At 46.4% G+C, this 72,089-nt stretch overlaps 1 protein-coding gene across 1 annotated transcript; it reads left to right on the top strand.

Annotated features, from left to right (window-relative positions):
• The first annotated feature begins 58,345 nt into the window (after nucleotides 1-58,345).
• Nucleotides 58,346-66,356, top strand: LOC146759702 (myosin-binding protein C, cardiac-type-like). Its single transcript, XM_085509629.1, has 4 exons — nucleotides 58,346-58,600; nucleotides 60,497-60,609; nucleotides 65,014-65,175; nucleotides 66,148-66,356. Exons 1-3 carry the CDS (start codon nucleotides 58,483-58,485, stop codon nucleotides 65,056-65,058), a joined length of 276 nt encoding a protein of 91 aa, XP_085365755.1. The 5' UTR covers nucleotides 58,346-58,482; the 3' UTR covers nucleotides 65,059-65,175; nucleotides 66,148-66,356.
• The last annotated feature ends 5,733 nt before the right edge of the window (nucleotides 66,357-72,089 follow it).

Raw genomic sequence — 72,089 nt, 5'->3', positions numbered from 1 at the left:
CCGTAAGGAGCGACTCCCAAGGGACCTGTGCTACAAGTGTCCTGAACAGGTCAAAGTCCGCCCTCTAGAAGTTCAGGATAGTAGTTTTGCTAGTCACCCTTCTGACATCTCCAAGAATAGAGAATTCTACCATTTCATGGCCACTCTGCCCAAGACAGTCCCCAACCTTCTCAACTCCTACCAGTCCTTCACTGTTAGTGAAGAGCAGGTCTAGCAAGGAACCACCCCTGGTAGGACTTCATACCAGCTGTGTAAGGAAGCTGTCTTGCATGCAATCTATAAACCTCTTGGACTGATTCCTCTGCTATTTATTATATTCCCAGCATATATCAGAGAAGTTGTAGTCTCCCAAGAAAATGAGTGCTGGCAATCTTGCGACTTCAGTAAGCTGCTCATAGAATGCCTCACCCATCAATTAGGCGGTCTATAAGAAACCTTTAGCAAGATGTCACACTTACAGGCCTTTCCCCCGATCCTTACAAACATGCACTTCATTCTGAAGCCCAAGCTCTTCAACATCAAAACTCTCTTTAATATAAAGGGCCACACCACCACCCTTCCTTCCTCCTCTATCCCTTCTGAAGAGCTTGTAACCATCCATCACAGCACTCCAGTCATGGCAGTGGTCCCACCATGGGTCGGTAATAGCAACTAGGTCATGGTTTGTCAGATGCACAGTTGCTTCCAGCTCCTCTTGCTTGTTGACCAAGCTGCGTGCGTTGGTGTAGACGCACTTCAGCTGAGGCATCTGCCTCTCTCCCAGCTCAAACAGCATTTCCCTAGGCTTATCTCTGGTAAGCCCTGTTTTGTCCACTCCCCCATCGTAGCTAGTTTAAAGCTCTTTCGATAAGCCCCGCTACCGTCTATGCTAGGATTCACTTCCCCCTTTGAGACAGTTGGGTTCCATTCATGGATAACAGACCATGGGCCAAGTAAACTGTCCTGTGATCAAAGAACTCAAAGTTTCTGGCTCAGTACCAACCTCTGAGACAATTGTTCATTGCTTTGCTTTCCAAGCCTGCTCTGTGTCCCTCACTGCCACTGAAGGTATAGAACAAAAAATCACTTGATCTCCCACTTTGTGAACTAAATGGCCTAAATTCCTGAAATCTCTTTTTATAGTTTGTAGTCTTATCTAAGAAATTTCATCACTGCCCACCTAAACTATGAGTAGTGGAAAATAATCAGTGGACCTAACCAGCATTGGGAGTTTCCTCATTATGTCCCTGACCTGAAACCAAGAAGGCAGCAGACTTACTGACAACTGGGGTCCAGTCTGCAAATGGGGCCCTCTATTCCTCTGAGAAGGGAGTCACCCACCACGGCCACCCTTCTTTCTTTCATGGCAGAGGAAGTCACAAGGCTTGGTAGTGACTGCCTTGCATTAGGTTTCCTCCTAGGCAGATCCTCCATTGCCTCCCCATTCTTATCTCCTTCAGATTTCAGAGTGTCAAACCTGTTGCTTAGATGGATCAGGGGTCGAGGGCTAGGCAGGCATGGGGGGGCTCCTGTGATGTTGAGTTGGGACTCTCTTCCAACCCTTCTCATCAGTCAGGTCTGTCTGACTGTGACAGGGCAGGGAGTCAACCACTTTTCTGGGGGTATCTGCCTGGCAGCCTTCCCTCAGGGATGCCAGCAAGTCACTCCACCAGCCCATCTCCCGATCACACTCCCTGATGGTAAACTGTGAGTAAAACCTTGAGTAAAGTGAGAGTTCACCTAGACAAAAGTATGAGTAGAAACATGGACTGACGTGAGGGTAAACCCAGAGTAAACCCAGGATCCCATCCATTGGGCATGCACAGCCTCTGAGGGCAACTTTTTCCAGTGTTGCTGTGTAAAAATATAGGTTCCTCACATCTAACCTATGTCTCCCCTTTTTAATTTAAATCCGTTTCCATTTGTCCTGTTATCAACAGACCATCCCATCCTTATTCTAGCGTTAGGCATCTCATCCTCAGATGAAAACCCTGGGGCTGAATTGGGATCAGTTTTTCAAAGAACCACAGGAGCTACAAGTTCACCTAGCTGAGTTCAGATGTGCACAGTGAGGTGTCTGTGTGTGAGTCCCTCATCTGAATCCTTGGTTTTTATTCCACAGGGACTGCACTACTCATACACAGTCTCTCAGTGATGCCCAAGATGCCTTGGGTGATCCTAGTTTTGTGCTAGTGCTTGTAAACTGTGACGGAAAATCTATGAGATAGACACCTCCTTCTGGAGCATCAGCTGAGGGCCAGAAGGGAGGTATTCTTGGCCATCCTAAATACCACCTCAGCCACGTGCTTAGGGCACCCATTGTGTCTTTTGCACCTGACCCCATGGAGTATGTAGTGATATTCAGCTTATCAAAAGGATGAGCTCAGAACAGAAGAGGCAGATCTTCCTCTCTGCTCCATCTGTGGCATAGTCTGGATTTCAAGGCATTGCAAAGCTATGGCACATCTACGTTCTTGCACTGATGACACTTTAGCATGCTCTGGGCTCGCATTTCAATGGCATCTAATAAATCTAGGGTCATACCTGTTGACAGGAAGCTGGCAAATGTTGTCTCATTGTAAGGAAGAGCAAGAAAGATGACACGGGCAACTATGGACCTGTCAGTCTCACTACAGTGCTTGGTAAAATTATGGAGAAAATGATGGTGGGAGTTATGGAAAAACAACTGAAGGACAGGTCACAGACAACACAAGATACAGAGGGGAAGGTCCTATTTAATTTCAGGTCTTTTTATGACACCTTTATCCATTGAGCTGAACAAGGGAAGGCAGTTGATGTAATCCTTGAGGATTTCAGTAGAGCTTTTGATACTATTTCTCCAGCACCCTTCTGGACAGAAATTCCTGCATACAGCTAGACAGAAACAAAACGTGGTGTGTTGTAATACAAGAAGAATTTTACAGAGCAGCAGCCATGGATTGAGATAAGGAGTTCACAGAGCAGCAGCTGCGGAGCAGGATAAACAGCATGAGAACAAAGGACATCTCTAGGAAAAGAATGAATGGCTCGTGGCTTTGAAGGGGGGTTATAGGGTTGTTATTGCAGTAGCTTTCCTCCAATTAGCGTGTGTGATTTTTGGACACCCTTGTCTGTCTCCTATAAAAGTCTGGCTTTCGGGCAATAAATTGATGCAGCTATATGTAACTATATTGGTGTTTCTCTGTTTGACACAGCACGCTGACATTTTGCCTTTCAGGTTCACCAGCAGTGGTGGGTGAGCAGTTGGCCAGTAGTTCTGTCCCAAAGGATTATAGTCAGTGGGTTCCATTGGGCTGGTAGATGGTCACTGTCAGAGCTCCCCAGGGTTCCATTTTAGGGCCACTTTCCTTTCATGTTTATGCAGATGACTTGCATGCAGGACTAGAAGATGTTCTGAGCAAGTTTGCTGATGAGACCAGATGAGGAGGTGTTGTTGCCTCCACTTAGGGTGGAGAGGACTTGCAGAGAGATGTGGACAAGTCAGAGAAGTGGGTACCAGTTGGTACTAAGCACCAAGTGCATAAAGTATAACAAGAACAAGTGCCTGATTGTGCACCTGGGTATGGGCAACCCTGGACATAAACACTGTCTGTATATTGGACACATGAGAGATGTCTGACTGAAAAGGATTGGGGGTCCTGCTCAACATAAAATTTTAAGTGAGTCAGCAGTGTGCCCAGCCAGCCAAGAAGGCCAACAGTCCCCTAAAGTGCATCAAGCAATTTATTGCCAGCTGGGTGGGAGAAAGGTTTGTCCCTCTTTGCTCTGCATTGCTACTGCCTCACCTGGAGCACTGGGTGCACTTCTGTGCAATGCAGAACATAAAGAACATCAAACTATGGGAGAGTGTGCACAGGAGGGCACTGGAACTGAGAGATCTGAAGTTCAGAGTTTCACTGGGATTGACTGCTTGTTCAGACTGGGCCCTTCTCACACCCCACATCCTGTGATGAGACACAGGGCACATGTGGGATATGAACTTTAACAGCATCCTTGCACCACATGCAAATGCTTTTCCCAGTGCTTCAGTGTTCCACCACCCATTGCTTTCAACATAGTTTTCAACACCCCATTGTATCTTTTAATTTTACCAGAAGCTGGTGCATGGTAGGGGATATGATAAATCCACTCAATGCCATGAACTTTGGCCCAAGTATTTATTAAGGGAATTTTTGAAATGTGTCCCATTATGAGACTCAGTTCTTTCTGAGGTGTCATGTCTCTATAGGACTTGTTTCTAACAACCCAATATTGTGTTTCTGGCAGTAGCATGGGGTACTGCGTATGTTTCAAGCCACCCAGTGGTTGCTTCCACCATGGTAAGCACAAAACGCTTATCATTATGAGATCCTGGCAAGGTGACATCATTCACCTGTCACTCCTCCCCATATTTATACTTTTGCCTTGGCCTTCCCCCCAGAGAGGCTTCATATTCTTGGCTTGTTTAATTATGGCACATGATTCACAGTCATGAATAACCAGTGCAATAGCATCCATAGTTAAGTCCACCCCTCAGTCTCTAGCCCAATTATATGTTATGTCCATTCCTTGATGGCCTGAGGTCTCATGGAACCATCAAGCTTGAAATAATTCACTCTTGTTCTGCCAGTCCAAGTCTATTTGAGCCACCTCAATTCTGGCAGCTCGACCTACCTGATGGTTGTTTTGTTGTTCTGCAATAGCCCGACTCTTGGGCAAGTGTGCATCCACGTGACACACCTTTACAATCATATCTTTTTTTTGAGCAGTTATGTTTTTCTACAGTTCAGCAGCCCAAATAGGTTTACACCTCCGTTGCCAGTTATTTTGTTCCCACTGCTGTAACAACCCCCATAAGGCATTTGCCACCATCCATGAGTCAGTATAAAGATAAAGCATTGGCCACCTCTCCCGTTCAGCCACATCTAAGGTCAGCTGGACAGCTTTTACCTCTGCAAACTGACTTGATTCTCCTTTACCTTCAGTGGCCTCTGCGACCTGTCGTGTGGGGCTCCAAACAGCAGCTTTCCATCTCCGATGCTTCCCTACAATATGAAATGATCCATCAGTGAAAAGAGCATATTTCTTTTCATTTTCTGGTAGTTCGATGTATGGTGGGGCCGCTTTAGCACATGACACCTCTTCTCCTGGTGATGTTCCAAACTTTTTATCTTCAGTCCAGTTCATGATCACTTCTAAAATTCCTGGACGATTGAGGTTCCCCATCCGCGCTTGTTGTCTAATCAGTGCAATCCACTTGCTCCAGGTGGCATCGGTAGCATGATGGGTGGAGAGAACCTCCCCTTTCAACATCCGGTTCATCATTGACAGTCGAGGTGCCAGAAAGAGCTGCATTTCAGTACCAGCTACTTCGGAAGCAGCCCGAGCCCCCTCATACGCGGCTAAGATCTCCTTCTCAGTTGGAGTGTAGCACTCTTCAGACCCCTTGTACGCTCAGCTCCAGAATCCCAGGGGTCGGCCTTGGGTCCCTCCTGAGGCTCTTTGCCACAAACTCCAAGTGGGACCTTTCTCTCCAGCAGCAGTATAGAGGATGTTCTTTACATCCTGTCCAGTCCGTACTGGCCCCAGGTCCATGGCACAGGCTATCTCCTGTTTAATCTGTTCAAAAGCCTGCTGCTGCTCTGGGCCCTATGCAAAATCATTCTTCTTCTGCATCACCTGATAAAGGGGGCTTACAATGAGGCTGTAGTTTGGAATGTGCATCCTCCAAAAGCCCACTGCACCCAGGAAAGATTGTGTCTCTTTCTTGCTAGTTGGTGGAGACATGGCAGTGATTTTGTCAATCACTGTTGGGATGTGATGACATCCATCCTGCCACTTTATACCTAAGAACTGAATTTCCTGGGCAGGCCCTTTTACTTTGCTTCACTTAATAGCAAAACTGGCTCATAGAAGAATTTGAATTATTTGCTCTCCAGCACAGCAGCACTCAGTGGGGGTGTGACCTCATTCAGGCCACGGTAGTCTACTGTCAGCCTCCATTCTCCACTGGCTTTACGCACTGGCCATATGGAGCTGTTAAAAGGTGAGTGAGTTTTACTGATCACACCCTGATTCTCCAACTGGCGAATCAAATCATGAATGGGGAGCAAGGAATCCCTGTTGGTGCGATACTGCCGTCTGTGCACTGTCTTTGTAGCAATCGGTACCTGCTGCTCTTTTATTTTTACTCGTAGCAGCCTCACAACAGACGGGTCCTCTGACAGGCCAGGCAAAACAGACAGCTGCTTAATGTTGTCCATATCTACAGCAGCGATTCCAAAGGCCCAGTGATACCCCTTAGTATCCTTGAAATGCCCTCTTCTGAGGTATCCTCAATACCAAGTATGAACGGAAACCCTGGACCACTCACATAGGATGTTTTTTCCAGTCTTTACCAGTGAGGCTTATTTCAGCCTCCAACACAGTCAATTCTTGAGAGATATCCAGAAATATGGATTGATTCTGTCCCTTCATGACTGGAGGGCATTAGGGTGCACTGTGCACCAGTATCCACCAGTGCCTTATATTTCTGTGGTTCTGATGTGCTAGGCCATCAAATCCACACAGTCCAATAAACTCTATTATCCCTTCCACTCCCTTGAATGAGGGCAGGGCCCCTCTATTGGTTACCTGTGATAACTGGAGCAGCCGTACTGGTGGTTGGACTGTTTTGTAGTTCCCTCACCCGTGCTCATAGTACAGGAGTAGGCTGGTCATGCCACTTCCTCGTGTCTTCTCTGTGGTCACGTAGGTAACACCACAAGGAAACACACAGTGCAATTTACTGTTGTTCCTTGCTCAATCTGGAAAGCGCTTGTGTCTAATAGCTGAGAATTTTAATGATACACATGAAGGCTTTATGGTCGTTAATTTCTTTACGATCTCTCGCCTTCAACTGAAGCAGCAGCTAGGCCAATTACCAAGTGACACCAAGGAGATGAAGTGGCAAAATGGCGATTTATTGAAACAGACACATCCTTATATAACCTACGCCTTTTTGTCTACACCCACTGTATTACACTAAGATTCTTCCAGAATATGGGGAAGGGCCTGTCACATCACAACAAGCTACCGTCCCAGCTGTCCCAACAGCGAAGCAACCAGGTAACAAGAGATTCATTCTGGTGCTGTGTGAACTCCTTTCTTACGCCTTCGATTTCAGTCATCTTCAGGGATCGACAAACAGTAACAGAGATTTCCTCCTCATCACTCTCTTCTTCATGACACTTTTCCTTTTTCCTTTCTCGGTACTTATCCAGACCTGTCACCTGGATCTTCTGTTGCCTCCTCCTCCACTTCTTTTTTCCGTTCTAGACGTGAGGACACCCATTTCCATTTCTTGCCTTCCACAAGGGCAACTGATATTGTTACTGGTGCCTCCTGTGACTGATCAAAATTGACTTGGGGATTTCCCTTTTTGGCTAGAACCTCAGCTCGGAAATTCTCTCTTTTCGGAACAGTGTTATATAGAGCACGGTAAGCACAAGCCAAGCCCCAAATAAGTCATACCCCCTTAGATCTATCTAGGCTGCGCCATCCCTGACTCAAATACTGGCTTAGTTTCTCGGGATCCCACAGGTGTTCAAGAGTTAAATCCCATGACATTGCAGGCCCCCATGTCTTGGCGAACCTGAAGGCAAAAGTCAGCGTTCTAGGACAAACAACCACACACCAATATAGTTAAATATAGCTGTGTCCATCTATTGCCTGAAGAGCCGTACTTTTATAGCAAACAAACAAGGGTGTTCAAAAATCACACGTACTAATTGGAAGAAAGCTTCTGCAATAAGAACCCTAAAACCCCGCTTCAAAGCCACGAGCCTTTCACTCTTTTGCTAGAGGTGTCCTTGGTTCTCATGCTGTTTATCCTGCTCTGCAGCTGTAAGGTGCTCTGTAAAGTGCTTATCTTGATCCATGGCTGCTGCTCTGTAAAATTCTTCTTGTATTACAACAGAATGGCAGTTCCCTGGGGTCTCCAGCACACCCCCAGCCAGCTGGCAAATGCCACTGAGGACCTTTAGGAAAGACATGCCCTGGGTAGTGACAATGTTCACTGGACAACTGTGAGCCCCACAATGGGTCTCGTACCTGTGTGCCATCTTCTGAACACCAGTAGCACGGTGTAGATGCAAGGCCCAGCCAGGCAAAATCAAAACATGCTTCTGGAAGGGGATCCTTTCTGAAGAGTCGTTACACTAATGAGAGGACCACAAACATTCACTCAGCGAACTCCAAATCTCTGTGCCTTTGCAGGCCTAGGGTCTTGTTTGGTTCACAGAGACATGGTGGGTTGATTCTCAGCTCTGTACTGTAGCAAATGGGGTACAGATTCTGCATGACGGATGGGCAAGGAAGAAGAGAAAAGGCTGCTGCCATCCATGAGAGGGCACTGAGCTCTGCCTGGGGATGGCAGAGGAGCCAGCTGAGAACTGATGGAAAGGGCTCAGAGAGGAGAGCGGCAGATTCTGTTCCTTGCTTCCTGATCAGGAAGAACAAGAAGAGGGGACAGGCAGGAATCTGAGTTACAGCTGGAATGGAATTGTTTTCTTCAGACTGTCTGCTGTGGTGCAGTGTTTTGGTTCTAGGAGAAAACCATTGATAACACTCTGATGTTTACAGCTGCTGCTAAGCAGTGTTGTACAGAGCCAAGGCCATGGTCAGTGGAGGGCACATGGAGCTGGGAGGGAACAGAGTGAGGACAGCTGACTGATAGTGGCCAAAGGGACGTTCTCTATCAGCTGACAGCAAGCAGAAATTGTATTGAAAGGGGTGGGAGTTCATCTCAGTCTCTTCACTGCCCAGGGTCCAGCTGAGCATCAGTCTGGTGGTGCTGAGCAAGTGCTTGTGCATCAGTTGTTACATACAATTCCATATCAACGGATATATAGTGATAACTATTACTCCACTTCTTTTATCTCTCTTAGTAAACTACTTTGTTACAACCCAGAAGTTGTACTCTTTTTCCCAGTTCTCATCCCCATCCCACTGGGAATTGGGCAGTGCACAAAGCACTGTGTGCTGCTGAGCCACATGTTGGGTTCAACAACCACTGTCATTTTGGTGCCTGATGTGAGGCTCCAAGGGTTGAGATAGCAGCACAACTGTCCAGAGCGGACAGGGCTTTGTGGGAGCTGGAGAAGTGCAGGCCATGGTGCTGATATGTGTGGATGTGCTCCCTATGTGTGGAGCTTGTTGAGTCTTCTCATGAAGCTTCACTGCACAGCTCCTTACTTGGTGCTTGGATGCTGCATTAGGGTATTTATTTTGCTATGCTGTTTGACCTCAGTTTGTACCACGATAAAATTGGCAGCTGACAAAGTGAAGTTTTGTGCACATTCAGCTCTGCGGTCATCTTTGGGTTTTGGAAGTAATATTTTCCATATGATTAGGAATTACACAATTTACATTGTCGCCTCTGTGAGTCCGGGGGTGTACTGGATATTGTGTTGAGGGACATGGTTTAGTGGGAGCTATAGGTAATAGGTGAACGGTTGGACTGGATGATCTTTTAGGCCTTTTCCAACCTTGGTGATTCTATGAATCTATGATTGAGGTTAAACAATTATTCAGGAATATCAGTGAGAGATCTGCCCCAAGGTGAGAAGGCTCTGCATGGCAGAGGGTGTGGGACGGTCTGGGCAGCTGCCTGGAGTGGTGGGCACCCCCAGGGCTTTGGAACTTCATCTCCGAGCAACTGCAGGATCCTGATAAACTGGTAGAATACTGGGGGCAGGTCTGCTGTGGCACTGGTAACCCCCAAGAGGCACAAATGACTGCAGTGTGCCAGATCCAGAGAGCTGGATCTGCTGACAGTGCTGCAGCCTCTGCAACTCCTGGCACAGACCATGCAGCAGCTCCAAGGTTTTGCTACACGTCCTGCAGTTGCTCCAAGCTCTGGGCAGATCCCTCTGTCACTCCACCCCTCATAATGAGCTCTGCAGTTACTCCTGCTACGGGTCCTGTAGCTGTTCCAAGTATGGTAATAAGAAAATGGTACAAATTCCTCCCAAGGGAGGAAGTACAGCCCTGCGGTGGCTCCAACCCCTCCAATGAGCCCAGTGGCTGCTCCAACATAGTCACAGGTCCTGTGGTGGTTCCAGCTCTGGCAATGAACTCTGAGGTCACTTCAACTCCTGCAACAGCCCAACAGCCACTTCAGCTCCTACAGTGAACCCTGTGGCTGTTAAAACCCCTGCAACTAATCCTGGACTTGCAGACAGATGCGCATAGGGATTAGTTCATATATGTTTGCAACTGCATATGTTGTATATGTGTGAAAATACACTAAATATATTATATATGTATAAATACATTTGTCATAATTATTATCCTTTTCTTTTTCTCTTTGTCTCAACCCATAAACCTTAAACCACAGCACTGCCTTGAGATGCTTACGGATCTCCTTGGGACTATTCAATCTGATCTGGTCACACAGTGAAGAGCACCTGAAGATCTCAAGGTTTTCTCAGGGAGCAGCTCCTGAGGTATATTCCTTACACCAGCTTTGGAAGAGGCCTCCCTCCAGTTCTCTGGTCCTGCTCTAAAGGGGCCCTCTTGTTATGGCAGTGCCAGCAAGGAGACCAGCTCTGACAGACCTGTTCATATTGCCGGCTACTGACTGCAGCCCTGGATTGCTGCTGTAGAGGCAACAGGACTGTTGTGAGACACACAAGACCTTCAGGACTGCACAAATGAGAGGACTCAAGAGCACTGCAGCTCTGGTAAGAACACATGAATGAAAAGAGCACGTTGAGCTGCTGTCTGTGGCTGTACCTCCCCAAATCCAGGCAAAGTAGGAAGAAAGAAAATCTAAGTAAGTCTATTTTGAAAGCTTTTTAGGTATCTTATAACATATTCAGGGAATCTGGTTCCATGTTTACATGAGTTCTTGGAGTGAGAAAATGGAAATTAGGTAGGAAAGAATTTAAATACATTTTTATTTATAAGTTCAATAACATTTTTTTTTTTTGCACATTCCTATATCTCACATAATCAAACAGACAAAGATGCATAAAACATAAAGAACCACCACTGGGAATCCTATTGAGGAAGTTGTGCATTTTATTGTAGCTGGAATAGTGCTTATTGCAACACCTTCCTGAAAGCGTGCTTGATCTCCCTGTTCCTCATGCTGTAGATAATAGGGTTTAGTGTTGGAGGAACCACTGCATACAGAAGTGCCACTGTCAGATCCAGGAGTGGGGAGGAAATGGACGGGGGCTTCAGGTAGGCAAAAGCACCAGTGCTGAGAAACAGGGAGACCACAGCCAGGTGAGGGAGGCACGTGGAGAAGGCTTTGTGCCGTCCCTGCTCAGAGGGCATCCTCAGCACAGCCATGAAGATGTGCACATAGGACACAACTATGAAAACAAAGCAACCAAAGCCTAAACTGACACCAAAAAAGAGAAATACAAATTCCATGAGGTAGGAGCCAGAGCAGGAGAGCTTGAGGATCTGTGGGATTTCACAGAAAAACTGGTTGACAACATTGCCTTGGCAGAGAGGCAGTGAAAACGTACTGGCAGTGTGCAGCAGGGAATTGAGAACCCCAGTGCCCCAGGCAGCTGCTGCCATGGTGGCACAAGCTCTGCTGTCCATCAAGGTCCCGTAGTGCAGGGGCTTGCAGATGGCAACGTAGCGGTCATAGGACATGATGGTGAGAAGGGAATACTCTGCTGAGAGGAAGAAGGAAAAGAAAAAGAGCTGTGCAGCACATCCTGTGTAGGAGATGGCCCTGTTGTCCCAGAGGGCGTTGGCCATGGCTTTGGGGAGAGTGGTGGAGATGCAGCCCAGGTCGAGGAGGGCCAGGTTGAGGAGGAAGAAGTACATGGGGGTGTGCAGGCGGCGGTCGCAGGCTACGGCTGTGCTGATGAGGCCGTTGCCCAGGAGGGCAGCCAGGTAGATGCCCAGGAAGAGCCAGAAGTGCAGGAGCTGCAGCTGCCGCGTGTCTGCCAACGGCAGCAGGAGGAACTCGCTGATGGAGCTGCTGTTGGACATCTGCTGTTGTTGGGCTTGGAGTCCTGCTCAGAGTGCAGAAGATAATGACAAGTCCAGACCATTCTCAGACACACTCCTCCTGCTATAATATGAAATGTTTTTATTCTCTTACAACAGTGTACATTTAGCACCATTACTTGCATTTAATTTCATGTATTTCAGCATTCCTTAAGCAGAAGCAGCATATGGAGCTCTAACCTTCCTTTTATTTTCTTATGCCTTCTCCCTGGATATTTTCATCTGTTTCATGTCTCATATCTTTACCCCAAGTGCTCTTAGAGCCCCCTACCCGAGCTTCTGTGGCATTCAGTTTCAGTTAGAAAATGCTGCCTGTTTGTAGGATAAGTGAATTATTCATGCCTACAGAAAATGATGATAATTCCATCCTTTGAGAAAGGGGAGACTGAAAGCACATCATGTGTGAGTGTTCACAAAACAAGCAATTGATTGATGAAAAATTCTCAGAACTCTTATTGCCCCTTTTAGATTTCTGACTCCAAAACTCTTTGCCTCAGAACAGGAAACGGAAACCCCCTGCCTTGGCTCTCCTCTTGCAAAGTGCCCTCAGAAACATTCCGTTGTGCAGTGGAGTTGTGATCCCCTGCCCCAGGCAGCAGCTGTGGCAGCACAAGCCCTGCCGGGGGGCTCCTTCTCCCCACCCGTCTCCCTGCAGCACCCTGGGCAGCTCCCCGGGCAGGCTGAGTGCTGAGCCTGGCAGGCGGCAGAGTCCCATACCCGGCACACAGCCCCTGGGGCACAGCAGGGACCCTGCTCTGCAGGACAGCCCTGGGCACCCGCCTGCAGCCCCAGGTGCACAGCCTGCAGCCGTGCTGGGACATGCAGCCCTCAGGGCTGTGATTTCATACTGCAGTATGGAAGCCCTCAGCTGGAGCAGAAGGCTTTTTCCACAGTAAAGAAACATGCAGTGCCTGCATCCAGATCTCCTATGGGATGTCCCAAATTAAGTTGACCCTCTATGAAAAGCAGCTCATGGTCTGCAGTGAGACTTACCCTGTCATGGTCTGTGAGCAATGCTCCTGCAGTGAGCTCACAGCCCGCTCACACCACACACATCCTGCAAGCTCTCTTCAGTTTCTCTCCTCTCCTTCTGTCACCTGCAGGCTGTGCTGTGCACAAGAGCTGCTCCTGGGCACAGCTGTCTCTCTGCAGCCCTGCACACTTTTATGAGCTCCCTGTGTCCCAGGAGCCTGGACAGGCAAGCAGCAGATTATGTCATTTTTATCTTTCCGACTTGTCTCCCCTGACATGTCCCTGGGTCCTCATGGCCAACAGCTCCTGAAAGACAACAGCATCATGACTGTGCTTTGAAATTCGCTCAATTAACCACCACATGTCCAGTGGTCAGTGACTGATTGGAGACATATGGGGAGTGCTCCCAGAGATCGTTTGATGAAACAATAAGGGCAACCAGACAAGGAAGGCAAGGTTTGGACTTTCCCTGTGCAGGGCAGTGATCCAGCTGAGGCAGTGCAGGAGTCTCATCCCTTGACAGAAATCCTGGAGCTGAAATGGGATTCAGCTCCCTACACACCCACAGGAGCTGGGATTCCTCTGGTTCAGTTCAGAAGAGCACAAGGAGTTGCCTGCATGTGAGCTCCTGCTCTGAGTCCTCGGTCCTTCAGCTGGGAGGCAGCTGCTCACACACAGACACTGGGTGATGCCCAAGGTGCCTGGGCTGCTCCTGATGTGTGCCAGTGCTTGTAAACCGTGTGGGAAATCCCTGAGATAGACAGCTCTTTCCTGGGCATCAGCCGAGGGCCAGAGAGGGGATAGCACTGGCTGTCTGGTGAATTCACTCACAGCTGCAAGAGCAGCACAGGGCCTTAAGGAAAGCCATGCCCATGGTGTGACCATGTTGCTGTGTCAACTCCAAGGCCCACGATCAGTCTAATGTTTGTGTGCCACCTTCTGCACACTGATACCATAGATTAGCTATCCAGTCAGGCTATGTCCAGTGATGCTTTCCAATTAGGATGTTTACTTCTGTGGTTTTGCACTAATGCAAACACCAACACACAAGAAGCTAGAAATCTTGATAGAGCTGCAGGCCTGAGCTCCTGTTTGGACCATGGGGACACAGTTTAATGGCTTCCACAACTGCACTGTAGCACAAGGGGGATACCGAGTCTTTAGGATGGATGGGCGAGGAGATAAAGAAGGGTGGATGCCCTCTGTGAGAGTGCACTGAGCTCTGCCTGGGGATGGAAGAGCAGACAGGTCAGAGCTAATGGAAATGGCAAACAGAGGAGACCATCAGTGTCTTTTCCTGTCTTCCTGATCAGGGAGAGTAAATGGAAGGTGCCCTCTGCAGACAGATGGGAATCTGATGTTGTCTGTCCCTTGTCCCATTTGGTGGCCTTTGTCACTCCATTATCTGCAGCAGGGACAGCACAGCAGGGCATGTGGCATCCAGCAGATCCATGGAGAGCACAGATGGCAGCTTCTTGACCAAGCAGTGGAGGAACCAAAGAGGAGAGGTGCTCTGCTGGATCTCATACTCTCCGGCATGGAAGGACTTGTGGGAACTGCGAAGGTGAAAGGGGCATCAGGCCACGTGCAAGATGCAAATGTATCTCTTTTAATTTATTTATTTATTTTGAGGCTGTAAGCTTAATAGTTGATCATAAATGTCAATAAAACTGAAACAAATAATTGAAGACAAAGATGGAAATCATTGAAATTGTGTTAACCCTTCTCAACATGAAAAATTCTCATGAGTCTTGTTCCATTTTAAGTTGTAAATATGAATCTTTGAGGTGATTTGATGTCTTTTTTTTTCTTTTACTGAAACTACAATGTTTTCCAGAACTGTGTTCGCTGGACACAAATGTCTTCAGATTCAGAGACACAGACAGTGGTGCCAGTGCCAATGCCCTGTGACTATAGCCCGGTGCCCAGCACTACTCTTCCCTGCTGCCTATTTGATGTGTCTCATCCTCCAAGTTTTTTCAGCTCTCCTAAATAAATGGCCATGGTTAAGGGCATGTTTTCAGCAGGCCATTTGGGCACAAACTACTCCCACTGCCCTCCAGATTTCTCCATCCCTTGCTCTTTGTTCAGTCAGATACCTCCCAATTATCTGTCTGATTTCTGACTTTCAGGGGGATTACTGGAATTTGTTCCATCTCCCCAAAGTCTGAGAATCAGTGAGAATGTGTTAACCCGTCTCAATGTGTGAAATACTCACAAGTCCTGATCAATTTTAAGTTGATACCTCTCAACTACCTGGCTGATCTATCCCAGGGAGATTACTGGAATTTGCTCTATCTACCAGAGTCTGATGGCCTCTGTTTTCAACTACTTCACTGTGATTCAATCTATCCTATCCTACCTCAGAATAAATCATTTCTTTTAAAAGTATTCCATATGAAAGACAAACTTCAATAGATGCAGCTTGAACATGGCATGCAGTTGATCACTGTGTTTTACTGTTCATTCAATTGCATCACCTTTCTTTCCATTTGCTGGCCAGATAAAAAAGAGAAATCTTTCCTTTTCCATGTGTAGCTGGTTCTCTGAGGAAAGCCAGTGGGAGTTGGTGCAAAGCAGTTTTAACACTGAGTGGATGAGTGCAGAGGAGAAGAGTGATGTGAAGAAAAGTGATGCAAGTCCCATAGGTCCATTGTGAGCAGAAATTGGGTGGGGAGGTTGAGAAGGACCTTTGTCAACACAGTAACTCATTGGGACATCCTGGATTGGTATCAGTTGCACAGTGCTGCTTTAATGTCTTCTTTAAACCCAACTATAAATAAATAGACAATAAATTTATACTGGATTCTTTAAGCTCTCTCCAGATATCCCTCCTTTTTGCTGAACAAGTTCTGATAACCTGAAGAAGATAACAAGATGGCATAAGGCACAGGAGATTCTTTAGGTTATAATGGTCCCAGGGTGCATTTGATGCTGAGTTCATCAGCCTCTAGTGCAGAGAGAAGTTTGCACAAAGTGCTCAACAAGACAAAGTCAGAAGTAACAGTGAAGTTTCTTGGAGTATTAATGGGCCCGCTGAGGAACATTACCAAGTAAGCTTCCCAAGGGACTTGTTAGAGAAGATAACTGGAAGCCATGACTACAGGCAGGCAAAGGCACTGGCATGCTAAGAAACCTCTCCTTTGCCTTACAAAGCAGACAGGTCAAGCCCTGATTGCAAGACCAGTGGTAGAGAGGTCCTGTATGTCATGTTGGCTCTGGGCATTTCCTGGGGCAATGGGTTGGAATTTTGTATGATGTTAAATGAAAGACATGGGGACAGAAGATCCCAGGCTCTACATGTGGTGCAAGGACGCTGTGAGGTTCATGTCCCATATGAGACCTATGTTTCATTGCAGGATGTGAGCAGGGATGTGAGAAGGGCCCAGTCTGAACAAGCAGCCAATCCCTGTGAAACTCTGAACTTCAGATCTCTCGGTTTCAGTGCCCTCCTTTGCACATTCTCCCAGAGTTTGAAGTCCTTTATGTTCTGTGGTGCCCAGAACATAGTGAGGCAGTAGCAATGCAGAGCAGAGGGACAACCCTTTCCCTCACCCAGCTGGCAATAAGTTGCTTCATGCACTCCAGGGGACTGTTGTCTTTCCTGGCTGCCTTGGCACACTGCTGACTCACATTCAGTGTGATGCTGACCAGCACCCCAACCCTTTCCAGTCAGAATCCTCTCCAGTGTCCCATATCCAGTCAGTGTGTATGTCCAGCATTGCCCCTACCCAGGTGCACAATCAGGCACTTGTTGTTGTTATACGTTATGCACTTGGTGCTTAGTACCAACTGGTACCCACTTCTCTGACTTGTCCACATCTCTCTGCAAGTCCTCTCCACCCTCAGTCGAGGCAACAGCACCTCCTCATCTGGTCTCATCAGCAAACTTGCTCAGAACGTCTTCTAGTCCTGCATGCAAGTCATCTGCATAAACATGAAAGGAAAGTGGCCCCAAAATGGAACCCTGGGGACCCCGACAGTGACCATCTACCAGCCTGATGGAAAAAACTGACTATAATCCTTTGGGACTGACCTACTGGCCAACTGCTCACCCACCACATTGTGTTTCTGTCTAGCCATATGCAGAACATTCTGTCCAGAAGGTTGTTGTGAGAAACAGTATCAAAATCTCCACTGAAATCCTCAAGGATTACATCAACTGGCTTCCCTTGGTCAACTAAACGGATAACTGTGTCACAAAATGAGCTTAAATTAAACAGGACCTTTGCCTCACAAACTTGTGTTGGCTGCGACCAATGACAGAATTGTCCTTCAGCTGTTTTTCCATAACTCCCACCATCATTTTCTCCATAATTTTACCAGGCTCTGGACTGACAGGTCCATAATTGCCCATGTCATCTTTCTTGCTCTTCCTTACAATGAGACAACATTTGCCAGCTTCCTGTCAGCTGGTATGACCCTAGACTTCTTTAGATGCAATTGAAATGACAGCCCAGAGCATACTAAGGCGTCATCATTGAAAGAAAGTAGATGTGCCATAGCTTTGCAATGTCTTGAACTCCAGAGTATGCCACAAATGGAGCAGAGGGGAAGATTTGCCTCTTCTGTAGTGAACTCATTCATTTGGTAAGCAGAATAACACTACCTGATACATGAGGACTGTGTCTCTGTTCTGCTCTGCTCAGCTCACAGGGCAGAGGTTCAGGGTGTTGCTCTCATGTCAGTGCAGGTAAACTCACTTTAACCTTTTTTCTTCTGTAAATGCTTCCTCTGTTTGTATGCTCAGATACACTTCCACATTCCCTCAAGTACACTTCCATATATCATTAACAATTACACTTTCTTATACCATCAAAACTGTTTGTCAAACAGTACAGTTCTTCAGTTCACATAAACTCCCTTAATACAGTCTGTATTCTTCAGTTATAAACACTGTGCCACAGAACCAGCACTGATTGAACCACCTCCCTCACACACTTCCTCGCAAGCAGTACATAGTATTACATAAATGTGTTGACATTCATTGGTTGGGTGGAATGTACACCTCTCCTCAGGACAATCTTACTAATCTACAGAGTACAAACTCCCGTCTTCTTACATACAAGCAGAAAGTACATATGAGTGGACAGACAACACAGTCTTTCACTTTGTCCGTGTCTGGCCATTTCCCTCACAGGAGGAAGGAAACATGGATCGGGACTCGGCACTCACCCTGCAGCTGTTCTGTGTCTCACTCACACCACACTCACTCTGACATTTAGATCAAAAACCATGGTTTATTCATACTACACAATGCTGACAACGTTTTCTAGCTGGAATCTTAATAACACTCATACTCTGGTCGACCAGTTGCAAACGTTAATGTTTTTCCCAGAGTCGGCTTGACACACGGTACCAAACACTTAAAGCAGATGATAATATTGAACATACAACCTATAACCCCCGTGATTACAACTTGGAGAACCCAGGCTACCATTTGACAGGCTATCCACTATATCCCATACCCGTAGGAGAGACCAACCTAGGTCCCTCCTATTGTCACCCACCTGGGAGAGAGTACTTGTTCTTGTTTCCATTCATATGACATACAGTTCCCTTTCATAGGAACTCACCCAAGGAGTCTTCCTACCCCAGCTGGCAACCAAAGCCATGAGCTCACCTCCCTGGGAGCAGCACGTATGGCTGTAAACTGTGTAGGATGTCTCCTCAAGACATATGGGCTCCACTTACCATACACATACCTGGTCCACCTATGGGTGGTCCTTGTCTGTCCCTGCAGTGATCAGGTGAGGAAGGGAGTCCTTCAGAGAAATCTCAGGGTGCGCCAAAAGTGTCTCCCTCTCAGCTGGTCCTGCAGCGAACAGAGCTGGTCCCACCTGGGCCGCCAAATTGACTACAGGAATTGAACTCTATAACCTCTATAACTGATACAGTCTCCCATGACATCCTTATAACAAAGCTGAGGAAGTATGGGATAGGTGATTGGACAGTGAAGTGGGTCGAGAACTGGCTGACTGGCAGAGTGCAGAGGGTTGTCGTTGGCGGTGCAGTGTCTGGCTGCAGGGCTGTAACTAGCGGCGTCCCCCAGGGGTCTGTGCTGGGTCCGGTCTTGTTCAACATCTTCATCAACGACCTTGATGAGGGGATAGTGACCACCCTCAGCAAGTTTGCTGATGACACGAAGTTGGGAGGATTGGCTGACACGCCTGAAGGCTGTGCTGCCATTCAGCGAGACCTGGACAGGCTGGAGAGCTGGGCAGTAAGAAACCGGATGAGGTTTAACAAAAGCAAGTGTAGAGTCTTGCACCTGGGTAGAAATAATTGCATGCACCAGTACAGGCTGGGGGAAGAGCTGCTGGAGAGGAGCTCTGCTGAGAGGGATCTGGGCGTCCTGGTGGACGACAGATTGACCATGAGCCAGCAGTGTGCCCTTGTAGCCAAAAAAGCCAATGGCATCCTGGGGTGCATTAAAAAGAGCGTGTCCAGCAGGTCGAAGGAGGTGATCCTCCCCCTCTACTCTGCCCTGGTGAGGCCTCATCTGGAATATTGTGTCCAGTTCTGGGCTCCCCAGTACAAAAAAGACAGGGATCTCTTGGAAAGAGTCCAGTGGAGGACCACAAAGATGGTGAAGGGCCTGGAGCATCTCCCCTATGAGGAGAGACTTAGGGAACTGGGTCTGTTTAGCCTTGAGAAAAGAAGGCTGAGAAGGGACCTGATCCAGGTCTATAAATATTTGAGGTGTGGGGGGCAAAGAGGTGAGGCCAGACTCTTTTCAGCAGTGTGTGGAGACGGGACAAGGGGAAACAGACAGAAACTGCACCATAGGAAATTCTGCACTAATGTGTGCAATAACTTCTTTATGGTGAGAGTGACAGAGCACTGGAACAGGCTGCCTAGGGTGGTTGTGGAATCTCCTTCTCTGGAGATATTCAAGACCTGCCTGGATGCTGAGCTGTGCAACGTGGTGTAGGGAACCTGCTTTGGCAGGGGGACTGGACTCAGTGGTCTCTGGAGGTCCCTTCCAACCCCTACAATTCTGTGATTCTGTGAATATCATGGAGTTGTTTGGATGGGGAAAGACTACCCCTTTGAATGACCTTTTGTCAGGGCATGTCCTGGGATTCCTAGGATCCTCAAAATGCAGCACTGCTTCTGTCACTGAAAAATGGGGCCCTGTGTGGGACGGAGGGAGGGTCCATGAGTCCCTGGCCCACCTGACTGAGTATTTCCATGGTCTTAGCAAAGACATACTTACAACTTGAGAATGACAGTTAGCTGTGTTCATGGTGGCATGGCCACTTTTAATGGCCTTGAACTGTCTGAACATAACTGAAGAGGCTCAGGCTGATGCAAATCAGCTATTGAATGATAGTGTTGAAAAATTGGAAAGACAGGTGGCAGTTTTGATGGGAAAAAACCTAATTCAATCATTCTCCTATGGAAGATCAGTAACAACTGTCTGGAGGACCATGGGGGCCCTGTACAAGGGAATCTGTATAAAATGGACTCTGTAAATGAAGGCACTAAAAGGTCAGATTTTGAGGTTCCATTTGGACTAGATCTATTTGAGATCTGACTGATTGTAACCCAAAAATGAAAAAAAAAAAAAAAAAAAAATGCAGGATAGGCTGGTGGGAGTGCCCTGATTAGTATCCAACCCCCCAAACCCTGCTGCCCATAATACAGCAGCTGAACTGATGGATATAGTACAGTGGTTTAGACAGAAACCAAGAGAGCATGCCAGCATAGCTGCTCTGGTTATGGGACATGGAGGCAGAAAGTGCTATGGTGAATGGACTGGAAATTTCAAAACTGACATCCATTACTACTAACCCTGCCCTCAGGCAAAGACTTTATGCTCTTGTCTGGAGGGCTTATCGCAATAAAGATTGGCGGATTTGCTGCGTAGACCGGTCAGAACTCAGATCTGCGTTGTGCTTCCTGCGGCACCAAACGCCCAACAGTGGCAGTTCCGCTTATTGGCCAGCAGGTGGCAGCAGAGACCACGGAAAGAACGTCTGCGGGACAGACCCTGGGGATCCGTTCTTTTGATTATAGGGGAAGAACACAAAGATGGAAGAGGAGGGAAGGGGGAAAAAAAAAAGAAAAAAAAAAATCAAACCACAGCAAACAAATAAAAACTTCTCCAAACGTAGCAAACGTGAATGTCTGTCAATAAATTAATGAGTAATTAAATTGATATCCCTTTCCCGCCCCCCCCCCCCCCCCCCCCCCCCCCCCCCCCCAACTTCTGAGATGAAAAAAAAACACTTCTTTTAGAAGAAAACAGAGTAGTAACAACTTCTGTACCTACATTCACCACTCTGAGATCCTGTCTGGGTCTCCCAAGGCTTGTAAATAACCACTGGGTCGGTTCTGATGTCGCGTGATTTGTTGTCAGTTCTCTCATGGTTCTCCGGTCAGTTCTCCGGTGCCAGGATCTGCCACAGGGCATTCTGACCACGGGCATCATGTTTCTACGCTGCCGCCTGCATTTAACAGGCAATGGGACTGCCCAGCATGTGCAAGGCAGCACCTCTTTCACACCACCAGAATGTTTAAGGCTGTTGGGATTGTTGTTAGCATAGATAGTTGTTAGGGAGGCTAGAGATACCCTTAGGATTGACATTACTATTAGCATTACTTTGATGGTGCCCTATCTGGGTCATTTCCAGGGGATGTCAGGAGTAAGGCACAGTGTCAGGAGAAAAAGAACAGACTCTGTTACTTTATAAACGTGATAATAGAGAGAGTTCATTGGAAAAAATACAACTCTTAAATAATGCAAAGCATGCTTCTGATTGGATGCAGGCATCATCTGGGCTCTGATTAATATTACTCTTAAGGTAAAGATTATTGTTACCATAATGATTTTTTTTTTGGATTATGATCAGGGTTAAGGTTCCTTTTGCTACAAACTTCTAGCATCATTTTTGTTGTTGCATTTGGAGTTAGGGACGATTTTAGAATCAGGGTAAGGGTTAGGATTAGAGTTACATTGCTGGTTAATGCTGTTATCTTTACAGCTCCTGTGAGGGTTGGGGTCTGGGTCAGGTGTTTAAAAATGAAATGAAAAAAGAATTAAAAAAATATATTGAAAGCTTCAGATTTCCTTAATCTTTGTGGGAATCATATAATGTGCAACTCAGATCTACCTCTTCGTGCAGTGACTGCCTGTAAATTTGCTAGAGCCCAATATAATATGGCCTTGTGCTTTCCGCTAACTCACCTTCATTTCATTTTCATTAAATTTGCTTGGTAGTCAGATTTTGGTGTGTGGATATTTTAAAACAATCTGACATTGGCAAAAAATTAAAAATAAATAAATAAATGCACGACAGCATCAATTGTATCAATTTTTATAGATAAGAAGAGCAGTTTTTCTTAGTTTTCTGTGCCTCTTTACTTTCTTACCCTCTCCCCTTGTGTGAGAAACTCTCAAAGTCAAAGATTTCTAGTTAGGCAAAGCTGGCAGCGATAGCAGCAGTGCTTATTCATTACTGCAATTCTGCGCGCACATCCCCTGTTGGCAAGGGAGAAACTGCACACCAGTCAGTGAAATCAATTCTGTTCTGTGCCCTAAACCCAATGCAGGTGATGCTCTCATGGCTCTCATTGGTTGAGCATCTCAGGCTCACAGACTCCTCGAGACTGTGGCTAGGATTCATTTCCATAGAAGGTCAATTACCAACCTCTTGTTTTTAGGTCTGCCTTGTACTTTTCTGCGGACAGAGAAGGGCAATGTTTCCAAAAGTCAGTACATTCATTCTGTCCTGTGCTGGGCTCTACCCACCCTGTGTATTTATCTTGTGCTTGTCTCAATTCTCCCCATGTCAGAATGCCCCCAGTCTGAACTTAACTCTGTTCAGCAACTTTCTTGGTGCAAAAACTACTTATACAGCTGTTTTACAAGAGGGTTATACATTCAGTTAGGGCCTACACTATGTACTGAAAATACTGGAAACCTCCACTGCAAAAACACAATCTACCTCTCCCATCTGTGCAGCCTTGCAGACACAGAGCATGCCAGGTTATTTCTGCTTTCATAGCATTTGCATGCTGTAGGGTGAGCACAAGGTTCTGCTGCTTGATTCTTCTGCAAGAGCTGCCTACCGGCAAATGGTTGCAGGGATGGAGGATGTGACAGAAAGCATTTGTCTCCACAAGAGCAGAGTTACATTCAGTGCAGAGAGTGTGAGAGTCAGGTTGGTGTGGAAAAGCACTGACACGCTGGGGATGATGCAGTGCTCACATGTCTAACACTCACAGACATTACTGTCAGAAGGATGGTGCTGTGTTGTGCTTCTACCTTTGGCAGCCCCTGGAGAAATGCTGTGGCACACAGAACACCTTTGTATTGCACTGACTGCTGCCATGCAGCATGGATTTAACACACCAAATCCAGAGGAGCATGACTGCATCTAACTGCCCTGAGAAAAACTACTGTAGCTGAAGAGATGAGGAGGCAGCTGCTCATCTGCAGAACAAGCAGTACTGCCAGACATTGGGCCAGGTGAGCACCTCCTGCTGCAGTGTGATGATGACAGGGCTGGAGATGATCTGCAAAGCCAGCTTAAAAGTGGGAGACGTGAGTCAACATGGCAGGAGGACAGAGGTGTTAGGGAGCAGCCAAGGCATCAAAGAGTATCAGAAGGCTTTGAAAGGTATCACAAAGCAACAGCCAGGAAGACTGGGATTATCATGAGCAGCAACCTGGATGCTAGAGATTATTTGCTCCCATACAAAATGGTAGAGATCTTGCTGCAGACATCCCAAAGCCAGGCAAAATGGGAACCCAGAGCTCTGCCTGCACGAACCCCACAGCCAGAGTGTTGCAAGCTGAGCTGCCTTGCTGTTTGTTGCATTCATCCCAATCCCTGTGAATGAAGACTCGGAATGCAGTCAAGGCGATGACTGAGCATGAGAGTGACTTTATTCATTAAAAGACAGGAGGGCTTGAGAGGTCAAGGGTGAAGATGGGACTCCTCTTGTCAAGATGAGAGTGGCTCAGAGCTGGTGCTGCTGCCTGGTGCCTGGGACTGGCAGCCTGACTCCAAGTCCCCATCTAAGATGCTCAGCTTCACCTCACTGATGCTGCCCTGCTCCTGCATGGTGGTGCTGCTGCTGTTGGGGCACTCGGGCTGTGCTTGGGATGGGCAGCACTGCAAAGGCGCTGGGTCACAATCCTGGCAGGTGACTGCTGTGTCTGGCAGGCTCAGGTCAGCATCTTCAGCAGAGCCAGGAGATATGAGAGCATGAACGTGGATGAGCCCCTTGTGTCCATCACTGTTACCATGTGGAAGGCTGTCATCCGAATTGCAGCGATTCATGCTTAATAAGAACTCTCCATTGATGGAAACACACTGCACATCACTACTTGGTTTGGATCTTTGGGGTTGACAAGGGCTCGAATCACCTAGGAAGGCATAGAAACACAAGGGTTAGTGTCAAACGTTTGCAAGTTGAATCATGAAAGGTTGTTGATACTTGGTAATAGAGTGGCGGCAGGAAGAAGCAAGTAGGCTTCAAGCAACAGAGCCACTGTCTTGAAAGTGATCCTCATGCAGGTCCAGCTCGTGAGTTGTTTCACTGTAATCTGCTTCTTTGGGTCTACCTAGTGGGCAGCAACACTCGAGCTGTTACTGTTATCACTGAAAAGAACTGGAGACAATTGTTCTATTCCTAAGAGCTTTAAGGTGCCTAGAAGCACAAATAGAAACCAGCAGTATTTCATCACTTCATCAAAAAGAAGGTCAAACACCTGAGCTGTGAAGAGCAGTTACAGAACCTATGCATAAGATCACACCAGACATACTTTGTTCTAACAACAGTTATGGCACATAGTCCATTTCCTTCAATATTCCCAAAATGAAATGATGTGGAGCATTACAGGGAAAGAAACACTGCACACAGACACTATGACCCTGATTAGACTCAAGCAGCAGACTTAAAACAAGTCAGAGTTTTTGATTCCAGGATATTTCAGGACCTATCGTGTGAAATTCAGTTACACAACAGTGCCTAGGTGCCTGCGTTTCAAGCAACTTTCAGATCACAGCCATGTAAAATAAAAACAAATTCAGTGCAGAAATAGCAAGCCTGTACCTTAATACTCATGAGATTATCCATTTTTTACAGCACTCTGACTAAGTTCTAAAACTTGCTCATCCCAGTTCACTTCAGCAAGTTCCACCAATTCAAGCAACGCAGTTCTGAGATCCTGTGTATGTTGTGCAGATAGAATTGAACAGTGCAGAAATAATCTCTGACAGCTTTAAGAGCTCTGTTCTGCTTACAAACTCTCAGTCCAAAACTATTCTCAGTTTTAAGGAAATGAACACCTGAAGCAGTTGGATCATCTGCCGCATTCTGCTTCTTGGCATCATGATTAGCACAAAGGGTTTTCTGCTGTCCTGCAGAGATGGACAAAGTCCTGCTTACAAATGGACCAAGTTTCAGTGTACAGCAGAGTTTGTACCAGACTAAAAAGCCACGCCATTCAATTCATGTGCTCAGGTTGTTATGCACTCCGAAAGGAAACAGAACTAACTGTTGGATTCTGAAGGCAATCTGTGGGGTCCTACATTACCTCCTGATTCTGGAAGAGGAAATTCTAATAGCAAATGCAGAACTTTGATCTTTGTAGACATGAGAAGAGCTGGCATTTAGGAACATTCATTTCAGGGAAATCAAATGATGTGTCTGTATTTTTTACTACAGATAGTATAGGGAGCAGCCAGTTGAAGAACCAGATACAAAAAATCCAGCCCATTGGCAAGAAAATACTTCTCCTTAAATTCTGCAGAGCATACAGCACTACACCCATGCTCCAAATATCCGCCTGAAAAACAAAAAGACAAGCTTACAAACCTGAAGCACCTCAAATGGCTTCCTGACAGACTGGATTGTCTGCCCTTGCCAAAGCCCACATATAGCCCATGAAAAGCTGGCTCTTTCCCTCAGGAAAAAGAGCCTTATCGTCCCAGAGAAAGCATATAACCCTCATTCAATTGCCCTTTCACTCAGCTTAGAGCACTACTAAAACCAGCATCTTCACCTTAGCTCATCACACTGCTGCAGTTCCTTTTACAAGGATTTCACTGGCAAAAATGAAATCAAAGCCGTCACAAGGGATTTAGCACAGTTACGTGTTACTGGCTACGAGAGCTGTCAGCACAGTCACCTGTCTGGCTTTGCTGCTGTTCTATTTATGTACAGGCACAACAAGGTTCAGACACCTCACAGTGCAGTTCTCACTTTGACTGTAAAGAAAAAGGAGGCTTGAAAAGCAGCGTGTGGAAAACAAAGAAACAAGAATTAGAACAACAGTGGGGCCATGGCACTTGTAGGAATTGCTCCGCCTTTAACAGCGATTCAAGAAGGATGAGGGCATTCCAAACCAGACCAGTTTGGACAGATTAACAACTGCAAGTAGTGGGTTCCAAAATTCCAGACATGAAATCAAAGCTGGAAAAACTCTTCACATTTTCATCTCTCAATTTTTAGTACATTGTGCATTACAACGGAAACAATTCTTCACATACAACTTGGAAGCTAAAGACAAGTCTGACAAAACAGACTGCACAAAAATGATGGATAATTAACAGAGCAAATTGCTCTTTCAAAAACTTAGTAATAGAAAGAGATCTCTGAAGTTGTTGTTCTGTAGAGCACCAAAGCAGTCGCTTGAGGCAGTTCAGGATTAGCCTGAGACGAACCAGCCAGCTGTGAACTGAGACCAATTGCACTTCTTCTATTTTACTTTCATTCTATGTGACCTCACTAAGCAAATATTGTCTAAGACCATGAGTATCACATAAATGTGCAGATCTCAAGCTGCTCACTTATCTAGTACCCTTGGCATGATGCTTTATTTTCCTCAGCTATTCATCTAGTTTGTGCCTGTTGATTGTGCAACAACAGCCTGTTGGTCTCGATTACCTGTGAGAGGCTCTAACTTTGGCCAGGAAAAATCATTTGAGGATAAGTAATTATCTGGGACTTAGTAAGGCAGTCTTCCCATGCTTTCATAACAGCAGAGATACACACACACACAAACTCATGGAACCCCACTGCTTTGCACAATCCTGTGCACACTCACATGTGTCATGCACTGATTTCCCAGCCAGTCCTCATGGGGTCTCTTACTTAGGACAGGAGTGTAGGGGAGCAGCCAGAAGCTGTTTGCATTCCCTGCTGTCTGCTGGGCAGCTTTGCTGGAGATGCTTGGGTTGCTTTGCTTTTCCTTGGGAGGTGGGAAGGAGCTTTGGGTTGGAGGCACATCCCTTGCCAGAGCATCTCGATGGCACGTGTGTGGCACTGATCTGCAGCAGATGAAGGGGAGGAGGTCCCAGCACAGCTCTGCACCATGCTCTGCCACACTGGGCAGCTTGTTCCTGGCTCAGCAGCGTCATCAGACAAGAAGCAGGGAAGGAAATCAAGGATGGGGGGTACCATCAAACGCAGTTAGTGCATGCCTGTGCAAGACAAACAGACCCAGAGCTTGCGGGTTATTCCTGCTTTTGTAGCATTTGTGTGCTGTAGCTGAGCAAAAGGTTCTGCTGCTTGAATCTTCTTCTGCAAGAGCCACCTACCGGTAAATGTCTGCAGGGATGGAGGATGTGACAGAAAGCATTTGTCTCCATGACAGCGTAGTTACACTTGGTCTAGAGAGTGAGAGAGGCAGGCAGCACTGCCTGATGTTGGTCAGGGCGAGTTCCTCCTGCCGCAGCACGATGATGGCAGGGCTGGAGATGATCTGCAGGGACAGCTCACAGGTGAGAGCCAGGAATGGACACGGCGGGAGGACAGAGGTGTTAGGGAGCAGCCACGGCATCAAAGAGCATCAAAAGGCCCTGAAAAGCATCACAGCCACAGCCAGGAAGCTTGGGGTTTTCATGAGCAGCATCCAGGATGCTAGAGACTATTTGCTGCCATACACAACAGCAGCAGAGCTCTCGCTGCAGGCATCCCAAAGTCAGGCAAAATGGGAACACACCCAGAGCTCGGCCGCACAAACCCCACAGCCAGAGTGTTGTAAGCTGAGCTGCCTTGCAGTTTCTTGCACTCATCCCAATCTCTGCGAATGAAAACTCGGAATTCAGTCAAGGCATTGATTGAGCACGAGCGTGCCTTTATTCAATAGGAGAAAGGAGGGGGTGTGAGGTCTGGAGGAAAGATGGGACTCATCCTCTCTTGTAATCATGAGAGCTGCTCAGAGACCGTGCTGTTGCCCGGAGCCTGGGACTCGTGTCCTGATTCTGTGCCCCCCTGCGAGATGCTCAGCTTCTCCTCGGTGATGCTGACCTGAGCCTGCATGGTGGTGCTGCTGTCGGGGCACTCGGGCTGTGCTTGGGCTGGGCTGCACTGCAGAGACATTGAATCCAGGCTGGTGCCTGAGGTGTCTGGTGGGCTCAGGTCAGCAGCTTCAGTAGGGATGGGATGAATGAAGGCTTCAACGATGATGACCTTCTTCTCTTGATAGCTGATGTTATACGGAAGGCTTTCATCTGAACTGCAGCATTCTGTGCTTAGTAACAACTCTTCATTGATGGAAGATGCGTCATCGTAACATGCCCTGCGTCTTGGGGATATACAAGGGCTCGGGTCACCTAGGAAGGAGCAGATGTACAGCAGTTAGTGTCGAACGTTCACAAGATGAACCATGGAGATTCTTGACATTTGGCTATGTAGTGGTGGTGGGCAGAAGCAAATAGGCTTCTAGCAACAGTGTCACTGTCTTGAAAGTGATCCACGTGCAGGTCCAGCTCTTGTGTTGACAAGAGACTCATTTGGGAAAGACAGGGATCAAGACGGGCTTGAACGCCAGAAGGAGGTACAAGCCCACTGAAAGCATGAATTCTACCTGTGTTGCTGACAAGCAGTGTTTTGTAAGCTGGACTTGCACCCTTACCTGCCAGGACCAAGACTTCTGCTTCAGAGGGCTCCCTGGCACTGCTCTGCAGTTGGCGTTTGGCCACAGGGGATGGTTTGCCCAGGCAGAAGCAGGAACACCAACTGCCAGCTGCTGACTCTGCCCTCTTCCTGGGAGAACTCATTCTGCAGAGAAAACAGAGCATGCTGTCAGACGTGGTGCAGGGTGAGGTAAGAGCTGCACCGAGCCCTGGCCAAAAGTTGCCTGTTCTGGGCACTGCCTGCTTTCTGCTGAAACACAGCTTAGAAACGCCCTCTGTTTCAAACAGCAGAGGATGCTTCCATTCCTACAGCTCAGCCCTCAAGTCCTGAAGGCTAAATACCTCTCAACGATGTCAAGCAAGGACATGGATCCGGAGAATGTCGGAGGCTCAGGCTGCTTTGCTCTCCCGGGGCTGGCCTTCACCAGGGAACAAAGGCCGTTGATGAGCTTGCCCCATTTCTTTGGCTCTGCGCAACAAAACAAAGAAACCAGTTCATTTCAGGCCTGGCTCGGTTGGACGAAGCTGAGCGCAATGCATTCAACAGAGCATGTAACAACGGGAAGAACATTCCCAACAAGGACACGCAAGAATGGATTTTCCCCATCCCTGGAGGTGCCCAAGGAGATTACTGTAGTTCTCTTTCTAAGCTTGCTGAACTTGGGCATAAACAAACCCCCTGAAAGTAACGTTCTGACCCTATTTGACTAACTCGCGTTGTCAAATGTAAATTACGCACCTGGCTTTGGCAATGAATTGAGGAGGGAATCGGGAACTTTTCCGCTGATGAGTTCCATGCACTCACCAGGGAAAAGCCCAACCTGTAATTAGAACAAAAAGACAGGTGAGCATTAGCCCGAGCCCAGAGCCAAAGGGAAGGTCCACTGACAGTGACACAGGGCAACTGTTTGCATCCAGCAGCCATCCTGTGCAGGCAGAGCAGCTCCAAGCTGAGATTCCCAACTCTACTGAAGTTGTGCTCTCTAGTCAAAAACGTGTGCCTACCTCAAAGCCACGCTTGCCTCTCCACCAGGGGCTCAGCCTGTTGATATGTCCTCATATCAACAATGCTCACCAGATCTCCGACCTGAAAGAGATTGAAACATCAATCCCAGATTCAGCAAATCTGGTAGGAAAACAAAGCAGAAAGGACTGCCCTCTTCTATGCACGACAACACGGAATGCCTGGAACTGCTTACCTCCAGAGAGAGCTCATCTGGCCCCTGGGTGACGTGGCTCTTAATAACATGGGCTGCCGCAAATGCTGGTACGTTTAAAGATGACATAGCACGCACCAGCTGCGGCTTCTGCATGTTATCAGCCTGCAAAACAGAGAACAGGCCGTGGTCAGGAGCTGAGGACAAACCACGAGGATTTCAAGGTGAGGAGCACATCTGCAGAGAAAGCTGCAGCAAATGCGCTCTGTCCTTCTCAGGAGCACTTCAGAAGGAGCTGCACGTCTCATAGCTCTGGAGCAGCACTTCCTCCCCACCCTTCACTACTCCAAGCAGCTCCAACAAACTTCTCAGAAGAAATCCAGGCCAGCACAGACCTGGCAGACCAGAACCAAGTGCAGCTTGTGTGACGGCAGTGCCCACTCCTTGCTTCCACCCTGCTCCAGCAGGCTAAGGAGTCTGAGCATCACTGGCCTTTGACAACTCAAGACTTTCAGCACCTCATGCCAACATTTCTCACTAAGATACACCTCAGGCATTGAATTCTCTTCTCACTACCTCCTCTCAGTCCTCCCCTAGGAACAGAAACCATTTAGATTCTACAGCAAACTACAGCATCTACCCTGCAAGAGCACACTGAACCACCTGCAACAATGAAACATGGTTTTGGAGAGTGGGTCTGAAAACACACCTTTAGACAGCTGTCTCCCTGTAGCCAAAAGGAAACTAAGTAGCAAAAGAAGAGTCCAGCCTGAAACATGCCCATGCTACTAGCCCAAGTTTCTCACAGTGAATGCAGAATCCATCCTGTTCTTGAGGTAACAAATGACCAGTGGGTCTCCTCTTGCTCCACCCCTTCTCCTTCAAAGCCAGAAAAAGAAAAACAGGTAGAAGAAAACCCAGACGTACCTTTCCACACACAGAGCAGAAAGTGGAACAGCAGTTGTCTCCTTCCTGAGACATGGTGGGGAGCATCCCAGAGGAAGCCCAAGTTCTTTGCTTCTCTCCACAGGGACTTCAAGCATTCTTGGCAAGAGCTGCTTTTGTTCTTTCTTCAATTGCTTCCATCACCAGAATCTCCTTTGGAAAAGGAACCCGAATGAAAGAATCAGCAAATGAAAAAGAATGAGCAATAGCCACTTTACCAGCTTTCTCCTAACATGCAATTTAGACCCCCAATTCGGGCAAGGTCTTAAAATCAGCTGGTTACAAGAACTGTCCCAAAATATATCCAGCTTCTGTACAGCTGCTGTTATTTCTGACAGCGAGTGTAATCACAGAATCATAGAATGGCCCGGGTTGGAAGGGACCTCAAGGATCATGAAGATCAATCACCTCCCTGTCCCTGCTGGCCATCCCCTCTTCTGATGGAGCCCAGGGGACCATTTGCTCTCTGAGCTGCAAGAGCACGCTGATGGCTCACGTTCTGTTTTTCATCCACCAGGACCCCCAGGTCCTTCTCTGCGGGGCTTCTCTTAAGGACTGCTCCTCCCAGTCTGTAGAAATGCCTGGGATTCCTCCAGCCCAAGTGCAAAACCTTGCACTTTGCTGTGTTCAACCTCATTAGATTCACGTAGGCCAACCTCTCGGTTGAGCTCCCTCTGAATGGCATCCCTTCCTTCCACTGCGTCAGCCGCACCACTCAGCAAACAGCAGAGGGTGCACTCCATTGCATCATTGGTGTCTCTGATAACCATGTAAAAAAGCACTGGTCCCAAGACAGACTCCTGGATGACACCACTTGTTATCGGCCTCCACCTGGACATCAAACCATGAATCACCACCCTCTGTCCTCTACAAAACCTCTTTGTCTTCTACTCCTGCTGCAGCTGCAATGGCTGCACCAGCATGACTCACGTTTGACAATCCTCCAGCTCTGGCCTAGCCATGCACAGCAGCAGTCCGTCTCCCTCCCAGCTCACTCACCAGTGTGCTGCTGTGCCCCAAATTCAGTGCAGTAGCACTGAGAGCAGGCAGCACCCATCACCCTCCTCTAACTCTCTCTGCCAGCTGCGATGAGGACTGACATAGCACGCCCACCCCAGCCCAGCTTTTCTGCTGAGACACCTCCCAGCAACCACCCAGCACCAATCCCAGTTGCTGCAAGCTGTCTGAGAGCCTGCTGGAGTGCACTGACAATAACTTTGTGGGTCAAGTATTAAGCACACCAAGCAGAAGGGAAGCATTACTGGACATGGTGCACAGCAGGGGTTAAGACTGGAGGTGGTCAGGGCTGTAGTGACCATGCCCTCCTAGAGTTCCTCATCTCAAGGAATGCAGGCCTGGCAAAAAGCAAAGTCAGGATCCTGAGCTTCAGGAGAGTCAGCTGCAGGCTGTTCAAAGAATTCTTGCATGAGAGACACTGGAAAACTGTTTTTAGGGGTAAAGGAATGGAAAAGAGATGGTAACTTTCTCAGAAAACCTTACTCAGAGCTGGAGCTCTGAGCTCCATCCCGACCACACGAAACACAGTAGAGGAGGCAGGAAAGCAGCATGGCTGAACCTGCTGGTTACAGGGAGCAACAAGAAGGAAATGGAGAAACAGCGGAAACGGAGACATGCAGCCTGGTCGCTTTGGTGGCCTTCTACAGTGGAGTGACAGCATCAGTAGGGAAAGGAAAAGCAACTGACATCACTCAGCCAGACTTTTGCAAGGCCTTCGATGCTGAGCAAGTTTCCTGTTAGAACTCAGTGTGAACAAATCTACCACTGAGCAACACCCTGAGCCCCCACTCACCTCAGCAGAGGTCAGCCTGCACCCCAGCCTTCCGCCTATTCTGCTCCATTGATGGAAGCACACCGGGCATCATTGCTACTCACCCGACCAATGATGATAGGGGCAGAAAAGGGAATTCCTCTTTACCTTTCAGATGAAAAATTGATGACTGTGTGGAATCTTCCCAGTACAGCTGTGGGGCCTTCCTTTACTTGTATCCTGCTGCTCCGTGTCACAGTGGGAGAGCTGCTCTGGCCTCTCCTCTCAGCCTGTGCCTCCTGCAGTGTGAGCAGCTTTGTGGATAGAGGAGACACCCACACAGACTTGGGCCTGGATAGAGAACTGTGCCCTACAACATAGGTACATTTACATCACGCTCTTTTCCTTGTGTGTGAGCAATCCTTGCTCTTTTCAGATGGTACTATGAGCGTGTGACACCCCAAACACATAGTTAGCATCTGTCCATATCATTAAGGCTCTCGTCAAGGCAGTTATTTCAGCCTTCTGAGGGGTAGTCCCCATGGCTGATGGTTGTGCTTCCATTCCCTGCTCAGTAGCAGTTACTGCATGTCCTGCCTTAAAGCCTCCTTGTCTCACAAAACTGCAGCTGCTGGTAAATCAGGCGTCTTCTGCATCTTCTAAGGGTTCGTCCTTCAGCTCCAACCGACTGGATGTAATGTGCAGCATCAGTTGTTTCAAAGCAGTGATGTCATCCTGGTTCTCCACCAGGGGAGTTCCGCTAAGGAAAGATACTGGGTTGGCAATAGTAGTTACAATTATTTCTATATCACCCTGCTCTACCAGGATGGCCTGGTATTTCGGGAATCTTTGGGGTGAACAGATGCCATTCAGAGGGACCTTGACAGGCTGGAAAGCTGGGCTCGGGTGAACCTAATGAGGTTCAACACAGCAAAGTGCAAGGTTTTGCACTTGGGCCGGAAGAACCCCAGGCACCTGTACAGGCTGGGAGGAGTTGTCCTTGAGAGCAGCTCGGCTGAAAAAGACCTAGGGGTCCTGATAGATGAGAAACTTAACATGAGCCAGCAGTGCGCTCTGGCAGCCCGGAAAGCAAATGGGATCCTGGGCTCCATCAGGAGAGGGGTGGTCAGCAGGGATAGGGAGGTGATCGTCCCTCTCTACTCTGCTCTTGTGAGGCCCCATCTGGAGTACTGTGTCCAGGTGCGGAGCCCTCAGTACAAAAAAGATATGGAGATTTTGGAAAGGGTCCATAGGAGGGACAGGAAGATGATCAGGGGGCTGGAGCACCTCCCCTATGAGGACAGGCTGAGGGAGTTGGGTTTGTTCAGCCTGGAGAAGAGAAGGTTGCGGGGTGACCTCATTGCAGCCTTTCAGTACCTGAAGGGAACTTACTCCCAGGAGGGGAGTAAACTCTTCGAAAGGGCTGATAATAGCAGGACTAGGGGAAATGGTTTTAAGTTGAAGGAGGGAAGATTTAGGTTGGATGTTAGGGGAAAGTTCTTTACTAGAAGGGTGGTTAGGTCCTGGAACAGGCTGCCCAGTGAGGTTGTGGATGCCCCGTCCTTGGAGGTGTTCAAGACCAGGTTGGACGGGGCCCTGGGCAACCTGATCTAGTAAAGGCGTATGTTTGGTGGCCCTGCTAGGCAGGGGGGTTGGAACTACATGATCCTTGAGGTCCCTTCCAACCCGGGTAATTCTGTGATTCTGTGATTCTGTGGGGTGAAAGCCAATGTCCCCCTTTTGCCTCCAATACAGTAAACACTGCATGAGATATTAAAACTGGTATCCTTTGGCCCAGTGTAGATTGATGGGCTTCTTGAATATTGAGCACCAGTGCACCCTGGATATCCCTTACTCACTTCAAGCTGTTTCAAGTTTACCATCAGTCCGTAGCTGTGTATCCATGGTTGGCACCCTCCTGTCATTCCTGGCAACGTATGGAGTTCCTTGGCAGTTTGCAGCTCAGGGGTTGAGCAGATGGCTTCTTTCTTGGCAGTCCTTAAGGTTCAAAGTCCAGCTGTCATCTCCTATCCCAAATACGTCACTTGCTGCTGAGTTAGTTGTGCTTTCTGTAAACCAAGAAACTCAGCAAACTCTCAGTCTATTGTACACAGTCCTTTTTTTGCTGTGGCACCCACGTGCTCCAGTAAAGTTCCACCCTAGGATGGAGGATCCCAGGTCTCAGGCTCACGAGTTGACCAGTTCTCAACAATCATTTAGCTGTTCTCACAACCCTGGGTAACACTGTCCAGGTTCACTGAGTCTCTTCTCCCTCTATTAGGGAGAACAGATACACGCAAGTACTCGTATGCTATCATGAGGAATTCAGTAGGTTACATTTAATTTAGAAGCATGATGCAATCAAAAGCTCGCTTAAATAAAAGCATACCCTTTTCTTTCACTCAAAATAATAGCCCAGAAAAAAATAAAAACAAAACAAAACTCTCATCATAATTGTTAAAGAAATTATCTACTAAATCTCGATGGAGAGTGGAGACACATGCTAGTTTTAGGAACACAGCACTTATCTCATTATCTGAATGCATCTCAAGGCATGCTCCTTGTGAAACTGTGAGAACTTCTATCATTAACAGACGTGTACCATGCCCTGATATATGGTTAAACCGCTTGCAGTGCACTGTCAGATGTACAGGATGGCAGCTGTATGTGCTGTGACCAAATAAACCCCACACTGAAACCTTTCAGAATTTTAGGACCTACAAGTACTGCATTCATATTAAAAGTAAAAAATTCCTAAGCTACACATGTTCTAGGTTTCCATTTGTTAGATACAACATACCTTTGGAAGTAGGCGCCTAAAAAGATATGCCTTCTACTTGCTTCTCTGTCTGGCTCTTCGAAAAGAAGGCCTTTGGAGCAGGAAATGCAAAGGGCAGCTCATTTCTTAACACTGACTCTGCATCAACATTCTCTGTGTTTGCACGCTTCTTAGATGCCACTTTTCTTGTCACTGGAGTTGACAGTGTGAATTCCATATCACCCAGTTGAGTATCATGCCTCGAATGGTGCCAGAGACGGAACAAAAGGTTTTCTGATCACAGCCGGAGAAGTTACTGTCAAAGAAATTCTAACAGCTGAGAAGGTCAGACACAATGCTTATAAAAATATCATACATTATTTGGCTATTGAACAAAACAGTTGAAAACTCTGATTCTCTCCTAGAATAAGTTCGTTTCTTATAGACTGTCAAACACCATTTTTTTATTTGTTCATCTCAATTCTCCATTGAGGATTAACCCTCACCAGCTTATCTAAACATAAATATGAATTATCACTTGGTTTAGTTAAAAATTTGAATAATATCACAGTGGATTTTGTTGTCCAACACAGTAAGATTGAATTTCTTTCGGTACCTTTCAACCTCTGCCTACCTCCAGCCTAACTCCAGAATCTTATTAACTGTGCCTTATCGCTTCCCATTGTGTTTTAAAATCCTCACTGACTCCTTTACTTGTTCCCTTGCTTGCTGTTTCTGTGCAAACCAAACACTGGAGTTAGGGATCACGTCAAACCAACCATGGCCTACAGGTAGAAGGCAACAAAATTTATGCTTAACATACTTCTTTGCTCTATCTTTATCTTCCTTTGGTCAAGGTCCACTAGATACTTAAATATGGAGTAAGCACTAGATACAATGAGAAGCAGATTTCTAGATTAAGAGCTGTATTTTTTCTGTAAGAAACTAGCTGTACATCTTCACACACCTGCTTTGTTTTCTGAGTATTTAGATCGAGTGGAGATTCTTCAAACACTGAAGCTACATCAGAAAATTCCATGGATCCAAACGCATCTGGCACATGGCTGCAGTCTGGCACATCTTCATATGCCAGAGCCTTTTCAGACAGAAATGTTCCACCGAGATTCTTTTGCAGAATTAGAAGGAAGATTTCATCAGAAGATTTCACCACTAAAGTCTAAATAAGATTGGTTTGCAAGTTCCAAACTATGGCTAACAGCTAATGGAAGTCCACAGGCCAGCAGCAACAACTTTTATATTATGTTCTTAATATTCTAATTGTTGATATGACGTTCATATAAAGAGCAGAAGGGAAATTACTCTTAGAGCTCAAGTCATCTTTCACAGCCTGCGTCAACAAGAGCAGCACCTCATAGCCTTTGGTTTCAAGACCTGGACCACAAGCTAGCTAATGATTTTACACAGAATTCCAGAGTTCAAGTCACTGTTTACATTAGGGCTGAAATTGTACTGAAAGCCTTCAAGTTCATCACACTTAATTATCACTGGCACCACACATAACTCCACGTTACATATGTGATCACACGCAACCTGGCAACTTCAGACAATTCCCAAAGCACTCCACTTGCACTTGGCTACTAAAGTACAGAAAAAGGAATTAACATCAGAAATAGCTGCAGTCAAAACCATCTAAGAATCCAAGTCTCCAGGAAACAAGGAAAGCAAATCCTCTCCAGGACTGTGTTCTAAAAGGAAACAGATCAGAAAGGTGAGTTCTTCCCCCCTTTGACCACCCACTCGTGTAACGTCCATGTCATTTCTAAGTATGCTGCCCAGACCAAGACTGAGGATGCTTCAGAAGAAGACCTTCCCTGCTAAGCCAAACAGAACAAGTAAGGTACCAAAATATGTAGAGCCAAACGAGGAAAGGTGCTCTAAGAAGGTAAGCATCACAAGAGACCAACAGGAATACTTACACAATCCAAACAATGCACAGTTTCTGTTCCACAAGCTGCCAAGAGGAATGTGTGCAGTACTCACAGCGCACCATGTACACTGCTTACTGCAGTCATACTGCTTCGTAGGACCAGCCCAACTTACTAAAACACTTTAATGAGCAATCCGAACTGTCTGGATCAGCACGGTTCACTTGGAAGGGACCTTCACAGATAAACCTGAAGAGGTGAGGCGACTGCACTATCTAAACCTTAAAGCATATAGGACCTTAAAGCATAAGCTTAAAGCACAGAAGCATGACCAGCAGGTCGAGGGAGGTGGTGCTGCCCCTCCACACTCCTCTCATTGAAACCCCATCTGGAGCACTGCACGCAGTTCTGGAGCCCTCAACACAAGAAGGACTTGGAGATGTTCAGGCAGGTCCAGAGGAGGGCCATGAAGGTGATCAGAGAGGGCTGAAAGCACCTCTACTATGTGCACAGGCTGAGAGAGATGGGGCTCTTCAGCCTGGAGAAGACTCCAAGGAGACCTTAGAGTGGCCTTCCAGTATCTGAAGAGGGCCTACAGGGAAGGCTGGGGAGGGACTTTTCATAAGGGCAGGTAGCAACAGAATGAGGGGAAATGGCTTTACATGGGAAGAAGGTAGATTAGGATTGGATATTAGGAAGAAATGCTTTACTGTGGGTGTGGTGAGACACTGGAGCAGGTTGCCCAGCAAGGCTCCAATATGATTGCTTTGCAAGTTCCAAACTATGGCTAACAGCTAATGGAAGTCCTCAGTCCAGCAGCACAAAATTTTATATTATCTTCTTAATATTCTAATTGTGGATTTGACGTTCATATAAAGAGCAGAAGGGAAATTACTCTTAGAGCTCAAGTCATCTTTCACAGCCTGCGTCAACAAGAGCAGCACCTCACAGCCTTTGGTTTGAAGACCCGGACCACAAGCTAGCTAATGATTTTACACAGAATTCCAGAGTTCAAGTCATTGTTTATGTTAGGGCTGCAATTCTACTGAAAGCCTTCCAGTTCATCACACTTCATTATCAATGGCACCACAGATACCTCACAAAGAAGCATTATGACACCACAAAGGGGCATTATGACGTCAGAAAGGGCATTATGACATCACAAAGGGCATTATGAATCACAAAGGAGCATTATGACATCACAAAGGAGCATTATGACGTCTCAAAGGGCATTATGACGTCACAAAGGGCGTTATGACACCACAAAGAAGCATTATGACATCACAAAGGGGAATTATGACGTCAAAAAGGGTCATTATGACGTCTGAAAGGGGCATTATAATGTCACAAAGGGGTGTTATGACATCACAAAGGGGTATTGTGACATCACAAAAGAGCATTAAGACATCACAAAGGGGAATTAAGACGTCACAAAGGGCATTATGACGTCACAAAGAGGCATTATCACGTCACAAAGAGGCATTATGAAAACAAAGGAGCCTTATGACGTCTCAAATGGCATTATGACATCACAAAGGGCATTATGACGTCACAAAGGGGCATTAAGACATCACAATGGGTCATTATCACGTCAGAAAGGGGCATTATGGCATCAGAAAGGTGCATTATGATGTCACAAAGGGTGTTATGATGTCACAAAGGGGCATTATGATGTCACAAAGGGGCGCTGGGAAAAGATCTCTGTGTGGAGATTGCTTCTACTAGAGGTAGTTCTATAAGACTGTTATATAGAGCTGTGCAGGGGCTGTAAATCTGTCTGCAGAGGGTGATGATCAGTTCCAAGTGTCTGCAGTCAATGCTCATGGACAGAGCCCATCCAACCTGGCCTTGAATGCCTGCAGGCCTTGAATGGGGCATCCACAGCCTCCTTGGGCAACCTGTTCCAGTGTGTCACCACCCTCTGAGCAAAAAACATCTACCTAAGATCCAACCTATACCTCCCCAGTCTCAGTTTTAAACCATTCCCCCTTGTCCTATCATTATCCACCCTCATAAACAGCCATTCCCCCTCCTGTTTATACGCTCCCTTCAAGTACTCAAAGGCCACAATGAGGTCTCCCCACAGCCTTCCATTCTCCAGGCTAAACAAGCCCAGATCCCTCCACCTTTCCTCATAGGAGAGCTGCTCCAGCCCTCTGATCATCACAGTGGCCCTCCTCTGGACCCCCCCCAGCAGCTCCACATCCTTCCCAGGCCTGGACACAGTGCTGCAAATATGGCCTCACAAGAGCTGAGCAGGAGTGGACAATCACCTCCCTCTCCTGCTGGCCACCCCTTTTTCAGTGCAGCCCAGAACACACATGGATCTATCTTTTCCATACGGATATTCCCATCTGTGTACATATATATACCACACCTACACCCCCACAATCTGCTACAACTCCATAGAATTTTCAAGGTTGGAAAAGACCTGGATGATCTTATGATCTTATGATCTCAGATCTTATGATCTGGATGATCTTATGATCATCCAGTCCAACCATCACCAATACTTCCCAGTTAAATCACATCCCTCAACACAACACCCAAACTTTTTGTGAACTTCCCAGGGTTGGTGACTCTACATGAGAGAAAAGGGCACTCAGATAAGGGATTCTGCATTTGCTATTAGCAGAGGTGGGATGAGACCGAGCACTGCCCCAGCTCCTGGGATAATGCAGAAGGGCTGAGACCTTCCAGCTGCTTCCACCCAGGGTCACACAGCAAAGCCGACCCTGCAGGAGTCTGCATCATTCTTTGCATGGCATTGCTAAGAGGAAGATCCCCCCCCTTCCCTTGGCTCTACACTCCAGCTGCTGTCTGCCATCTGTAAAGCCACCACAGCTCTCCTACTGGAGTTCCCATCTGCACAGTGACAGCTTGGTTTCTTCTTACTGTCAAAGCAGCCACAGCCTCAGTGCTTCTCAAATCTCCCCTTTTCAGCTGATTTCCTCTTTCTTGTGGCTGGGCAATTCCTCCCTCTCACAGTCATCCCTCTGCCCCACTCTGTGCCCACAGACCCAGAGAGGGCACACAGAGCCAGCCCTGTCCCAGCTGCTGCTGCTTCACATCTGACAGTCTCAGGAGCTGAGATCCAGGCCGAGACAGCAATGCCCAGACATGGTTTGTAGGACGTTTGTGATAGGAAATAGGGAGGCTTGTGATTAAACCTGCCCCCTAAGGAGGAAGGCAATGCTGCCTGCAGCCCCAGCAGGCATTACAAAACATCCCCATTTACAGGAGGGTTTTAAATAGCACAATTCAGGAACTACAACTGCACAAATTCCCGCATGCCCTGGAATAAGTTTGGGAATGGACATGGTTCTACCACCTGTGCAATGCCATAGAAATAACAACCATCCACCTGTAAACCTCCATCCTCTCCCCTGCTGCACAAAGGGAAGCTCAACAGCAGTGCACAAATGTCCCAGCAATGTCTGAGCACTGCTCTGTGCATCCCAACCTGCTCATCCCATCCACTCCTGGCTGGGCAGCAGGATTGGGGTGGCACATTGCAATGGGCACAGAGGAACATGGAAGCCCCACACATGTGAGGAAGGGGCTGGCTGTGCTCCACACTCACGTTATCAGACGTGATTTGCCCTTCTGTGGGGAGCCTCTGCTCTTTCCCAGCTCATCCTCCAGCGTCTGGGACTCCAGGATCTCATTCCCCCCAAAATGTTGTGCACGATGTGCTGCCCCCCATGAGCCCCTGACCCCCCCCCTTAAAAGATGGGGTGGGGGGGGTGGTCTCGGACCCCCCCTCCTTTAAACGATGGGGTGGGGGGGCGGATTGTCACTGCCCCCCAACACCAAAATGGACACCCCCCTTTTAAAGGATGGGGTGGGGATGGGGGGGTGGGGGGTGAAGGTGATCTCGCCCCCCCCCCCCATTAAAACGGACCCCCCACCCCTTTAAAGGATGGGTGGGGGTCGGTTACGGGCCCCCCCGGCGCTGTGTGTGTATGTGCCCCCCCCCCGTTTTGCTCCCCCCGTGGCGCAGTGTGCTGGGAAAGGATCTCTGTGTGGAGATTGCTTCTACTAGAGGTAGTTCTATAAGACTGTTATATAGAGCTGTGCAGGGCCTGTAAAGAGAGTTGAGGGGGACTCTAGTGGGCATATGGGGCTGTGGTGGGCAATAGGAGGACTAGGGGCTCTAGGGGGCTCTGAGGGTGTGTAGGGGTTGTGGATCAGGTTGGATCTTAGGAAGATGTTTTTCACTCAGAGGGTGGTGACGCACTGGAACAGGTTGCCCAAGGAGGCTGTGGATGCCCCATCCCTGCAGGCATTCAAGGCCAGGCTGGATGTGGCTCTGGGCAGCCTGGTCTGGTGGATGGCGTCCCTGCACATAGCAGGGGGTTGGAACTGGATGATTTTTGGGATCCTTTTCAACCCAGGCCATTCTATGACTGTACAGTTCCATAGTGGAACAAATATAATATGCTAACTATGTAAAACATGGAGTCAGACCTGTGTGATTTGTCCACACCAGGAGGTGATTAGAAAACAATTTGTAAGCTACAAAGCTGCTTGCTGGAAAGGAAAAGAAAATAAAACTACAAGAAAAAGGGAAATCATTTCTTCCTGAAAATAGGAAGAATTATAGATCTGACATGAAATTTGAGTGAAGCTCCTGATTTTATGAAGCTATTCCCATTATTTTCTTGGTGCTGTGTTTCCCAAATGAGTGGTTTCTGGCTCTGCTGCAGCACCAGTCTGCATGTGAACATAACTCTGTTCACCATCTGGGAAGATTAGGACTTCCCTTCTCCTACCAGCACCACTGAATTACAGTTACTCAGTGGTTAAACAAAGGAATCCTTAAAGAAGGGTTTACAGCTGTCCTGTTGTCTGAAGTGCTTGGGGCATTCTGATGCTATTAAGCTCTATGTATTAACAAGTTAAAAAAGAAAAGGTAGGCATCTGATTGTTGTGACAGTTTCTAAGCGATTTGGAAAGCTGTACCACCCAACCACTCCTTCTATTTGATGGAGGTGACAAAGCTCAGTTTAATTTCTGACTGCTGTTTAAATTCTGAAGCTCGAGCTGGTTCCTGGAGCAGAAAAAGCTCGGAAGCTGTCCTTCCTACAAGCAGGCACCTCTGAGCAAAATATGACATCTCAGTTTCTGATGGTAAGGTCAGGAGATCTGATTCCAGCATCTAGCTTTTGGCTTAATACTGTGTTAGTGGGACCTTTGGCATCTAGCACTTAATGATCTTGAAGGTTTCTTCCAACCCAAGCCCTCCCATGATCCTATGATTCTGTGATTTCATTCAGGTTTATTGAGATGAGTTCTCCTGAATGTGCTGTTCTCCATATGATTATAATTGGAGTCCAGATGGGTGACTGAAACCAGACACCAAACTTTCTGATGGCCAAAATTAAATGAAATCAATCCTTTACTGTGTCAGTAGTCTGTAACTAGAGCCCATCAGGTAATTCCCAGCCTCCTGCCTGTATCAGTGGCTGCACACAGTGAAAAAGTCTGATGGGATTTTAACCTCTAAAATGTTCCAAAGCAACCAGAGGGTGAATATATTCACTATGTAAATACCTGCAGGAATAAGCTTGTCATGTATGTCCTCAGGTACCACAGTAGTTAATGGTGGGACTCAGTAGGTCATGCTGAAAGTTGAGTCTGCTGATTTTGAAGGTCTTTTGAAGGTCTTTTCCAGCCTACATGACCTTATGCTAATATTTCTGAAATTTATTTCTGTTCAGCTCCCAGAAAACCTCCCACCCAGCCCCCAACTGACCCCGTGGTGAAAAATAAAACAGAAACCTCAGTGACGCTGGCATGGTCCCCTCCGAAGATGCACCGCCCCATTCCAGTCGATGGCTACATTGTGGAATGCAAGAAACTAACTGGCTTCACCTGGGTGAGGTGCCACGAGTCTCATGTCCCCGTCCCAGAGTTCACGGTGAGCAATCTGTCTGAAGAGGCTGATGATCAGTTCCGAGTGTCTGCAGTCAATGCGCATGGACAGAGCCCGTCTCTGGAATTCCCAGGGAGCGTGCACCTTGGTAAGCACAAAAACCCCAATGGAAATGGGTCAGTGTGTGCTGAGCAGCTGTGTTGGTTCCCTAAAGATGCTTCCTTTGACTTTAAGGTTAGCAGTGCATTAACACACCAAAGGCTTTCCTTTATTCCTAGTTCTCCTATCTCCTATCAACCTCCAGCTACCACTAAAGTGATACGAGTTGTTTCTGTGACAGAGACATGAATATCCTTATCTTTTGATATCTCACATGTGCAAGAGGCAGAACTTTCTGTAACAGATCTTAAGCACAGAAGTGCTTCTTCTAGCACTCATGCAAAGGGAGAAGTAGAAATGTACCTATGATTTAATCTTCCATCTCTAAATGAGATACCAGACTTGCATCTAAAGAGCATTAAGACATACATGTTCTTCCTCAGACCCAGTCCTGGCTGTGAAATCCCCCCTAACAACTGGTGAAGCTGTACCTGGAGGGGATGCCATGTTTACTATTGACCTTACAACAACGTGCAAGCATGCCAGCTGATGAATGTCTGCAGTTCACAGCTATTGGCCAGTGCATTCAGTCACCAGGTTTACCACTGCATGACCATAGAGCAGTACTTTCAGCTGCAGGTTCAGACAGCCTTTCTGATTGCACTGGAATAGTTTAGAAGTAGGGGAGCAATCATTCCAATAATATCTCTATCAATCAGCTTTGCATGACAAAGTAGAACAAATAAACATTCATGATGGGAGGACCTGTTTGTCATTGGGTGGAAACCTCTGCAGAAGCATGTTTAGAGCATTATTAATCAGTAGAAGGAGATGTTTGGTTGATTTTTACTTAGTAAATCCAGCAAGAAGACCAAATGAAATATCGTGAATTGCTCAGCACTGACACAATGATGAGTGCAGGAACAGAAGGTGATACTTTTTCAGAGATGTTGCAGCAAACATTGACCACGTTAGCCTGATATAAATTGAAATAACGAGGCCTTTGCTCCTGACAGGTGCTGCAGTGAGATTTACCAAGAAGAGCAAAGATGTAGAAAAGATCTGCGCTTGGCTGCGTGAGGAAGCCAAACTGCAGGCTGAGATTTCAGACACAGGCGCTACTGTGGAGTGGATGAAGCATGGGAAGGAGCTCAAGGCCAGTGAAAATTATGAACTGCAAATTGTGGGGAAGAAACACACCCTGAAAATTCACAACGACTCAATGGATGATGCTGCAATTTATCAGTGCATCTGTGAGGGGGATAAAATGCTCTATCAGCTTTCAGTGAAAGGTATGTGACAGTCTGGGCTGTCCTCTTCCTGCCCAGGGCCAGCAGACTGCATTCACCTGACTCCCCGACAGTCCAGCTGTTGTCAGACAGCATCTGGGGTGTTTTCAGTGGCTGTTTTGACTTGAACTGGCCAATCTGCTTTGTAGAGCCATTTGATTTCTGTGTTCTGTCCTGTGATTCGTCCCTAAGATATAGAGGAAATCAAGGGAAAGACAGGAAAAAGAGCATCCCAGCCTTCCTGCTCTTCTGTCAGGGTGGCCACAAGAGATGATGTCAACATCTCTTTTTGTAGCAGTGATCCCAAATGTAGAAAACACCTGTGAAGAGTCACAGGGACTAAATTGATGGAGAGCAGAACTTCCTGCCAAGGCTTGTCAGCTAGTCTTAATTTTGCTTTTCTTCTCTCTCTTTGTCATGTTAGCATAATATTTCATACTGGCAGGTCTGCCCATAGAATTAACTGGCACAGGCTGCCCAGGTAGGTGGTGGGATCCCTGGAGGTGTTCAGGAGCTGTCGAGATGTGGCCCTGATGGATGTTATCAGGGGGCATGGTGGGGTGGGTTGGGGTTGGAATCAAAGGAGGACCCCCATGTATTTCATCGGGAAGCACTACTGGTAATAAGACCTTTGGAGCAAATCCTGGTAGGGCCACGCTCAGCTGGTCCAGTCTGGAGGCTGTTTCTCCTTACTGCAGTATCTGCAGTGAAAACCAGCAGCTGCTTTTGTGTGGTTGGGCTCACATCCAGCAGTGGTGACGGGACTACAATGATAAGAGACAGTTCCTGAAAAAATGAATGAAATTTGACTGTATGATAGGATGGAGTTAAATGTATTGACAGGATCTCAGTCATCCCAGTGTCCATCAGCTGGCTCTCGAGCTCCTAAATACAGGCATTCTGTAGAACGTTGTTGAATTTGTATTATACATGCGTGTTCTTGGAACTGCAGAACAAATGCATGCATAATCCAGACTTTGATTTTAGCAGCTCTGACTGCGCTGTCTCAACAGACCCAACTCAGTTGTGTGCGCTGTTTTGAAATGATATGTTAACAAGAAGTTGGAAAACAAGCTCAATTACCCTCAGTAAAATAGGACCGTGGACTTAGGCTTGAACTTTTGGCTAAGACAGTGGTGAGATTTTGAATCTTTGAAGTCAATTATTCCACTGTGTGTTAATAAGGGCCAGTTTTATCATCTAACTTTTGCACTCCAATTAATTTCCATAAAGGAATTCTTTTTTTTCTTTTTTCTTTTCAGTCCTAAGTGATATCTCTATCTTTTAGGCTCGATTTGTTTGCCAGGGGGTTACAGTGCAGTAATAGATACCCCCTCCATTGATTTCCTTCTAGTTTGCTTGTTCCAATTCTTTCCTCCGTTTTCCTATTTTAGACATTTTCTTGAAGCCTTGGGCTTCTTCCTTTGGCTCTGTCCCCTGTACAGTGTACGTCCTTCAACTTGTGGAGATAAGGTAATCTGGTACGTGGTTTATAAAAGCTGCCAATTTGCCAGCTTCTTAATTAGAATCTAGCAATTAGAACTAGGATTAAACGCGCACGTTTGATCTTATGATAAATGAATGCCTCATGGTCACCAATGTCCCTGCAGTTCTTTACCATCATATGTATTTTGTGTCTTCATATTTTGTTTCAGCACTGGCAAACTTCGTAATCAAAGAGACAAGTGGAGGAGTAATCAGGGCCGTTGCTGGAAAACAAGCTGAATTTGTTTCTGAGACCTCTGAAGCCAATGTCATGGTGAAGTGGTACAAAAATGGCAAAGAAATCAAGACCAGTAAGAAATTCACAATGGAAGATAAAGGGAAACTGCATAAGCTTGTGGCTTCAGCTGTAATGAAAGAAGACGAGGGAACATACATCTACACAATTGGAGATGACACTCTGATTTTTGATTGGAAAGTCTCAGGTAAGTTTGTGAGGCAAACATAGGATCACAATCCATGTAAAGCACTTCAGACTTAATTCATTTTATTTGTCCAACGCTGTGGGTTTCCAGTATTTAGGACAAAGATTGCATAGCTCTATTGAAGCAATTCTGACCTTCCTGTTGTCCCTATGCAAATCCACAGTATGAGCAAATAATGTAACTGTGTTGTGATGAATTCAAGACAGCCTTAGCTCCAGCTGGGGCTGGAGTCACGACTTGAGCCCTGACATCTGGGCTTCATTCATCTAGTTCATGTATTGCCTCAGCACTTACATCATCTTTAAACCTATGACTGAAATGGTCCTAAGTTATTAGCATGGGAATCCTGTCTCCTCTTTGGACAAATTAAACTCCACATTTGGAGAGTTGAGTGTCTCCTGCTGTACCCGAAGGACATTGTGATCTCTGAGGTGTCTCCCTGAGGTGCTGTAAGCACAGCCATTAGCTCATAGTGCAAGTAAAGCACTGTTAGGTCAAGCCTGGAGGAGTAATGCTTGTCACTGACATGTTCCTGTTCAGGGTGGAGCTGGAGGGTAAAATAACACAAGAAATTGTCATTGAAATTCAATATCTGTGAAATTCAGCTGGTTGCATTCACAGAACCTGGCGTTAAGATCTGTTTTCTGTTTTATATCTTGAGCCTATTTTCCATAACCCAGTCCTCATTTATGAACTGAAGCTCTACTGAAAGCCTTTCGCTGTGTATGCTCATGCTGCAGTGCAGCGCTTGTGACCTTTAACAGCACATTCACGTTCCTCTGATCACAGGATCCTTACGGTTGATTAAGACCCTCTAGTCTGACTGCTCACCCATCACCACCGTGATGCTCACCATCAGCTTAGCTAAAAACTCAGCAGAGATGATAGATCAAGCACAACACTGGATTTGGGGTGGCTAGAGATTCCTAAGATATTGAAGGATTGCTTGCAGGTGGTGTTGGTTCAGGTATTCACCCTGCATCCCACCTGCTGTTCTGTTTGGTTGAGAATCATGCATTCTGCAATTTCACTTTGTAATTCAAAGACCCTGGCTTTATCTGTTGAAAAACTGATCTAAAACAAGCCAAGAAGACTCCGTTGGAACTGGTTGATGCAGAACAAAGGCATCCCCAAAGGACAAGTTGCACTGTTTGATGAACATTATTGGATGAGAGCTAAGCTAAGATTTAAAAAGTTCTGGGGCTGTCTCTGAGCATCAAATACAGAGGAAGCCTGCATGATTCCCTGAGAATGGATACCTCCTACTTTGGTGTAGGGTTAAGGGAACACTAGCAGTAACTCCTATCACAAAATGTCGCATGGCTCAGACAAAATGCCATCAAGAGGGCTTAATTAGGAGCACCAAATGGTCGCAAGATGGTCTTAGGGCAGGGAAGTAATCTATCTATGTGATATTGATTGATGCTATTAGTTCTTAACAGCTTGACTCTAGAAGGACTGTTGTTCTTTGGTCACCTAGTTATAAAAGAATAAATGGCTCCTGTCTATTACAATTTTTAACGCATTTTTTGTTCACTGATGCCATAAATGTTCCTGGCATAGTAATTGGCCTTGGTATATTCAGTGACTGAAAGCAACAGTTGTTGCTCTAAGAAATGCAGTACAAAGCTAGGTCTGCCTGTAGCTGACAGCCATCAGCTTGCTCCTCAGGCAGGTTCTGTCTGTGTATGGGAGATCACAATGTGAACCACTGATTGATCAGCTGAGGCAAGTGTGGGGTCAGCTGTGGGAGCACAGGTGAAAGTTATGTAGCTGTGCTCCCTGGAGGGGTGGAGTTCGACTCCACCTCCTCTGAGACCTCATTTAAGGGCTGACCCTCACTGAGGCAGCATCTCTTGGAGATTGCTCACCAGGGAGGATCGCCTCAGCTCTGGTGAGTTCCCTTTTCCTTATATCTTCTGTATTTCTACCATTTTACTTGTAATTGCTATCCTTGTTAATACCAGCATAGTTATTGCCAATACATTTGGCAAGCCAGGCAGGAGCCACTGACTTGGCATCTAGAAATATAAGGAAAAAAAAAATGTCCTTTGTGTGGAAAATCTTTAATTGGTACAAGGGGGAGAAGACCACCCCCTTAGGGACATGCCTTCCTGGACAAATTCCAGGTTTTGAGGCGTCCCCATATTACCAATTAGCAACAATTATTGAACAATGGGGCCCTTTAAGAGTACCAAATAACATGGACGCCTATTGTCTAACTGATTACTTTCTAGGACTACAAAAAGATATCTTAATTACAAAAGAAAAGCGAATGGCTGCATCTATGGCAGCCTGGCCATTATTAAATGCTTTAAATTGGGCAGAGATAAAATCAAACAACATTGCACATGAACATGAATTGTTAAAGGCCCGTATTGAAAAATTGGAGGGTGAGATCAATCTATTGACAGGAAAAAAACCGTCATTTTCTTCCTCCAACCCTCAAATTAGATACATTTCATTTAATGACGATCAAGATCCTGAAGAAATGAATCAAAATAAGATCACTAAATCTGATCTAGAAAAACCATCTGAGACGGACTCACTAGAAGTCCGTCCAGTAATAACTCAAAAAACAAAGAAAATTCAAGATCGACCAGCAGGAGTGCCTCCTGATCAATGGCCCCCTGCCGAATCTGTTTTACATGTAACAGCCCGTCCATATACACCTACTGAACTCATGGACCTAGTGCAACGATTTAGGCAAAGGCCAAGGGAAAGTGTTCCGGCTTGGTTATTACGGTTATGGGATTCAGGGGCAGATAGTGTACTGGTTAGTGGCCCCGAAGTATCTAAGTTGGCCACAATAACAGTACATCCTGCCCTTCGGCAGAGACTGTATGCTGGGACTCAGTTCCCTGAAGAAAACCATTCAATTGTAGAATGGATAATGGCTGCTTGCCGCATGGTGTGGACAAATAAAACTGACATGCCAGTAAACACAGGGATGTGGTCTTCTATGGAAGACCTTCAAAATTATATACGCGAATTAGGTATGAGAGAGGCTATCTACGAAGACACATTCGATAGCCCTGATATGGTTAAATTTTCTGCGGGAATGAGGGACCTAATTTTACAGTAAGCACCCTCTCATATGTATGGAACCTTGGTTTCCATACTTAATCCAGTAGTATCCGCAGAGGCAGTAGTCCAACAAGCCGCCCAATTGGTAGCAGACCTCAGAGAAACTGAGCGTTTACGAGCTAAGCGCAATATCAGGGTGATTGAGGATGCCGAGGCTTTTCCAATAGTGCGAGCCAGAAGATCGGCCCCGCGAACTTCTCGGGCAGGACCTGTTAGGGTATCCCGGAAACAAATGTTTAATGATCTGCTCCGGGCAGGCGTTCAGTTTTCAAAAATTGATGGGCAGCCCAATCAGGTTCTCCTTCAGTTGTGGAAGCAACTGAAGGATGAACAAAAATTTCAGAATAAACCCAAAAGGCCAGGGATAAGATTTCTAGAGCGGCGACCAACAACAACATGGAATTTAGAAGATTTTATAGTTCCAAATAGGAAAAAGAAGCCACCTCAGGTGCCTCGGGTTATGACACCGGAGGTATCGGAGGTAAAAGACTTGAATCTGGCTCAGTTCATGGCTTGACGAGGGATGTCAGTCCTCCTAGGGCCTCTAGACGGGACCGGAGGCCCTATGTGGAACTGACGATATACTGGTCCCGAAAGAATATACAGAAGGTTATGGCCCTAGTTGATACCGGGGCAGAGACATCTATAATATATGGAGACCCAACTAAATTTAAAGGTAATAGAGTGATGATTGGAGGTTTTGGGGGACAAACCATTCCGGTCACCCAAACCTGGGTAAAACTGGGGGTCGGGCGTCTTCCACCACGGGAGTACAAGGTATCCATTGCCCCAATTCCAGAGTATATATTAGGAATTGATATCCTGTGGGGTCTGGCTCTCCATACAACAGTGGGAGAGTTCCGATTGCGGCAGAGATGCATTAGTATCCGGGCAATCCAGACAATATTGAGAGGCCATGCAAAACATGAGCCTATTTGTTTGCCGAAGCCACGCCGGATTACTAATGTGAAACAGTACAGACTCCCGGGTGGGCAGGATGAAATAACAAAGACGGTGCAGGAATTAGAAAGAGTGGGTATTATAAGGCCTGCACATAGCCCATATAACTCCCCAATATGGCCAGTGCGAAAACTGGATGGAACATGGAGGATGACAGTAGACTATAGGGAATTAAATAAGGTCACGCCACCTGTTCATGCGGCTGTACCCAATATTGCCTCCCTAATGGACACACTAAGCAGGGAAATCAAAACATATCACTGTGTCTTGGATTTGGCGAATGCATTCTTCAGTATTCCAATCAGTGAAGAATCGCAAGATCAGTTTGCATTTACATGGGAAGGGAGGCAATGGACTTTCCAGGTCCTACCCCAAGGGTACGTACATTCGCCCACATTTTGTCATAATTTAGTGGCACGTGATCTGGCTAAGTAGGAAAAGCCAAATAAGGTCAATTTATATCATTATATTGATGACCTCCTGTTAACATCCGATTCGTTAGAGGCGGTGAGACAAGCAGCAGATTTGTTGATAGCTTACCTGCAGAAAAGAGGGTGGGCTATAAACCCACAGAAGGTGCAAGGTCCGGGGCTATCTGTAAAATTCCTGGGAGTAATTTGGTCCGGGAAAACCAAAGTACTACCCAGTGCGGTAGTAGATAAAGTCCAAGCGTTTCCAGTCCCTACAACATCAAAACAATTGCAAGAATGTTTGGGTATATTGGGGTATTGGCGCTCCTTTATACCTCATTTAGCTCAGCTATTAAGGCCATTATACAAGCTTACAAAGAAGGGTCAATCATGGAATTGGGGAAAGATAGAACAGGATGCTTTCCAACAGGCAAAACTGGCAGTTAAACAAGCTCAGGCGTTGGATATATTTGATCCGACCCTCCCAGCTGAACTAGATGTTCATGTTACTCAAGATGGTTTTGGCTGGGGCCTGTGGCAACGCCAGAGTTCTGTTCGAACCCCCATTGGATTCTGGTCTCAGGTTTGGCACGGAGCAGAAGAACGATATAGCATGATTGAGAAACAGTTATTGGCTGCCTATTCGGCATTACAAGCAGTAGAGCCGATAACGCAAACAGCAGAGGTCATAGTTAAGACTTCATTACCAATCCAGGGGTGGGTGAGAGATTTGACTCACCTTCCTAAGACGGGGGTGGCCCAAGCACAAACGGTGGCACGATGGGTCGCCTATCTAAGCCAGAGAAGCAGTCTGTCTTCATCTCCACTTAAAGAAGAACTACAGAAGATCCTAGGCCCAGTGACGTATCACAGTGATACATCAAAAGAACCGATGGTTGCTCCACCAGAGAAGAGTCCCGTTCAGGAAGGAAGATATCCTATTCCTGAAGATGCCTGGTATACGGATAGGTCCAGCAGAGGCAACCCGAGCAAGTGGCGAGCAATAGCATACCATCCCTCTACTGAGACCATCTGGTTTGATGAGGGGGATGGTCAAAGCAGCCAATGGGCAGAATTGCGAGCCGTGTGGATGGTTATAACTAAAGAACCTGGTGACGGCGTCCTGAACATCTGTACAGATAGTTGGGCTGTGTACCGGGGGCTCACTCTGTGGATTACGCAATGGGCTACCCAGGAATGGACTATCCACGCCCGACCGATTTGGGGTAAAGACATGTGGGTAGACATTTGGAATACGGTCAAACACAGGACAGTATGTGTCTACCATGTCTCTGGTCATCAACCCTTGCAGTCACCAGGAAATGATGAAGCTGACACACTGGCCCGAATCCGATGGATTGAGAATTCACAATCTGAAAATATTGCCCGTTGGTTACATCAGAAGCTACGGCATGCTGGACAGAAGATAATGTGGGCAGCTGCTAAAGCATGGGGGCTGCCTGTACAACTATCTGATATCATTCAAGCATGTCAGGATTGCGATGCTTGCTCAAAGATGAGACCGAGACCGTTGCCTGAAACAACATCCCACATTGCTAGAGGATATAGTCCTCTTCAGAGATGGCAGGTCGACTACATTGGGCCCCTCCCTCGGTCTGAGGGGGCGAGATATGCCCTGACCTGCGTTGACACTGTAAGTGGACTGCTGCAAGCCTATCCTGTACCAAAGGCAAATCAAGCATACACAATTAAGGCACTTACTAAACTGATGTCTGCATACGGGACACCTCAAGTTATCGAGAGTGACCAAGGGACTCACTTCACTGGAGCGATGATACAGCGCTGGGCAGAAGAAAACAACATTGAATGGCGATTCCACCTGCCATATAACCCAACAGGGGCAGGCCTTATTGAACGTTATAATGGTATCCTTAAGGCTGCCCTGAAAACAGACTCTCAGTCCCTGCAGGGGTGGACAAAAAGATTATATGAAACCGTGCGGGACCTGAATGAAAGACCTCGGGATGGCAGACCCAGTGCCCTGAAAATGTTACAAACTATATGGGCCTCCCCTCTTAGGATCCAAATTACAGGCACCGATAATAAGGTAAAACCGCAGGTTGGTACTGAAAATAATCTTCTGCTCCCTGCCCCTGAGAATTTAGAACCGGGAATCCATAAGATAAATTGGCCTTGGAAGGTGCAGGTAGGACCCAAATGGTGTGGCCTACTTGCACCTTGGGGGAGATTATTGGAGGTGGGAGGTTCAGTCACCCCCTCGGTGATAGGTACATGGCCTACTGACATCGTGGTCAATACTCCGGCCTTTATTGCTAAAGGAACACCTATTATGTCCCTATGGCAGATCAAGACTCCTCCTCTGGTGCCAGATATAGTTATACAGCCACAGATATCTGGCCAGAGGGTATGGTATCGGAGGCCGGGACATAATCCAGTACAAGCAGAAGTATTGACCCAAGATAAGAATACGGCCTGTATCTTGCCCTGGAGGGCGGATCTTCCCCTCCTAGTACCCTTGAAACATCTATATTACTCCCCTTAAGATTGATTCTAAGCCTCTAGGACCATTACTCTGGACTGATGAAACGCAGACGGACCTGCACTTCAAGATGATTTGTCTCCGGTAACATCTATCAAGCACTGGCCCATGGAAGATCATAAACACCCATCCAATCATCATCATTTGAATAATATCAACATCTAATGCGACGGGAGATTGTATCAGCGTCGTGATTGGGTCTCTGTAATAAGGGGAACTCACCTAATCATTGGTTCACGTTGTGAAGGGGTGGAGTGTATGGGAGATCACAATGTGAACCACTGATTGATCAGCTGAGGCAAGTGTGGGGTCAGCTGTGGGAGCACAGGTGAAAGTTATGTAGCTGTGCTCCCTGGAGGGGTGGAGTTCGACTCCACCTCCTCTGAGACCTCATTTAAGGGCTGACCCTCACTGAGGCAGCATCTCTTGGAGATCGCTCACCAGGGAGGATCGCCTCAGCTCTGGTGAGTTCCCTTTTCCTTATATCTTCTGTATTTCTACCATTTTGCTTGTAATTGCTATCCTTGTTAATACCAGCATAGTTATTGCCAATACAGTCTGGATGGAATGAAGGGCATGAAATACTGATGTGCTCATCAAACGCTGCTTGTTAGCTTAGAGACAAGGTGTTGAATTGGTTTGTTCATGTATTGCAAACAGGTTACTTAGCTGCCTTCATTTTAGCTTCAGAAGAACATGTGCAGAATACAGAATTGATTAGAAGAAATAAGAACTGTCTGCATAGAACTTACTCTTTCCTTACACAGGAGAATCAAGCACACGTTTGTATGTGAGTACCTCCAGAGGTGAAACTTGATCCCCCAGATGTAATGAGCAGAGACATTACAATCAGTTCTAACTGTATCTTAATGCTGTGCTGAATAAGCCTGAGTCAGGATGTAAACCACTTTCTCTTTTTTTCTTCAGATGAAGCCATTAATTTTGTCAGCAAGTCCAAAACGACTCCAGAAATATCAGTCAGTCCTTCTGAAGACCTGGAGCTGGTGTGTGAGGTGTCAGCTGCAAGCGGAGCTGTCGTATAGAAGAAAGATCAAATAGAGGTGAAGCAGGACCAGAGGACAACCATCATCTCCCAGGGGACGCACCGCAAGCTCATGGTCAAAAATGTGACCCTGAAAGACCAAGGGAGCTACAGCTGTGAAACAAAAGATGACAAAGCAACATTCCAAGTGAAAGTCAGAGGTGAGAAAATGCTTGGAATCCCAGAGATAAAGGAACACTTCATTTTGTGTGTCTTGCATTTGGAGGATCAACTTACAGCCTCTCTGGTGCAAAACATTTTGGCTATAGGACTTTCTTTGTCATCTAGTGTCATAGCAACACTTTTCTACATGTGCTTTTCCATCCAGGAATGAATTACTGCAACAAACAATAGGCAAGGAGGGTAACTTGTGCAGCTCTTGTAGTCAGCTGGTGTCTGCAGGGTTACAGTGCAAGAGCACACCAGGCATGCAAGGAGTGAGAAAAGGGGAGGTGTTTGATGAGGTCTGGTTACAAAATTTGAATGACACAATGAGGTGGAAAATGCCACTAATCAGACTCATAAATGGCCTGGGTTGCAAAGGCCCACAGTGCTCATCCAGTTCCAACCCCCTTCTTCCTATGTGCAGGGTTGCCAACCAGCAGCCCAGGCTGCCCAGAACCACATCCAGCCTGGCCTTGAATGCCTGCAGGGATGGAGCATCCACAGTCTCCTTGGGCAACCTGTTCTAGAGGGCCATTCCCTTCTGATTTACTGGAAATGTAGAGAGACATCAGAAGAAACAAAGAGAAGGGAGGAGGTTCAGCAGTGCATGCAGGTGTTCTAAATCTCATGTCCAAATCTGCTATCAGACTGCGAAATGTTTAGAGTTATGATATGATATGAAATGATATGCCTATTCATTTCCCAAGGCAAAATAGAGGGGAAAGTATTTTCCTGTCTTAATGAGGCATCATGATGGTCCCTGTGAAGGGCAAGTATAATGAAAATGGGGAACTGGAGTAAGCTCTGCAGCAGACTACAGCAAAATGGTGTGACTGTTGTGATGTCCCTGCAGAGAAAGAAGACGTGTTTACAAACAAGGACAAGGTACAAAAGGAGGTGAAGGCTGCACTGACTCAAAATGCCACGCTGAGCTGCGAGGTGGCCCAGGAGAAGATGGAGGTGAAGTGGTACAAGGAGGGGAAACTGATCACCTCGAGCAAGAAGTTCAAGGTGGCGTCAGAGGGCAAACGGTGTCGGCTGGTGGTGATCCAGGTAGAGAAGAAAGATGCAGGGGAGTACAGCTGCGAGGCTGCTGGCCAGAAACTCACCTTCAAGATTCATGTCACAGGTGAGAGAGAACACATTTTGGCCTTTCATTCTAGAATGTTTTAGAAAACGGTCATTAGTTTGTAAGTTTTCCCTGCTATGCTTAAAATTTTTGGAGCTGAACCTTGGGGTGGTTAATTTCTGATGAGGAAATTGAACAAATTATTCTAAATACAGTTGTGAGGCAGCTCCATCTTTTAAAATCTTCAGGAATTTCCTTTTGCTGTGGGAATGAGGCCATAGACAAGAAAGTTCTGATTGCACTTCTCCATTCCCACGTGCCTGTACCACTAGAACAACTCTGCAATGCAGCTGCGTCTCAGGAAGTTTCAGAACAGGGGCTTTGTGTCAAGCACTAGGGGGTGTGCTCTATGTAACATGTTTTTGTCTTGGAAGGGCTCATTTAGCATGGGAGAGAATACTACAGGAATGTTTTGTATAAGTTGATGTTTTGAAGACATAAGTAAATGGCAGCTAGGGGACGAAAGAGTCATGAGAGTCATACAAGAAGCATCACAGAATGCCTTTTGTTGGAAGGGACCTGGAGGATCATCCAGTTCCAATCTCTGTCCTGGAAAGGAACACATTCTTTGTGACTAGGTTGCTCTAACACCCATCCAGCCTAGACTTGAATGTTTTCAGGGATGGGGCATCCATAAATTGCACAACTTCTCTCCACATCATTCTCTTGGGGCATCAGACTGGGAGAACTGATTCATTTTTCTGACTCCTTCCCCAAAACCTGCTCTTCTTTCAAGAGGCCAAACTAATGTATCTCTCTCTTTTCAGAGCCAGAATTTGTATTTACAAACAAGGAGAAGGTACAGAAGGTGGTGAAGGCTGCAACAACAGAAAAATGCCACGCTGAGCTGCGAGGTGGCCCAGGAGAAGATGGAGGTTGTCATCAATTTATAAGCAATGAGCCAATAATGTTCCAATTATAAACTTTTATTAATTGTAGCGGGTAAAACTAAAAGGCAATTCAGCGCTGGGCGACAGGGGGATTATTGTTCCTCCAACTGCCGTGCCGTCCCGTCCCTTGCAACTTCTTTTGTATTGTCCATCCCGAGCGTATTGTCCTTTAATTGGTCGGTTGTGATCGTGCGACTTGGTGTGTCGTTCCTTGGTTGGTCCTTCCGTGGAACTTTGTATCCATCGGGGCGCGCTTTGCCTGTAACTACGCAGAGTACACAATCTACCCATAAGATTAGAGTGTTCTGCAACCTTTGTGGCCTCCATATTCCACCATTATATCCCGGTCCTAATGAACAAGCACTCCACCACAATGCTACCACATCCCGGTCTTAATGAGCAAACATTTTATCACAGAGGTCAAGTGATAAAAGGAGGGGAAACTGATCACCTCGAGCAAGAAGTTCAAGGTAGAGTCAGAGGGCAAACAGCGTCGGCTGGTGGTGAGCCAGGTGGAGAAGAAAGATGCAGGGGAGTACAGCTGCGAGGCTGCTGGCCAGAAACTCACCTTCAAGATTCATGTCACAGGTAAGACAGGTGTTGTATGAAATACAGCAGAGAACAGTAAAGTAAAATCTAGTTTCTATTATACTGCACCTGGATCACTGTAGTCTGTGCTGAGGTTTTTTCCCTAGACTTGATTGCATGGGTTTGTAGAAAGTATTTGGTTTCAGTATGACACAAAGACCTGTTTCAGTCTGTCTGTAGAGCAATAATTAGTAATATATGTACAGTGGAAGCAATATTCAAGATATTATTCAAATCTCTCCTGTGCCTGAGATCCCAAACTGTAATTCTTGTTCACCTAAACATTTGACTAAGATAAGTATGTGCAGTGAGGCTGGAGTGCATGTTCTACGTGCAGCCTTTCATGGCAGGAGAAGCAGGAACTTCTCCTAGTAGTACACTGCCTTTTTACTATGCCTTTATGTTGGAGGCTGCATCTGGATAGGTGAGTCTGCTACTCACAGTAAGAGACCTGGTAGAGCTGACTATTGCCAGAGCTCAAAGTAAGATAGATATCTGCAAATCACACACAAAGAACAAAGGACTGCGTTGGTGAGCATATTTCCTTTGTGCCTTTGACAGTCACAGTTGTGGCAATGGTAGAGGCCATGAGGAGTCTGTTCAGGAAGCCAGGAGTACTGTTCTGGGTCATGAAAAGGCAGCCAGTGGTTTGACTATCACATGTTTATGTGTTTTGATGTTTCACAGTGGGTCTTAAGTAAAAGGAACTCAGGTTTTGGTTGCCTGCAGGACAGATGTTCTTTTGGGTTCAATATGTTTGCATAGTGACTTGCAACCATGGGACTGGTGTTCAAGGACCCTCTTGGTTCCTTCAGTTCCTAGGTTCTTTCTTGCCTAGATTTGACACTTTGTTTCAACAGAAGAGCTGATATTCTCTAGTGAAGGCTATTAGTTTGGGCACAAGTGGTAACCTAAACCTGTTCCAACCTGTACATACAAACCTGCAAGTTGGTCTCATTTCGGTCCCTCAGTCAATACTTTTTCTTTTCTTCCCTCAGAGCCAAAACCTGTGTTTATAAACCAGGAGCAGGTGCAGAAAGAGGTGAGTGCTGCCCTGGCAGCAAGTGCCTCCCTCAGCTGTGAAGTAGCACAGGATCCAACCGAAGTAAAATGGTACAAGGATGGAAGACTGCTTGCCTCCTCCAGAAAGTTCAGAATGGAATCTGTGGGCAAAACACGGCGTCTGGTTGTGGAGCAGCTGGAGAAGAAAGATGCTGGAGAATACATCTGCGAGGCTGCTGGCCAGAAGATGACCTTCAAGTTGGAAACAACTGGTGAGCATTCGCTTTGGGAGCACTAAGCAGCTTTTTATGTGGCTTAGAGGAAGACTGGCTGTCTTCTACCCTGTGGGCATGGAACAGCCACAATTCCCCCCGGAACAACATCAATGACCCACACCACAAGTTGGATTCTCCTTTTTAATGTAGTGGTAGCGAGGTGAAAATCTGGCTGTGGAATATTTTTGACTAAGGAACTTCTACTTTAATTTCTAGATGCGCTGAATTACCCTCTGGAGTGTCTTTCTGAATATATAAGCAACCATGGGTGACTATGATCCTGATTTATATCTAGGTTCAGGCTTACTTTTTCAGTTAGGTTAGATCAATAGCTCCAGAGAAGATAGGGAAATACAGCAGTTCACTGATACCATGTGTCAGAAGAATGCAGCTCAGTGCTGGGCAGTTTGCTGCTTCATTCCCTCTTACAAGTTGCACCCAAGGCTGGAAAAGACCACTGAGATAGCTGAGTCCAACCCAGCCCACCCTCACTGGACTTACTAACCACGTCCCCAGTGCCACATACCCGTGGCTCTTGAGCACCTCCAGTGACTGCGGTATATCAGCGTGGTTGCTTCAGTTGTGGGAGTTTTCAGACACTGGCTGTTGTTCTAGCGAGACAAAAAACCAAAACTGATGGAACAGTGTCTATACAGGAAGCAACTGGCTGTCCTGATGGCTGCCAACAGTTTTACACAAGGTGTGTCATGCAAGCTTGCATGAGTCTGGTTTAAAAACTTGCTGTTCTGATGGAAGGAGAGGATGTTGGTACAGGATAACTGCGGGATTTGTGCTCTCCCGACATCCAGTTGCAATCACAGCTTATTGTTGCTATAGAAAACAGCTTCTCTGTAGACAAATTGAGTTAGTTCCAATAAGTGGCTGAAGCCCTAAGTGATCCAAGGTGAAGCATGATCCAAACTGGAATTTAACTAATTGTAGTAGGGAATCCAAGCCTTAATGAGATGAGTTATTTAAAATATGAGTCCTCCATCTAAAACAGCATTGAACTCTTACTCTGGTTTATGATAGAAGTGAGAGTTTAACAGCAGAAGTCTGAAGTTATGCTCCATATTTCTCATCACTCAAGAGAATATTTGAATATATGAATTCCTTTGGCTATGTTAGAGCTCATAATGAGGTCAGCTGATGTTCTTTAAATGCTCGGAGTCTAGCAATGTGGGGAAGTGGACTGCTATTTGCTGTTGAGCTTTAGGCTAAGAAGCCTGATTTTAGAGGACTGTGGACTTCCCCTTTCCCTTCCCCTCTCCTCCCCTTCTCCCTGGACTGATCCCACATGGTTTGAGAATGATTTCAGATCAAGGTAAATGAGGAATCGCTGTGTGAAAACCTGTTGTTTTACTGCACTATAAGAGACACTTAGCCAAAAGACAAGTGTGTGTTCCAAGCTTGAGATTGCAGGAGATCCTAGAAACAACTCAGCTGCTCAAACCTGTAGTCTGGCTGAATCTTTTATTGTCAGTTTTGGTCAGGAGGAGATGCTTGAGTAAGACAAATAAAAGGTCACGGGTAAGTTGGTCCTTCTTGTGATATACTTCTAGGCTTTCATCAGGGAGAAGCTTAATTAGTCCAAATAATCATAGCAGAAACCACACCAAGAGCATGAGAGTGAAATTTATACTTTCTTGACGTGAAGGAAAATTTTACCTGGTTCTGCCATTCCCCAAATATTTGTTTCCTTATGACAAGAAGAACTTTGCAGAAGTAATTTTTTTTTTCAGTCTTGCGTGCAACACAAAAAGGGGTAAAATCTAGGAGGCCACCTGAAATGTTTTTTCCATCTGGAAGGATCCATTTAACAGCACCCATGGACCTGGTTATGAACAAAACTAAGTTCCCAACTAAATCCACATTCTTCTTTCTCCTTCTCAGAATTGCCTGTGAAAATCAGCAAACCATTGGCAGACAGTAGCGTCATTGAGAAGGACAAGGTCACATTTGAGTGTGAGCTGTCCAGGCCCAACATGGACGTCAAGTGGTTCAAGGTATGGCATGTAATGGTATTTTCCTTTCTGACTTCTCTGGAAATGAATGAGAGCCTTTAATTTCACTTCCAAGGGATGCGAGTCTGAGCTTTTCCTTGATAGCTTTTTCACTGCTCTCTTTTCTTTATGCTCTTTTATTTGCCCAGATCAGCACTCTTTGTTATTATGTCCTGAGTTCATTTATCAAGTTGAAATTGAAGTTTGTTTAGGTTTTATTGTGAACTTTTTAGGTCATGCTGCACTAAATATTGTTGGTTGAACTACAGTACAGTCTTGAGCTTCAAGTCTAACACAGAAATTCTCAGCCGGGATTTTGTAGCCTTGTTGTGAACTGGGTTTTTGGGGTGAAATCTCAGTTTTCTTTGCACCTGACAGTGTGAGAATTTGCTCTGGCACTTTGTGTACCTCCCCGGTGCTCAGCTGTTCCTTCCCTTACTTGGGGATAACGTCATTTATTCAAGGTGATGTCCAAACAGGCTTGTTAACAGTCCTCCGCAGTGCTTTAAGCTGTCATAGGTCAGCCAGAATTTATGCATGTTCTATAGCCATTCCTTCATGTTGAAAACACTGCACTGTGCTTAAGCTTCAGCATATGTTCCAGTAAGCACAGTTCCATTAATTATAGGGGAGTGGGTGAATTAAGCATAGATCTGAAGGCTCCCTTTGCTGAGTGCAGAGATGGAAGGACTAATGGAGATCTGACTTGATATTTTCCCTTCTAGGATGGGAAGGAGCTCTGTCAAAGTAAAAAAGTGGGCATTACTTCCCAGGGAAATAAGAGAAGTCTCATTATTCACAAGTGTGAATATGAAGATCAGGGAACATCCACATGCTGAGCAGCCTAAGACAAGACATCAGCTACCCTAAAGGTTCATTTTATGTTTAACTGAAAGAGCAAATAAATCCTCTTGTGGTATTTTGCACCACGGGAAGAAATGCTTCATGGGCAGTTTGGGCATTTCTTGGTTAGTCCTTTTGGATACCTTTCTCTTTCTTCTTTATGCTCAAGACAGATTTTCCCTCCATGTGTTGCATTGGTTAAACCCCAGTTTGTAGCTCATCATTGGGCTCTGAAGCATCAGACTTGTTACTGAACACACGGGTCTGCTGTGCCCTGGTAGATGCCACCTTCCCAAGGGACGTATGAAAGGATGCTTTTTTCTGATTTCCTACTAGATGCTGTCCTCATGTGGCCACTTGGGTTCAGTGTTAGCATGAACATGAACATGTGTCCTGTCCCATGACTTTGGTGAACTCTCATTTTCTCTCTCATTCTGCAACCAGGTTGGGTTGCTGTTTCAGTACTGGCTGTTTTATGTAGCCATTCCATTTGTTCTGGTTTACGTTCTTTTTTATTTTCTTTTTTTCAGGCATCGTTTCTATACAGTAGACAAAGCCAGCCTATTACATTTGATTTACAGTTTTTAGCTTTTGCTGGTAAGCATTTCAGCTCTCAGGCAGTTTTACCAACAGCTTTGAAGAGCTGAAATGAACCAGCCTGGACACGATGGTCTGTTTTTGTTGGTGTAATGAATTTATGAAGTTAAACTGATTGACCCCATAAGGTTTTACAGTGTATGACTCACGTCTGGCAGAGTTATCACAGCAATGAGTTTATATACTTAGCATTTCAGGAGGCAAATGGTTGGGGATACTCTTTCATTTGCTTGCGTCTCAGAGTGAATCACTAGTATGTGAACCATCCTTCATCTCCTTTGTATTGCTTTTGTGTGTGTCTGTGTGTGGTTTCCCCTGTGAATTTCATTCTTTCCAGTTATATGGAAGTTCTCTTTTGAGCAGTGAAATTAGATGTTCCATCATCAGTCATAATGGTAAAGCTGAGTTGCCACGTTATCTGTGTCCTTTCTGTCTGGCGTCTCAATAACTGCTGCCCCACCACAATATCTGCCTAATACTTCAGCTCCATGGATGCCTCCTTGTGCAAACTGAGAGCCTGTATTTGGTGTGCATAGATCTGGGCTTACATCTGTGCTGGTAAATGCACTAGTGCATGGGCTAAGCAGTCCTGCCTCCTGTGCTGTGGGCATTGAGATGGGGCTCCTACAAGCTGCCCATTGCAAGATATTTAGAAACTAATTGCTGCGGAGGTTTCCATCCTCTTTTCAGACTAACTAAAATTTGGTTAGTGGGATCAAAACAGAAGGGGCAGGGAGGGAGAGCTGACCAAGGACTACTGATGGAACAACTATGAATCCTTGGTTCCTCAGGATTCCCTGCATCAGCAGTTGGCAACAGGAGTAAGGGGGCTCAGGAGGACACTGTGGAGTAGTGTGAAAAATGAGCGAAGAGAGTTACTAATTGATGCCTCTTGGAAAGTAGTCCAAGAGTGGTCCTCTTCCTAAACTCTCCTCTTGTGTGTGGTTTTATCTTTATGAGGTGTTCATAACAAGTGATGTGTAGATCTCCCTTATCTCATAATGTCTTTTCCTGCCTGCAGTGAATATGCAGGATACTGGATCATATACCAGCTTCTTTGAATTACTGCTCATGTCAGGAGATAAAATCTGCCTATTCTTTGAACTAACACTGGCGAGGGTTAGTTATTCTGGCTACCGAGAGAATGACACAGCAGATTAAACTCTTTCATTTCCTTCTTTGTCAAATGCCTTTTCATCTAACTGTGTGTCCCATAGAAATTCAGAGCAGTGTTGGCTGAGGGAAGTGGAAATATTTATCTCCTGTGTGTATCTGCCACCCTATTTAGACATGCTGGCAGAGCGCGGAGATTGGAGGAGTTGGATTAGGCAGTAGTTTCCCTATTGCTCACAGAACCACTTTTTCTGTGGTCTCCCAGCTACCCTGTGCCCAGTGGCCTATGCAAGATGGAGCGGAAAAGGCTCATTTTATGAACAAACAGGAACCTTTCTGGTCAGATTAATACCTGTGCTCTTTTAGAGAGATTTAGATACTAGAGATTTTAGGTACTGGAATAGGCTCCCCAGAAAGGTGGTTGAATCACCATCCCTGGTTGTGTTTAAGAGCCTTTTGGATGTGGTACTCAGGGATATGATTTAGTGTAGGGTTTTTAGAGTTAGGGTACTGGTTAGGCTGCGGTTGGACTTGATGATCTTCAATGTCTTTTCCAACCTGGGTAAATCTATGATTCTATGCAGGAACTCTTCTCCTGAGGTTAATCCAAGTTGTATCCAGGCCCTTCAGAAGGAAAGGGATATAGCAGCACAGAAATATGGCCTGATTCTGACATAACTAAATGCAGACCTGGAGAGTTAAAAGGGATTGTGTGATGTTCAAAGGATTTTGAAGCAAAGATGTCCCCTAGGTAAGATTTGTGGCTGACATTCCCCATACATTGTTTGTAGGCACACAAGCTAAGGAGAGACTAGTGATGAGCATGCAGAGAAGCCAATGGTTCAGACAGGTTTGTAGTGACACAACACTGTAGAGTTCTGTCTAGTTCTCCTTGGCATAGTTTGGAAAATAAAGATGAGGTAATTGGTGGTAACCAATATGGCTTCATCAAGGTCAAGCCATGTCTGACAAACTTGGTGGCCTTTCATGATGGAGTAACAGCATCAGTGGATAATGGGAGAGCAACTGACATCATCTACTTGGACTTGTGCAGAGCATTTGATCCCGTCCTGCATGACATCCTGGTCACCAAACTGGAGAAAAATGGTTTTGATGGATGGACCAGTTGCAGGATAGGGAACTGTCTGGATGGTCACACTCAGAGAGCTGCAGTCAATAGCTCAGTGTCCAGGTGGAGGGTGGTGTTGGGACCAGTGTTATTTAACATTTTTGTAGGCAACATGGAGAGTGGAATCAAATGCAGCCTCAGCAAGTTTGCAGATGACACCAAGCTGAGCGGTGCTGTTGATGTGCTAGAGGGAAGGGATGCTACTCAGAGGGACCTGGACAGGCTGGAGAGGTGGGCCCTTGGCAGCCTCATGAACTTGAGTGTGGCCAAGTACAAGGCCCTGCACCTGGGTCAGGGCAATCCCAAGCACAGGCACAGGCTTAGAGGAGAATGATTTGAGAGAAGCCTTGACCCTGAGGAGAAGAGTTGGTGTGGAGGGAGGTGTCCCTGCCTATAGCAGGGGGACTGGAACTAAATGACCTTAAAGATTCAGTCAGTTCTATTGTTTTTCTACCCTTAATTTTGCTTGAAAGGTTTTAGAATAAATGAGATTCTGGTTTCCATGAAAACTGTTTGCAGGGAGCTCCATTGTAGCTAGTAGGTCTGTCTTTAAGTTCAAGGGCAATAATGCATTGACTGTGTTGAAGAGAGAAATGACTCAGGAATGGATGATGGTTTAGAATAAAACATAATCCTACTTATTTTCTATGCAAATATGTGTAAGGAAAAGATGCTGCACTCAGTTCTGGAAATACCCTGACAAATATATCTCTACTGTTTCACAGCTGGAGATATCAAGATTGTTAAAGCACTGGAAGATGTGGAAGTGAATGAATATGGGAGTGCATCTTTTGTCTGTGAGATTTCACACGATGAGGTTCAGACCCAGTGGTACAAAGAGGACAACAAGCTGAAGGCTGATGACAACATCAGAATGCAACAAGATGGTAGGGTGTAAGCGGGGGGTCTTTCTCCTGAGTGGGGGGTGGGTTGGAGATCAAGCATATAAGACATCTGAAATGAAGTGAAGAGGGTTCAGAAGCGAGTTCCCCTTTTGTTTTGGGACTGAGGTTTAGGTGGAACAAGTGACATGGTGGGATGCTTAGTGTGGGACGTGTGATGCTATCCCACCATCCCACACTGCTGGGAGCAGGTAGGAAATGAGTGCAGTTATTTCCAAAGTGGGGGTGAACAGGGCAGTCAGTTCACCTCTCCAAAGAGGTTTTGTCTGACTGTGAGTGTGATCCTTCTGTATCAGATACTTTGAATTTGACGGTGGCCGCATTTGATCAGTCCTTGTAGAAGCCATGTTTAGATTCTGCTTTGGTCTGCTCCATTTCCAGTTCAAAGTCGTTGGACACTAAATGAGACAGCTGCATCTCAGTAAAAGATGTGTTTGAATAGCTGTGATGTGCTTACTATTCAGATTTACAGAGCTGAGGTTTTGTCCTTGGCTATAGCAAAGGAGTCAAATCAGGTGAAATTAATTGTATTTCTGAACTAGACAAGTTTAAGTTTGGTAGCACCTAAATTTGGTGCGGTTTGTCATTGATTTCATCTGAAAGAAACTTGCAGGCTTTTTATCTGCTGTTGTCCCCAGCGTAAGATTATCCATTCACATCCTAAAGTACTTGTTATATTTTCAACTCACTCTTATTTGAATAAAAGCCTCAACAATTGGGAGCAATTTAATAAGCACAGAACAAGAGCTGGACCTTGCATTTGGTAGATACTGTACAGTATTACTTCATAGAAATGTAGTCAATGGCATTCCCTATAGACAATCGTTTGTTTTATCTTTAGAGTCGTTCAAAGAACCATTGTGAACTTGACATTAATTGGAATGGAATACACGCAAGAGACTTTCCTCTTCTTCCAATTGTCCTCATCCTTTCTTCTCTTCCACCCCTGCTTTGCAGATTACCATATAGAAATCACCAGGAAGTTGGAGGACAAGACAGCTTTGGAACGTCATTCTGTCATCCTGTCCTGTGACTTCAGGCCTTCTCCAAAGGTTGTGAAATGGTTCAAGGGCCGCACACCCATCGAGCCCTCTGAGAAGTACAAGATCAAGAGGGATATGCATTCAGTAGAGCTCAGAATTCTGAAGCTGAAGCCCGATGATGCTGGTGTGTACAAGTGCAAGGCAGGAATTGCAGAGACTGAGGCCACGCTGACAGCTGAAGGTATGAGCAGGGAGGGTGGCCTCTTCCATGTCCTATTTCACCTCAGATTTCTCTTCTTGAGGTTGACTTCTGCCGTTCTCTCCTGCTAACTTTATAAATGTATTATCTTCACATAGATGATTACACAAAGATCATCTAGTCCAACCATTCTACCACATCCCAGTATGATTTATAGTAACAGTGGTAACAGTTCACCTTGTTTCCCCACAGCCCGCAATGTAGAAGTAACGAAGCACCTGCAGGATGTAGAAATTGAAGAAGAGAGCTCTGCTGTCTTCTCCTGCGAGCTGTCCCATAATGACGAGGACGTGGAATGGTTCCTGAATGGCAACCTCCTTTACACCAACAATTACAATGACATCAAGAACGTTGGCAATTGCTGCACACTGACAATGAAGCAGGTTAAGCCTGAGGATGCTGGCACAGTGACAGTGAAGTCAGACAAGGTGTCAGAAAGCGCACCTGAAGGTGATAGGTGGGTCTGATCACACCCCTCCTGGATGTAAGAGATGCTAAGGAGCTCCAGTTCATTCTATTGTGCAGCAGTCCTGCTTCTAAAGCTGACCTCTCTGGGGTGACAAGTCATCAGAGGCTTTCTTCCAGTGGAAGGTTCCATTGCAGCAGATATCAAGGAAGGAGGATGGTTTTGGTGTCCTGCCAAAGCATTCCATTGCTTTTTATCATCATTTTACTTAACACAAGGAGAGTTACAGGAGCAATTTCTTTTACTGCTTCAGTAACATGCAGTGTCAATGCTGTTGTCTCCAAGGATTTATGACTGAAGGAGAGATCATTCAGTGTGTGTTTTGCCTCTGGGATGACTAATGACCAGGCTGTGAGCAACCTGATCTAGCTGTGAATGTCCCTTTTTATTGCAGGGGAGCTGGGCTAGATGGCCTTTAAGGGTCTCTTCCAATTCTAAGGAACTTGTGCCTGAAGTGCAGAAGTGGATGAATTATACCACTTCTTCATATCCTCCCCATGATTACAGAGGAAATACAACAAAACAACATGCATGGTCTTACTGTTGTCATTTGCTTGAATACGAAGACGTCTCTTTTTTATGGTTGAGATTTTTGTTGATATGGGTCAGGAGGAACTCACACTTTTTAGCTTTCTCAATAGGCAAAAAGTTCCAGTTGCTGCAAGCCACCGAGGTAACCAATAGAGGGGCCCTGATCCCCCTTGTGCCATCGGGATGCTCTGGCACGGGATGTGCCTCAAATTCAAAGCTCCTTCCCACCTCCCAAGGAAAAGCAAAGCAACTCAAGCATCTCCAGCAAAGCTGCCCAGCAGACAGCAGGGAATGCAAACAGCTTCTGGCTGCTCCCCTGCACTCCTGTCCTAAGTAAGTGACCCCTCGAGGACTGGATGGGAAATCAGTGCATGACACACGTGAGTGTGCACAGCATTGTGCAAAGCAGTGGGGATCCATGTGTGTGTGTGTGTATTTGTGCATGGATGGTGTTGTACACACATTTGTGTCCATGAGTGTACAAACCAGTGGTGTTGCTCAGGTGTGTGTAGGTCTGTGGGTATGTGTGCAAGGACGAGCATGCACATATATGTACGTGCACAGGGGTGTGCAGAGTGTTGGAGCTGCACAAGGACATTGTGGTACCGGTGTGTGCGTGCACTTTGGGAGTGAAAGGAAGGGGTTACACATGTGTGAGTGTGTGTGCGCACAGGGCTGCACTAAGGGATGTGGTTGTGTGAGTGTGTGTGAGCACATAGATAGTGCGTGGATGCGGTGGCACAAATGTGTGCTTGCACAGGGCTTGCTGAGGAGTTGGGCTGCACACAGGTGCACACAAAGGGATGTTTGAACCCTTTGCCCCTAAGAACAGTTTTCCAGTGTCCCTCGTCCAAGAATTCTTTGAACAGCCTGCAGCTGACTCTCCTGAAGCTCAGGGTCCTGACTTTGCTTTTTGCCAGGCCCGCATTCCTTGAGATGAGGAACTCTAGGAGGGCATGGTCACTACAGCCCTGACCACCTCCAGTCTTAACCCCTGCTGTGCAGCATGTCCAGTAATGCTTCCCTTCTGCTTGGTGTGCTTAATGCTTGGCCCACAAAGTTATTCCCAGTGCAGTCCAGCAGTCTCTCAGACAGCTTGCAGCCAGCCATGCTGATTTCCCAGCCTGACTGGAATCCCCCATCAAGTTGAGAGTCAGTGAGCGCGGTGCTTCTGGTAGCTGCAGTAAGCAGGGCCCATCAACAGGCTCCCTTGACCAGGCGGCCTGGAGCAGACCCTCACCTCCAGAAGCCCATTATTGGTTCAGTCCCGAATTTTACCCGCAAGTTCTCAACGTGATCGTGGCTGTTCTTAGTCCTTTGCAGTCAGCTGCTTCATAGAGAGGGCAAATACCTTGCCCTCCGGAATTCCATAGTAACAATCATGTCTCCTTTATGTCAGGTGAGGTGTTTTTTGTTGTTGTTTTTTGTTTGCTTGTTTGTTTGTTTTCCATTTTCTAGGTAGAAAATTTAATTTCTGAGCCAGGAGAAGAAGAAGTGCAACATGTAACAATCTTCCTGGCACTGTGCAGTTTGCATGAGTAGCCAAGTGCTCCTCAGGTAACGTGTGCTGCAGAGCTGACCTTGGTGGCAGGGGTTGTGTCTTCATTTTCTTCCTGTCATGTGGGAACATAAGAAGACTCTTCAGAGCAGGAGCTGCAGAGGAAGATGAACGGCATGAGAAGGTAAGGCTAGGAACCAAGGACACCTCCAGAAAGAACAGAAAAACTAAGTCATTTAAGATGCATGATGGCCGTGTGATACTGTCCGTGACTGGAGGAGAAGCACATGGCTAGGAATGACTGATGGCTCTGGTGGGATGAGTGCCTACATGCGCCGTAAAGGAGAGTTTGTGGGATGTTCTGTGGACATGTGAAGGCTGTGGGAAAGTTAAGAGAGAAAACGTGTGAATTCACAGAAGTGGTATTAGAACCTGGAATAAACCATTTGGATCACTCACATCTGAGTCCGTGCCAGATTGTCGCACTGTCAGAACCTGAGGCCTGGGATTTTCCTTTAGTAGTGCCAACTGCCTGTTGTAAATGAGAAAAGGTATTACTAAACATAGCTTCCCTCCTTGTAGTTTTGATATTTCTGTCTTTGCATTCCTTTAGCACCCAGGGTGTTGATGCAGCTGCACAAATCTGCTGTACTGTCCTCCTGTTTTGCATGGAAGAATGGTAAAATAGCAATCTCTGGGTGAAATTTTGTTCAGGCGTTTTCCTTTCTGTGCCCCTAGGAAGCAATGGCTTGGAAATGGCAGTGCCGCCTGGGAACCCACACAGCAACCCAGTATCTCATTGTCTGGGTCTGTGAAAAACCACAATGATGACAAAAGATGTTTCAATTCTGTCTGTGCTGTCAGTGCAGCCCTGAGGAGCGGTGTGGGCATGGCATGGCAGGGAGAAGGGATTTCCCTTCCAATGGGAAAGTGCCTGTTCATGTGTTGGTATGTAACCGCTCCATGGCCTGCTCCATGTGCTTCTGAATGGGCAGCTCAACTTTTGTGTCACTCAGCCACCTGTGGCAGAGGTCAGGATTAGTGCCTTTCAAGGAGCTGAGAAGCATTTCTTGCTCAAGTCCTGCTTCCAAGCTTAACCACCTACAATGAAGTAGATGTCGTTTTTCTGGTGTCCTTCAATTCCGTGTCCGCATTTTCCCAAAAGCAAAAGAATTTGGAGTTAACCAGCTGCAGTGAAGTGAGCGATTTCAGTGCCTATTTCTGATGGTGGCAATGAGTTCAGAGGTCACACTTAATTGACGGTGCCTGTTTCCATTCTGACAAAGGCTGTAGTTTCAGCTGACTTCCCGAGGCTGCCATGTGTGGTGGTGACACAGCCTTGGGCTTGTGCGTTTGCATGACTCCCACCTTTCCTTTCTGTGTCTTGCAGGTCAGCTGGTGCTGGAAGCGGCCGGTATCTGAGTAGGAATGAAGGTGAGTGCAGGAGCAGCTGCTGAGGGGAGGAAGGAAGTCCATGCTAATGAGCTCTGAAGCATCTGCGGGTCCGGTACCAGAATAGGCAGCAGTGATGCAGGGGGCTCCTCGGCAGGAAGCTGGCTGATCCAAATGCTTGCTGAGAGTTTGGAAGCCCAAACCCTTATGGTCTCTGTAAGGGTGGTTAATAAAAAGATATTAACCAAGATGGTGGTAAATAGCCTAAGGTTATTAGCAAAGGGAAACTCACCAATATCGATACCTTGACTAGAAAGCTGAGGCAGCCTCAACTAGGGAGCAATCTCTAAGACATGCTGTCTCAGTGGTGGTCAGCCTTTAAATGAGGTCTCAGAGGAGGTTGAGTCGAGGTCCACCCCTTCTGGGAGCACAGCTAGATTACTCTCACCTGTGCTCCCGCAGCTGACCCAATACTTGCCTCAGCTGATTAATCAGAGGTTCAAGCTGTGATTTCCCATACAGTCTCTAAGCTGAAGGCAGCATCTCCTTGATCTGATGGTGGTGTGCCTGAGTGAGGGAGTGATCCAAGCTGGATGCAGAAGAGTCATCTTAATTTCTCTGCTATTTTACTTCAGATGACACCTATTGGGTGTTGGTTTCTTAAAATTTGGATCTAGGAGGTGGTCTCTTCCTTTGCTTCTGATGAAAGCACAGAAGTGCAGCAGGAGTAGAAGACAAAGAGGTTTTCTTGGTGACAGGAACACCAATTATTTGAGTCAAATGTGTAACTGATGTAGATGGTGAAGAACAGATCTGCCTCAAAGACATGCTTGATCACATAAGAAATGAGCATGTGATCCAAGACAGGCAGCGTGGCTTTAGCAGGGGAAGGCCATGCCAAACCAGTCTGGTGGCCTTCTATGATGGAGTGACGGCATTTGTGGACAAAAGGAAGGTAACAGATGTCATTGACCTGGACTTGAGCAAGATCTTTGACATTGCCCTCCACCACATCCTTATCTCTAAACTGGAGGGATGTGGATTTGACAGGTGGACCACCTGGTGGATAAGGGATTGGTTGAAAGGCCACAGACAGAGGGTGGTGATTCATGGTTCTATGTCCAGGTGGAGGCCGATAACAAGTGGTGTCATCCAGGAGTCTGTCTTGGGACCAGTGCTTTTTTACATGGTTATCAGAGACACCAATGATGCAATGGAGTGCACCTTCTGCTGTTTGCTGAGTGGTGCGGCTGACGCAGTGGAAGGAAGGGATGCCATTCAGAGGGAGCTCAACCGAGAGGTTGGCCTACGTGAATCTAATGAGGTTGAACACAGCAAAGTGCAAGGTTTTGCACTTGGGCTGGAGGAATCCCAGGCATTTCTACAGACTGGGAGGAGCAGTCCTTAAGAGAAGCCCCGCAGAGAAGGACCTGGGGGTCCTGGTGGATGAAAAACAGAACGTGAGCCATCAGCGTGCTCTTGCAGCTCAGAGAGCAAATGGTCCCCTGGGCTCCATCAGAAGAGGGGATGGCCAGCAGGGACAGGGAGGTGATTGATCTTCATGATCCTTGAGGTCCCTTCCAACCCGGGCCATTCTATGATTCTGTGATTACACTCGCTGTCAGAAAGAATGGCAGCTGTACGGAAGCTGGATATATTTTGGGACAGTTCTTGTAACCAGTTGATTTTAAGACCTTGCCCGAGTCAAGAGTCTAAATTGAGTGTCAGAAGAAAGCTGGTAAAGTGGCTATTGCTCATTCTTTTTCATTT

This window comes from Coturnix japonica, chromosome 9 (genome assembly GCF_054131305.1).
Source record: "Coturnix japonica strain WE chromosome 9, WE-NBRP24, whole genome shotgun sequence".
Taxonomy (NCBI): Eukaryota; Metazoa; Chordata; class Aves; order Galliformes; family Phasianidae; genus Coturnix; species Coturnix japonica.
Note: the sequence above shows the minus strand (reverse complement) of the source record. Positions and strands in the feature narration are given on the sequence as shown.

Excerpts from the sequence above, each read along its gene's own strand:
- LOC146759702 (XM_085509629.1), top strand. The coding sequence starts at position 58,483 with ATGGAATCTGTGGGCAAAACACGGCGTCTGGTTGTGGAGCAGCTGGAG. Across the intron at positions 58,601-60,496 it reads CTTCAAGTTGGAAACAACTG|AATTGCCTGTGAAAATCAGC; the intron begins GTGAGCATTCGC and ends TCTCCTTCTCAG. Across the intron at positions 60,610-65,013 it reads TGGACGTCAAGTGGTTCAAG|CTGGAGATATCAAGATTGTT; the intron begins GTATGGCATGTA and ends ACTGTTTCACAG.